The sequence below is a fragment of the Stegodyphus dumicola genome, chromosome 6 (genome assembly GCF_044657685.1).
Source record: "Stegodyphus dumicola isolate Sdum_Otavi_A_Nest chromosome 6, ASM4465768v1".
Classification (NCBI taxonomy): domain Eukaryota; kingdom Metazoa; phylum Arthropoda; class Arachnida; order Araneae; family Eresidae; genus Stegodyphus; species Stegodyphus dumicola.
In genome coordinates this window covers 17,261,043-17,333,131 of record NC_140773.1, presented here as the reverse complement: position 1 = coordinate 17,333,131, position 72,089 = coordinate 17,261,043, and positions in this window count along the sequence as shown.

Below are 72,089 nucleotides of genomic sequence, written 5' to 3'. Positions count from 1 at the left end.
TTTGTATATAGGACTTCTATAACATGTAGATGTGCACCTCGTATTTTGGTTGCAATCGGCCGCACCAAACGTATATAAATATATTTATATATATATCCACTCTGTTACCCGGCTCAGTGATCTCAGTTTCTTTACTCTTATATGTTGGTAAATTGTACATTTTTTGCTTTAAAAATGATTGAATTATGTTGTTTTTATCTTCCGGTTAAGGATTTTATGCCTTTAGTAAATCTGTGTGCAATATTTTTAGAATTATCAGCAATTTTAAAGTTGTTTAATTGCCGCTAAGCCTTTTTTAATGGCGGCCATTAATGTTTACATTTGAAACAGGAGACTAGTGGATTTGTTGCCAATCTAGAGAAACTTAGCTTCGCAACAACAAAGATGACGCCTTCATTTATTATTTAAATCATGCTTAATCCTTTCTGGAATTTTTTCGTGGAAATAAGCGTTTAAGATTTACTTCGTAATTTTTAATATAGATATTTTGAGTTTTTATGTATTTTTGCCTTCTCGCGAAGTGAGAACTGAATTAATTAAATGAGAAATACTCAATCGTCTGTGAAAAACTGTTTCTTTTTTGTTTTGTTTGCTTAATTTCTTTTATACATCATTCTAGCTTTATTATAGTATTTGAATACAACATGTGGCAACGATTAGATAATTCTATTCTTTAAATGATATGAATTTTGTGCATTGTGAGTTATAATATGAACGAAATATATAAGTTAACTGTTATGTAATTATTGGATTATATAACAGTTAGTTTCCGTTATAAAATTATCATATAAGTTAACTGTTATATAATTATTAATACTGTTAAGTGAATCTAGCGCCAGAGTGTCGCTATGGTAAAGAAATACTAGAGTGAATTTTAAAGAATACATTTATTCTCTTGTTGTTTATGCGCTGTAGGCGAAGTAGATTTAATTCAATCCAATAAGTTTAAATGAAATGCAAGAAAAAATGCGTATAATTTAATATTCCAATTTAATATTCCAATACAAGGAAGTCATGTGGTGTACACATCAGATTTTTTATTCACACCACAGTCACAAATGGCTTTAAATAAAAATACTTTTTGAAAATATTCATGATAGAAAACATAGAGACATCTCTTTTAGGAAGAAAATCATCATATGTTGAAGCTTATAATTTTTTTTTTTTTTTTTTTTTTGTTTATTTATTGAAAAAGATTTAGATGGAAAGAGAAAGAATGCCCTTAAATGCACTGTAATAGGGAAAATGAAGTATTTTAGACTGGAGACTGAAGATTCAACCATCGGTAGGTGTGAGAATAAGCAGAGATCGGCTGCGGGATTATCCCCTCTGTGGTATCACACCTTGCCCGTACCTGCCACTGTAAACCATCCATCTCACAGTCTATAAAAAAATTAAGTGATACGTTGCAACAACTGAGAATTTATCGCCCTTTTGGCGACATTATTTAATTTCTACTGGCAAATTCCAGTTCAGACAAAACTGTGGTATTTTATTGAATATCTCATTCTCAGTCAAAAAAGTATTAAATATTCCGGTATGTATGTTCCAGTTTTATTATAGTTTATATTAGTATGTTCCAGTTTTATTAAAGTTTAGTTTAGTTTATTTACAGTTTAGTTAATTCTAGTTTTTAAATCTTTCAACATTTGATATTGAGATTTTCGCGTATTTATTTCATAAATCTAATTAGTTTGCTAACACCATCTCTCCAATCAATCCATTTTTGTGATAAATATATTCCACCTTCCCTCTTGCAATTTTGTGAAATAATATAAAATATAATGAAATTGCGGATGAAAGTTAAAGAAATGTCGAGGAAAATTTTTAACCAAATGAAAACACACATGGGTATTAAAATTTATTTAAGAACCTAAGGAAGTCTTATAAATGAAGGTAGTGAATAAATTTCAGAAATATTTAAAATATATATTGATTGATCACGCCAAAGAAATATAATGCATCTGAATTTGCAACTAAGATTTTAGAAAAAATTAAATAATAAGTATAAGAAGAAGAAGAAGAAGAAAAAAAAAAAAAAAAAAAAATTCAAAATATAACACATTGTAAAATTACAAAAAAAAAAAAAAAAAAAAAAAAAAAAAAATTTCTATACCAGTTTAATAGGATTAGACATTTTAAACATCTCTTACAACAAAACTTCAAACATTCTTAAAAAACTAAAATATGGCTATATTACGAAATAAATGCATTTTAATTAACGTCAGCTATGGGCATTACTTAAAAAGAAAAGAGAAACAAATATTTAGATTATTAAGAAGCATATTTATTGCTTCGAAATTACTCACTTTCTTAAGTTTTTGGTTACAGTTCATTTTCAATTTCATAGATACGAAATATCTATGGATTTATTTTGCCAGGATTATTATTAGTATCTAAAGTGAAAACAATAAACAATACACTTCTTTCATTGCGTAAAAACGCCCACGAGCGGCCGAGCGGTAAAGTCGGTGAACACTGGTAGAGGTTCGAATCCTGCGAACGGGCTGGCTGCATGGGCGTTTTTGTGGTTTTTTCCCATGTGTAACGTGTATGCCACGTTACACAAATATGAGCCAGTTTCCCTTGGAAAGTCCTCCACGAAGGCATCCCTCCCCTTAAACAGGTAGCCCTCGAGGCTTTGCCATAATCACATACACATTGTGTGAAAAGAATAAATTATAGAAACAAACTTTAACTGCAGAATTTTCTTTTCTGAAAACTTAAAATAATGATAAGTATTTTACACTTTTAGAAATGTAAAATGCCTAGACTGCTAAAGACCTTATTGGTTTTAAATTGAAGTTCGTATTTTATATGTAATGCGCAATGTACATACATTTTATTACTCATAAAATATGATATCCATGGAACTTTTTGTCCAGAAGGGCTATTAACTTCGTCTTGGCATTTTGCCTCGATTCACTAATAAACGGTGAATAACTTTTCAAATTGTTGCCACCAAATATTAGAGTCCTGTATTACATTTAAAGAAATTAAACAATTATTGTTTTCGTTTTGCGATTTTACGTTGAATCACTATAAATGTCCGTTTCACTTTTCAAACTGCTGCCACCCAATGTTTGAGTCCTGCATCATATTTGAAGAAATTAAATAATGAAAAATCTGCATAAATGTATGTATCTTTCTTGCATTGTTATAAAACAACGGTACCTAGAGCCATCCAATTTTGAATAACGTAATGCTCCACCCGAATATGGGCATATTCCTAATTTGGAATTTGTTTTATTATCGATTTCATATTTTGTAAAGCATTTATGAGTTTTTGCTTAAGAAACTCAACTATTTCAAAACGAGCAACGGCAACACTGTACGAAGAAAAAAACCTTTTTATCTTCAGTGCACGAGACTGTGTATCGGAAATTCTAAAGGCATACTCTTTTAAAAAATTATTTTGTGATATTGCTGTTGAATTGAGTTTTATGCTTTAAGTGCGAAAAACATGATATTAATAAATAAAGGTAACACACAAAACGTAAAAGAAAAAAAAAAAAAAAAAGACTTTGGGCGTAGTATAAAATCTGAAAACTTTCAGATTTCAGATTTTTTTAGCTTTTAGTCCAAAGGGGCAATTTGCCCAGAAGAACTGTTAATTTCTCTTTAGCATTTTGTGTTGATTCACTTTCTGCGTTGTTTCACTTTTCAAATTGTTGCCACCAAATATTATGGCCCTGTATTACATTTAAAGAAATTAAATAATGAAGAATCTGCATAAATAAATACATGTATGTTTCTCGCGTTGTGGTAAAACAACGGTACCTAGAGCCATCCAATTTTGAATAACGTAATCTTGCACCGAATATGGGTATTTGGTAGCAATAATTTGGAATTTGTTTTATTATCTGTTTCATATGTTGTAAATCATTTATGAGTTTTTGATTAAGAAGGTCAACGATTTCAAAGCGACGAATGGCAACACTGTACGGGGGGGGGAATTAACTCCAGGCGAGCGAGACTGTGTATCGGAAATTCTAAAGGCATGCTCTTTTAAAATTATTTTATGATATTGCTGTAAAATTTAATTTTATGAAATCATACAAAACGTTAAAAAAAAGGCCCCTTTAGGCGTAATATGAAATCTGAAAACCTTCAGACATTTTTTGCTTTTTAATTAAGAATAGAATTTATGTACTTTGATTTGATTCGATAGAAACCAATTTTTGGATTGTGCCACTTAGTATGACGATATTTCTGAAGATGAATTTCTTGTCCTGAAGATAGTGGTTTTAATTCCATCTAATACTAGTGTAATTCCATTTGTCCTCATTGCCCAGATGACATCCCACTCTCTCGCCATCACATCTTCAGCTGCCCAGCAATCAAGGCCAGACAGTTTAACATCGGCATTGAAGACCCAGTGGACCTACTTTATACTGTTTAAGTTGCAAAAGGTTCGAAGTTATATAATTGCACTTTGTCGTAGACACGACATCATCACTAGTGTAATTCCTTGCACAGGAAAAAATAACTCGAGATAAATAGTATTAGTTCACTAAAAATTTTAGTCGCTTAAAATCTTTAGTCCATCCTTAGCATCTGGCGAAAATCCACAAACGTAGCGAAGATGGAAGTTTTGCGCAAGTTCCGAGTGTGAGAGAGAGAGTTGCATCCATCTCCCCCGGTAGAGCAACCCTAGATAGTGGGCGTCATCAAGAATTCCCCCTTCGCCTCCACACCTGGCCGGTTCTCGCCTTTGAAGGTGAGCGGAAAACTGGTCGGCAGAACCTCAAAAGATAATCTCATTGCAAAAGAACGGCCCGATAAAGATCTGAACAACCCTTTTTTCGCAGCTCTCGAAGGCGATGGAGAAAAAAAAAAAAAAGGGGGGGGATGTCAAGCATCATGGTTTATGCCACCCTTTCTTTGGCTGTCGGGTGAGTTGGGACGTTTAACTCGGATCTAGAGAAGTCAAGATGGTACTTGTTCTCTTTTCTATGGACGCTCTTTTCGTTGCATTGTGTCTCGCTGTTGCAGTGTTAAGCGTAGGTTTGTTTTCTTGTTCTCTCGGGGTAGCGGTGAATACACCTTCAAGCGGATTTCTTATATTTAAAGAGTAGTTATACCGCATCATTAGCAATCTTTGCGGGTTGCATTCAATGCGTGTTGAGAACGTTACCAACTAGGAAGCTGGATTCTTCTAATGTCCGAAGCACGTTCCGATTTAGGCTAAGCTAGTTTTATCAAGTGCACAGAAGAAAGCGTGAGATGCAGTACATGAAACCTGAAATGCCTGTCGCAAATAAATGAGATGTATAAAAAAGGCCGTGTTTTTTAACTGCAAATAGTGTGTTAGCCAAAATGGAGCAAATATCAAGCGAGAAAAAGTCCATCTGGTAAAATCCTAGTATACGGTGCAGCCTTGGCGCGATTTTGAAAATTATCGCCAACACCAAACATGATCCAAAGAACGTCTATATATATACTATACACTATAGTGTATATACATTGTATAGCATATGTATAACAATATATATTCTTTGAATGACTGTTTTCTATTCATCGTATATGTCCCGTTTTTACTGCTCATCATAAAGTTGCCAAAAGTAGCCAAATCCCGTGTGCACCGGATACTAGGATTAAACCGTCCATCTTTGAAGAAATTTGAAATTCAGATAGTGGGCATACGTTTAAATATTAATTACCTCATTAGAGATTTTACTTAATTGAGTCGCCGATAATTGTTTTCTACCCGATGAATTCAGTTTCTTTTACCGACCAAAAATTTATATGCGAATCCATGTAGTTTTTTGTTTGTTTACTTTTTTCCCAGAAGAAATTTTTACTTTATTAATAAAATGAAAGGGAAAGAACTATATACACACTACTAAAGATTTCGGTTAATCTTCGGATTATGGTAACTTGGCAATTTTTTGGAGAAAATTTGGCGACCAACCCTGCTACAGCAACCTGCTAGTTCTTTTTGTTGAACTCCATTTTGTTTTCACAAAGTAAAGGCTTTTTTTTTTTTTTTTTCCAACAATCTGCTAGCCGAATTACGCTTATGCTAGAACTTTTATGGAACAACAGTGCTTAATCATGACGAAGATTAGGTGCGAAATTGGAAGAAAGTGCAGAATCGCCCACTGCTTGCCGCGTTTTTAAGAATTGCACATCTACGGTATCCATGTACACGTTGACCTATTTACACTTTAAAAAACATCCCAGAATTGCACAAAAATGGCATTGCGCACACTCTTGACTTTATCCATGTACACTGCTAAAGTCCCAGCTAGTAACCTTTATCGCCTTACCAAAATGTCGCCAAACTATCTGTTACCATATTCCAAAGATTAGACAAGATTTCTAGTGATTTCAAAAGTTAAGATTTGGATCTTTCTTCACCGAAAATTCTGTAATCAAAACTTGAATTAATAAAATCGAAAAAATATTAGAAAAAAAAAAATGATAGAGTTTCTTTTTATGGCTATATTTTTTGTTAACGAATTTGCTGATGCGGTGACTTCGTGTACGGATTGCTAACTGGCTAGTTTGCGGTTTGCTTAGGTTGCGTATTGGTCGCAGCATATATAGAGCTAAAATATGTTCATCATGAATCTATGAGAAGTTCTATTTATTAACAATACATAACAGCATTGAAGAGATAGAAACAATTATTGTAAGTTCAGTTATTTTTTTCATTATGTGAGGATCTTGCGGCAAAAATCTCTCTATTCGGGAGTTTAAGAGCATTCTGACCTGTTGCTCTGACTGGAACAATCTGCAAACTGAATTAGTCTCCCTTCTTTTTAATCTTTCGGTTGTGTTTTACGTCCTCTGATTCGTTATCGTTGGAATGATATGAAAGGAGCAACGAGATCACTGGTTCGTCAACCTACTTGAAATAGAGAGGCTTTGATGACAGGTGCAGTGTAGATCGCTAAAATCTCTTGAAGCTGATCATGAAGTTATGACGCTTGTAATGTGAAGTGGAAGCATTGCTGAACGAATTATTTTTCTGCAATGTAAAAACATGCCGTCTCAAATCTCATAACAGCTAGAAAACTGCGACTTTTGGGTGACAGTACACATGAATTTCTTATCTTTGTGAGAAATTTCTTATCTTTGAAATCTGAATAATCTTATCTTTGTGTGGCCCACCTCATTGATTTCATCTGATATGCAGTGAATTGCGTTCAAAGACACACGCTTTGAAAAGTTAAAAGAAGAAAAAGTTCTAACTCAAATATGTTATTAAAGTCTTTAATTTTGGTTTTGAGGATTATGCAAATGTGATCATATTATGAATTACGGGAATATTTTGGTTTCCGACCTATAGTTTATGATATTTAAGTCCAAGCATTTCAATTTATGAAGTTTAAGTTATTGTTAAAATGGTAAACGCTGGTAGAAGTTTATAGACATTAATGCAATTAACCTTTTTCCCCCTTCCATATTGTATGTAAGTGCCTTTCAGAGTTACGAGTACATAGTTACAAATTACATATACAAATACAGAGTTACGACTATTTGAATAAAAATAAAACTGAATCACTGATATCATTTTAATTATTTGAAAAGAAAAATCCTTAAAAATATACAATATTATTAGAATTTTAATGTTTGATTTAAGTGCTAACCCTAAACCATCTAATTCTTATAAACTAAACAGCAGTGGCTAACATAACCAAAGCGGTGATAAATTCCTTTCAGCTTGCACGTGGACATTTACATATATGTGAATTTCCTACACGTGCCAATGAGAAAGATCTCATTCACATCACATGATAGCGAATAAAAACTACAAAACGAAAAAGAATAACTATGTAGAAACACTATTTTCATAATATGGGAATGGACATAATTTAAAGCTACAATCTCTCTTGCAGGAAAAAACTTAAAAAGTACTGTTTTAATTTGTTATTTTGGAGTAGTATATTTCATAGTTTCGTAAAAAATCTTTGTTTTCACAATTATCTGGATAATATACTTTATTTAAGGGATATTTTTCCAGTATAGGAGTTGAGGATCTTTGGTAAGGATGTGGCAAAAGTAGATAATAAGATGCAAGTGGGCAATGTAAAAGCACTTGAAAATGTGACTACTTTATCATTTTAAGACAAAAACACTTAGTAGTTCAAATATCAAGGGGATGTATGTTTGTAAGAATTATACTAAATCACATCTTTTGAGACTTCAAATATACAGCAGGTACCTAAAATTTCTCTTTTGCAAAGAAACTTGAAAAATGCAAATTGCAATGTATTATTCTAAAAATTTAAGACAACAGTTACTTGCAGTAATATTCAATACGTGTAAGTAACATGTTATGAGACGATCCATCTCATCAATAGTCGAGTGGGTAAGATTGTTGTACACTGGTAATTCGACCTAGGGTCATACCTCGGCGAATGGGCTAACTGAATGGAATTTGCGTGTTTTTTTCCCGCATGTGACGTGAATACCAGCAGTTTTCCTTAGGAAATCCTCCACAGGGGCATCTTTTCCCTTAGTCTTAATATGCTGTATAGTAATCCAAGAAAGCTAATCGTGTCTAGCAAGACATATACGTTTTAGCAAGCTCAGCACATATGCGGTGACAGGTGCAGGTAGAAGCTAGGCCAGCACCTCCGTAGTACCACAGGTAATTGAGGTATTGCTGAACCTAGCTAACTGTTCAACTTTCCACCCCAATTTTGAGGGAGAACACCCCGGGGGGTGGTCTGAGGTTCTCCCGCCCCTCTCCTTTTACCATCAACCACTTGAGAAGACTTTCTGAGATAAATGAGTTCTGGTATTAATAGTGTACACAAATCATATTGAGAAAAGACTGTCCTTGAAAAGTTCAACAACTGATGCTTCTAAAAGCAGAAATGTAAGAATAAATGTCTCTGAATCTTTTTTCGTGTATTTTCAAATTTATTGCCACAGTGCTCACCATTAAAATTGCTACGTCATGAAGGAAGTGTACAACAGGCCTGAAATAACATGAAAGAAAAATGATGCTACTATATGAAAATGAATAACATTTTACAGTGTTTGCGCATTACAGGCAAGAGTAATGATATCCTGAAGCTGTATAAAAAGGTGGATTGAAATGTGGATTTTTCATTCGGAAGTAGATAACCTGTAAGATAAACGAACTCATATCCTCAGAAATCGATCGCGGACAGATCAAATCGTAGCTTACAGATTATTGTGCAGCTCCTGCTGCTGCTCGCCTTGATCACGACTGTTATACGAATATACAGTCGATAGGTCCAGGAAGGCTACACGAAACAACGGATGGGATTTTTAACAACCAGTTTTTTAATGCCCAAGATGACAGATATCATACCCTCATCTCTGTTAAGGATTCTATAACTACCACGTATCCTTGGTTGTAGAGACATTGGGTTATTAGAGACAAGAGTGATGAAAAATGAGCAAGCCTTTCGCTGGGAATGGAACCACGGACCTCTGGAATATGCGCCCTGCGTGCAGACCACCACACCACGAAGGTATGCCAAGAAATATCTTATATACTCCTTATAGGCTCCTCTTTTAGCCTCTGGGCCTTTTTTTTTTTTTTTTTTTTTTGAGGCTATTTTGCTCAGTTGACGTGCTCTGCCTTGTTTTAGCCTATTGGCTTTTGCCCACTTTGGTAGTTAGCACACCTGTCTCTTCCTGCCTAATCCGGAGGGAGATAACAGAGTGGTTAGAAGCGTGGATTCAAGCCCACTTACTGGCAGCAATCGCTGCACTTTAACAATCGTTTTGTAACAATTAGAATCGTTACAAAACACCGCAGTTGCTTTCAGTAGCAGGACCGGTTATAAGAGTTTGTTGTTGTGCTGTTGTTATATACTCCCCTTCTAAAGGGCGACTGGGGTTTTAGAGCACCCAGCCGCCCAATCCTGGGTGTGGAGAATCATCACCCAACACCCTTTTAGTTCGGGCGCCGGTGTAGAGATATTAGGTATCTTTTGAAAGCAGGAGGTGATGAAAGCAACGCCTTCGCCGGGAATCAAACCTCGGACTTCCGGAATACGCGCCCAGCGTGCAGACCACCACACCACGAAGACATGCCAAGAAGGCGGAAGAAGGTTAGGTAACTGAGTGTTTGCACCGCGTCACGTATCCATACGCATGTCAGCAAAGCGACCCACTGTTTCGTCTTTTGACCTTACAGCACAAGAATCAACGCCTACGGTGACGTCTTCAACGAGGCACAAAGACGCATCATTGGCCTGACACCGTCTTTTCTGACGAATCCTGCTTTTGCTTGCAGCATCCTAATGGGCGTGAATAGGCACAGGCGGGACGAAAGTTGGAAGTTTGCATTTTTCATTATGATATTAGCTAGCATTTGGATTGATGATATGTGGGACCACTGGATGCGTATCCCATTCCTTCTTGCACACATATCCCATACTTTGATCAGCCACCGTTACGTTACCAAAGTTATGCCCGCGGCTGTACTATATCATCGACATAATACAGCCGCGGGCACAGGGCACATAGACAATAGGAGCCCGCATGTGCCTATGCTGGCCTATATTTTCTTAATACATAAGCATTCGACTCCTGCCTTGGCCAACGCTTGAAACATCTGGGCAGTAGTTGCAGAGAGAATAGTATGAAATTACCCGCGCCCGACAGTCGAACTGTGGTACAGAACTGAAATCCTATGGATCGCAATAACCGTAAATATTGTTACGAAATGTACAAGCGCGGTAAGATGGCTTCCCCGCAAAGCAGTTTTAGGGTTGCCATAACATGGCAAGGGAAGGTAGGGTTGCCACATTTGGCGAGAAATCGTCCATTTGGCGACAAAGTTGGCGATGTACCATGGACGGATGGAGAACCTTCTGAAATGAATTCTTACCGGTTTAGCCCAGAATGTTCTCGAACACCAGCCGAAAGCTGTATAAACTCTGCTGGTCCGCAGTCAGTTAGTGTGTGTGTGTGTGTCTCTCATCGAGTGTGTGCCTCGTCTAGAGTGCGAGTGCGAATTAGTTAGTATCGAGTTGGTGTCTCGTCTAGCGAGTCAATCCCTGCGGAGTCGATCGAGTTGACAGCCGGGCAGCGAGTGCCGAGTGGGTCGTCGAGTGCACCGAAAGAGTCTCGTAGTGTATCGCGGTTAGTGCATCGTCGAGAGAGTGTGTTGAGCTCCGGGAACGACTGAACCGAAGAGTCGGGAGCTGTGCACTGTGTGTCGTCGAGTGCATCGCGAGTTGTAACATGGAAAGTCTCGAGAGTACGTGGAGTTCCGAGAACGACCAAGCAGAGTCGAGAGCTGTATTCTAGTGCTTTGCCGTGAAGCTGTCTCCACCGTGATAGCCTGATAACCTGGAGGCTATGTCAGCGTGTTTATAGTAGATCTTTGACACCTGTAAAAGTATTTTGGAGCTGTCCTGGTTAACATTGGTAAATAAAGTGTGTTTCGATACTTCATCAAGTGTCGTCATTATTTATTGCAAATCTACGAACCCCGTACGAACGTGAAGGAAAGAAAAACGCAACAACTGGTGTCAGAAGAAAGAAAAACGTAATAATATCATTCAGAATCTTAGCGACTCCATAAGTAGTCTTATAATAGCTTTTGCTTTTGTGAGAGGCTGATTTCTTCATTTTCTTTACTTCAAAATTATACCTCAATTTTTTACTATTTCATCCTTTCTGTATAACGTATTTATAAAATAAATATGATTCTGCTAATTGTTTTCCTCGTTGTACAGCAGTTTTAACGGTCAGCAGTGTACATCCACACAATCGTATCTCGTATCCGCTGATTCAGAATCCACGGTTTCAGTTAACCTGTTACGTTTCTTTTGCCCACCTAATCGAGTGCCTTCGTGCAGTAACTGGTATCACGTCTGGCTAGCAATCGGGATATCCGGATTCGAATTTCAGGCCAAGGCATAGTTGATTGTCTCCTTTGCTGCTCCATAAAAATTTAAAATGATTCTAGAAAATATGATTCATATATTACCAAAAATGTGTGCTATGAAGGTTAAAAGTATGTGGTCAGTTGACAAACCGCCTACTCCTGCATAAGAAATACAACCATTAAAGCGAGCAAAGGGCTATATTTCCATATTGATCGCGACAATATATGCACATGGCGTATGCTTAAACTAATCATTAGAAAATGAAGGAGGAAAATGGTCAACTGCAGAACCTCACTCACTTCTCAGGTTATTCGTCAGTCCTCAGAATCGCACTTTTCTTAATTCATCTCTTCTTCCCCCCTATAGCCACAAAAATACATCTGATTTTCCCATCCCTCCCCTCTTCCTACTTAGACCCATTTTCCATTTAATTTCCATCTACTCTGCTTTTAGCAATCTCTCTGTTATTATTAACGTCCTTTTGTCGCAGCTTTCGTAGTTAATAATTCCCTACTAACATTGCAAGGGCTTCCAAATGTAAAAAGTAGCTTCTAAGCTTTGATACTGTCTTGGTCTTTTAGTGAGAAAGTAAAAATTTTGTATATGTTAAAAATATAGGAGAAATTATATGCGAAAATTGTCAGCTTTTATTCTAAGAGTAAATCTTCATTTCGTGAAGTGTTAAATAATAAGAGAAAAAAAAAAATGCGCTTCTTTTTTTTTTTTTTTTTTAAAGCTTACTTGTTTGTTTTTCGTTGTTTTTTGCACTGCAAACTGTAAAAGTTACTGCCATTGCATAAGAGAAAATGATAATCAAAACTCGAAATTTTTTATTGTTGATTTTCCTCCAGCGCGCGGAACTGTGTATCCGAAATTCTAAAGATATGCTCATTTTAAAATTATTTTGCGATATTGCTGGATAACTGAATTTTATAGTTTAAGTGCGAAGAACATAATATTTAATAAATAAAGGTAACACACAAAACGTTAAAAAAAACACCCCTTTGGGCGTAATATGAAATCTGAAAGCTTTCAAATTTTTTTTAATCTTTTCTCTTGGGGTGTAAATGGTTAACACAGTCAAATAGCGAGAGGAACATCTGTGGTTCGAATCCTTGCAGTAGCACATTTGATGTTTTATGCTTCTTACTCGAAAAACTTATTGATCAGTGTACAAAGAGCATGGGCAAAGTACTACTTCTTGGCGCGCACTATATGACCTCATGAAACGCATAAAACATCTAAATTGAATGGAAGACAATAATAACACTTTAAGTAAAATTAACTAATGTACAGAGGCTGTTCGCACATTTTTTAGACGATTTTGGTCAGCGGTAATAAGAAATCGTTTGCTGCAAAAGAAGTAATTGCAATTGTACTATGTTTTTAAAAGTCAAATTTATCGTCTGTGGCTTGAATGTTTTGTTTTTATTCAAAATGGCGAGTTTAACAAAACAGTGCTTCGAAGGCTACATTTACGCTCTTTCCGAAGAGTAATATGCATACTCCGTTATCCAAAAACGATGTGAGAGTCATGGTTTTGGGATATCTAAAGCGTCGGTAGGTAATATCATCAACAAGATAGGAAAAAAATGTCAAATGGGAGCCTCATGTGGGACAAAAATTCCAAACAAGTATCCAAAGAAAAAACGGACATCTTCGACTAGTGCAAAGGTACGTTGTTTAATGTTAAAAGAAAATCCCCCTAGTCAAAGGACAGTTGCAAAATCATTAAAATGCTCGGTGTCCACTGGAAACAAAATGATAAACGTTGATTTAAATATTAAGAAAGCGACGTGCATCGTCTTCTTCCAAAGCATATCGCTCAACGCAGGACACGCTGCAGAATTCTGTATGAGAAACACTCATCCAAAGAAAAATGGAAAACAATTGTCACAATAGATGATGCATGGGTGTATTATGGTGTTTAAATGATGATACATGGTATTTAAATGATAGTAACAAAAAAAAAAGAGCCATTTATTATCATAAAAGGGGAGGAAAAAATTTAAGTACATGGTTCAAAGAATCGAAAGAAAGTTTTTCTATTCAGGATTGTTGCTGGTTTTTCTTATAATGAGAACTTAAAAATAAGGAAAGTGCAAAAAAATGTCAAGATTAACTCCAAATACTATCAGGAACATAGTTTATCGCCAATTTTTCTGAATGAAATACCATCGCTTTACCCACAGTGCCATTCATCTGTGAGACTCCATCAGGACAAAGCTAGCAGTCACACATCAAAATCCACTGTAAATTTCCTAAAAGAAATGGAACAAAAACTGGTATCAAGGCCATACCCTTCACTGATATCCCTACTAAATCTCCCTATGTGTCACCTATGGATTTTTGTGCTTTCGAACTTTTAAAAACTGCATCATCCAAACGTTGTCCCAAAACCCTAACAGGACTCTGGAAAGCTGTTCGGGAGGAATGGGATAGAATATCTCTTCTGCCACTTCAAAAGGCATTATTATCCTGGAAATTGCGGTGTCGAGAGATAGTTCAGAATAAGGGATGTCAAATAGAACATTTAAAACACAAGAAATTTATGTAATTTAGTTTTGTGAATACAATATACATCGTCTAAAAAATGTGTGAACAGCCTCTGTACATTTTGACAGAAGTGTTTCAGTGGATTGAACATTACCTCTATCTCCAAACTACAAGTGAATGAAAGTCAAGTACCATAACCAACAGCCATTTAGTTTTCAATTTTGCTTAATTTTATGGACATAGCCTCACGTAAATCATCTTCACTACGACTATCAAAACACTGTATTTGAATGGTTGGCTGTAATTGCACAAGACAAAAGTGTGGGGGAAACTGGAACCCAAGGACAGGTAACTGCTCATATACTCTAAAACTTCCCAAGAATTGCTTTGCAAGTATGGAAAGGAAAGTGTATAATTGAATAAGATGAAAAGATTTTAGACTTAGGTTAATTTTTTAAAAATTTGAAAACTTTTTAGATTTTAAGAGTCGACCAAAAGAGTTTGTTAAAGTTTTTTATAATCTCGCAGTCTACCAGTCTGCTCTGATGTTACAATCACGCCTGCTAACTTTTTTTTGTCTTTTTAGCTTTATTATAAAGCATCGTTTTCTTCGCACTTAGGCCGTATACAATTCAACAGCAAATCACAAAAATTTTAAAAGCAGCATAGCAGCATATGTTTAGAATTCCCGACGCAGTATTAAGTGTTGCCACACGTTTTTCTTTTTATTTCAGTTTTTTCTCAGTTCATCATATGAATGTTCAGTTTTCTTAATAAGATGGCTCACAAAATTTTCTCTCTCTCTCTTTTTTTTTTTTTTAATTTTTTTTAATGTGATTGCAGTATTGACGTTTTATGTATTAACTTTACTTTTGAAGTATTAACGTTTTATGTATTAACTTTACTTTTGCAGTATTGACGTTTTATGTATTAACTTTACTTCTGCAGTATTAACGTTTTACGTATTACCTTTACTTTTGCAGTATTGACGTTTTATGTATTAACTTTACTTTTGCAGTATTGACGTTTTATGTATTAACTTTACTTTTGCAGTATTAACGTTTTACGTATTACCTTTACTTTTGCAGTATTGACGTTTTATGTATCGTCTTTACTTTTGCAGTATTGACGTTTTATGTATTAACTTTACTTCTGCAGTATTAACGTTTTACGTATTACCTTTACTTCTGCAGTATTGACGTTTTATGTATTAACTTTACTTTTGCAGTATTGACGTTTTATGTATTAACTTTACTTTTGCAGTATTAACGTTTTATGTATTAACTTTACTTTTGCAGTATTGACGTTTTATGTATTAACTTTACTTTTGCAGTATTGACGTTTTATGTTTTAACTTTACTTCTTAATTGTCGCGTTCTTCGCATTTACTTCACAAAAATTTCAATTCAACAGCAAAATTACAAAGTACTTAAAAACAGCATATCTTTAGAATATCCGATACACAGTCTCGTGTATCGGATATTCTAAAATTATATTAGGATAAATTTTAACTACTGGATAACTGGAGATAATTTTTTTTTTATTTCGTTCAATATTGCGACTACTCACTTTCAAATCATTGAGTTCGTTAACAAAAGTTCATTCAAGTTTTACAATGAAATAAATAATAAAAACTATCCAACGTCATTCTATGAAAATATTGAATACATTTAATTAGATAAATCATGAATTAAATGCATTTTTAATATTCGGATCACTCCGATTCAACAGTAAGAAACGAATATTCTTAAAAATTACATCTGTTGTTGTTTTGAAATAGCTTATTTTGTTAATCCATAACAGACAGATACAATTTGAAAGCTAAATATCTAACCTATCGCCGAATGACAACAGACTCGAAAGAAAAATGAAATGAGAGAAAATCTTGTTTCGAGACTAATCCTCTTTTGGACAGAAGAAAGAAGAATAAATAAATAAATAAATAAAAGACTTAAAACTTTCTTTCATAGATTAAAGTCCTCATGCGACCTCCCACATCTAAAGAACATTTCTGCAAATATTAGAAGAGCTGCCCTTTATACAAAGTATTGAATTATGAGAAGATGTAATGGAACCACGGTTAATTTCAAGCATGAATCATTTTATTTTTCGTAAGCTAGAAGACAGCGATGATCTCTCACCTGCCCTCCCCCCTTCTCTTTTAAGCACTGGCTTCAGCAACTTCCCTCTATCTGCAGTTTCACACTCTGTTGTGCTGACAACAATGATCAGAGCTGTCCCGTTTTGTAATGTGCCGGTGTAACAAAAAAACCTTCCATGTTTTTTTAACCTCTATATAGGTAGGTAGAAAGGAAAGTCGGTAAAAGAGCCTTTACTTTACCACGATTAAGATGACGTGGAGCCGACCACTTTGAATCACTGTAATTATTTCACACTCTGAAGCCAAAGGGGCTGCATCGTCATTGCGCACGTTGTATTTATGGGTCATAGTTCAAAATATGAACTGTCGGGAGCAGTTGGGCTTCGTTAAGGAAATCTTACCTCAAGGGATATTGCTTACATCTTTGGATGAGCAGAACAACTAAATTATTCCCTTCAGTTATTTACTCTACTTATAAAGATTTTATTTACGGAAGTATATGATACAAATATCACTTCTAGAAACCCAACACGAAAACTAGCTAATCTAGAAAACAAAGTAATAATCTACCTTGTAAATAATGCACAGTAAATTGCCGGTTATCCGAACTGATTTGAGTGGAAAAAAATTCGGATAATAACCAGAAAAATTCTGATTGCCCGAACTGATTTGAGTGAAGAAGTGCTGTATAACTCATAGTACAATCTTAATTGTCGAAATTGATTTGGTGAAGCGGTTTTGGATATTGTTATCCGAATTGATTTGAGTGGAGAAGTTTCGGATAATAACCAAAAAAATTCTGATTGCCGGAACTTATTTGAGTGAAGAAGTGCTATATAAGTCATAGTACAATCTTTAATTGTCGTAATTGATTTGGTGAAGCGGTTTTGGATATTGTTATCCGAATTGATTTGAGTGGAGAAGTTTCGGATAATAACCAAAAAAATTCTGATTGCCGGAACTTATTTGAGTGAAGAAGTGCTATATAAGTCATAGTACAATCTTTAATTGTCGTAATTGATTTGGTGAAGCGGTTTCGGAGATTGTTATCCGAATTGATTTGAGTGTAGCAATTTTTGGTAATGTACTGTAAAATTCTAGATATCCGAAATGATTTTGGAGAAGCTGTTTTGGATAATTCACAGTAAATTCCTGGTTATCAGATGCTAGGTAGTGTGGTTTCAATACCACATTTTTAGATAATCTGTGGTCAAACTATAAATGGCTACACCCCGCCACTGGGGAAAAAATATATTTGTTGTATCTATGCATATGGTTACATTTGTAAACATTATGGAGATTTTATTTTATGATAGAGATTTTACTTTTTGATTGTCTTTGCTTTCAGATCCCTTGGTGGCAAGATTTCTGCCTTGGCCTTCTGGAAATTACGTCACATCATACCACTCCTCTTTACAAAAGCTTCGGTTGTCAGGACGCTGGTTCTCGTGACTCTCGTGACGTTCTCGGACGCTGGTCTTCAAAACGTTTTCAGAGAAGCCAAAAACCACCAAGACGCTGATAAGGCATTGGGCCCATACTTGGGGGCCACCACTTAACATTGCATCGGGGAATTATAAACATATGCTGCTTTTAAATTTTTTTGTAATTTTACTGTTGAATTGTATATAACATAAGTGCGGAGAAAATGATGCTTAATAAAAAAAAAAAAGCTTAAAAAATAAGAAGAAATGTTTAGCAGAAGCCTAAAAAATACTTTTCCAAGCTACTTTTGGCTACGGTCAAAATTTGAACGCTTTCAGATTTTCTGAAATTTGTATTTCAAGTAGTAAATACAGTGCGCGTTCTTCTCTTTAGGTTAAAAGATAACGAAAGGATGCAGACAATATTGCTTTTGCTATGGTAGGCAATAAAAAAAAATTTTAGCTGATTACTGTGCAACTTCTTTTTTAGTCCAAAGGGGCAATTTACCCAGAAGGACTATGAAATTCGTTTTGGCATTTTGCGTCGATTCACGATAAGCGTTCTTTCACTTTTCAAATTGTTGCCACCAAATAGTATCGCCCTGTGTTATATTTAAAGAAATTGAATAATGAAGAATCTGCATGAATGTATGTGTGTTTCTCGCATTGTCATAAAACAACGGTACCTAGAGCCATCCAAATTTGAATAACTTAATCTTCCATGGAATATGGGCATGAGGAAGTCCTAATTTGAATGTGAAATTTGTTTTATTATCGATTTCTTATTTTGAAAAACTTCAACGAATTTTTGATTAACAAACTCAACGATTTCAAAGAGAGCAATGGCAACATTGTGCGGGGGTGGGGGAAGTTTCTCCAGCGTGCGATACCCTGTATCGGAAATTCTAAAGATATGCTCATTTTAAAATTATTTTGCGATATTGTTCTTGAACTGAATTTTATGGTTTAAGTGGAAACAACATGATATTTAATAAATGAAGGTAACAAGCAAAATCTTAAAAAAAAAAAAAAAAAAAAAAAAAAAAGAAAAAAAAGCCCCTTTGGGCGTTATTTAAAATCTGAAACCTTTCAGTTTATTTATTTATTTATTTTTTTACAGTATGTACACAAAATACGTGGTTTGTAATTGCCGTGTGATGGGAAAAGGTAAGTGTTTTGTGTAGATTTGAACTGTTAAATGGTACTCTCTACACTCTACTCAGTACACTCTAATGTAGTATATTATGGTATTGGTCAGTACTCATCCATTGTGTCTTTATTTCCACAACTGATTACTAAGGAAAATTAAATCCAGTGTTATGCTTCTAAAGTCTTTTATACTTTTTATCAGGAAAAAGAAAGTATTAAAATCTTTCTTTTCCTGTTGTTACTTCCTTGTACGCAGTAAAAAGGAAGTGTTGTAATCGCGAAAAGTTTCAGGCAGCATATTTCAACGAAAATATCCAATTTGACTGCTTTCGAATGCAATTTAACGATGTTTTTGCGTGATATCTGTACGTAAAGATAGAATAAAAGACTCTTTTCCTCAAAAAAAAAAAAAAAAAATATATATATATATATATATATATATATATAAAACTGCTTTAAAATGAATTCTGAAGAGAAATTTTCGTGGCTTCTGTACGAGTACGTACGTACGTACGTATCTCGCACAACTCAAAAACGAGGGGCCTCAGAACGTTGAAATTTTGTATATAGGACTGCTATAACATGTAGATGTGCACCTCGTATTTTGGTTGCAATCGGCCGCACCAAACGTATATAAATATATTTATATATATATCCACACTGTTACCCGGCTCAGTGATCTCAGTTTCTTTACTCTTATATGTATGTAAATTGTACATTTTTGGCTTTAAAAATGATTGAATTATGTTGTTCTTATCTCCCGGTTAAGGTTTTTATGCCTTTAGTAAATCTGTATGTAATATTTTTAGAATTATCAACAATTTTAAAGTTGTTTAAGTGCCGCTAAGCCTAATAATTTTTTTTGATGGCGGCCATTGCTTGTTTACATTTGAAACAGCAGAGTAGTGGATTTGTTGCCAATCTAGAGAAACGTAGCTTCGCAACAACAAAGACAACGCCTTCATTTATTATTGCGAATTAAATCACGCTTAATCCTTTCTGCAATTTTTTCGAGGAAATAAGTGTTTAAGATTTACTTCGTAATTTTTAATACAGATATTTTGAGTTTTTATGCATTTTTGCCTTGTCGCGAAGTGGGAACTGAATGAATTGAATAAGAAATACTCAATCGTCGATGCAAAACTGTTTCTTTTTTGTTTTGTTTGCTTAATTTCTTTTATACACCGTTGTAGCTTTATTATAGTATTTGAATAGAACATGTGGCAACGATTAGATAATTCTTTAAATGATATAAATTTTGTGCATTCTGTGTTATAATATGAACGAAATATAATACTGTTAAGTGAACCTATCGCCAGTGTGTCGCTATGGTAAACAAACAGAGTGAATTTTAAAGAACGCATATATTCTATTGTGGTTTATGCGCTGTCGGCGAAGTAGATTTAATTCATTCCAATAAGTTTAAACGAAATGCAAGAAAAAACGCGTATAATTTAATATTCCGAACAAGGAAGTCATGTAGTGTACACATCAGATTTTTTTTTAAATAATCATTATACAATATTTTTTGTAATGACATATGTTTGACGTACAGGAATTTTTTTTTTGAATGCGTACGTAAAATTTTAACGTTATTCAAACTCAAATTCCTTCTACCTTCATATTTTCGCATTCCAGTTTATACGAAATAAGTAAAGAAAATATCTCGTGGTGAGTTTAAGACACTGATGTATACTTTACTTAAGACAATGTAACTAAAAAATTTCGTTTAATATGCTATTTGAATAGTTCAAAAGCATTTCATTTGCACAGCATTTCTATGCAATTTAAGCTTTCATTTTTCCTTCCTTGCAGCGGTAATATCTGCGCTTTTCGGCATGGTTGCGGATAGCGATGTCAGAGACGGATCCATTGAAAAATCAGTGACCGTTCCTCCCTGGTTTTCTATAATGGGTCGGCAGCTGAGATAATGACAGCCAATGTCGGCAATGCCAGCCATTTACCACAGAACGTGCTAAGTCGAGCTAGCCTCTCGCGGTTACAGCAAAGCAAAAATTCGATATCCCCCCGGTGGCAATCCCTCTAAACGTCAATCTTCCAGAAGCATGTAGGGACCGTAACTAAATAGCTATTTTGGTATCGTTGCTTATGGAACAGAAAAGAATTGGAAATTTTTTGATGTGAGGTAAATGTTTTTGAAAGTAATTTGACCTCTGAATGTTTCCAGAGATAAGGGCGTAACCTGAATTGTCTTTAAAAAATTTACCTTCTTGACCTACTCTTTGAGTGCTGAATGTTGCGATCGTGTTACTTATGTTGACGAACCGTGATAAAAATGACACACATATCTATTTATACAAATATATATTTAAATTTAAATATACATATGTTACCGTGAAAGATAGAAATTGGAGAATGTCGACTTTCACCGGAGAATGTCAACATTCACCAAATACGTCGGTGAAAGATCGAATATTTCTTTACATTCTTATCATATCGGTATGGTTTGTGGCGAACTGGCTGTGAATCTCCGGTGTCGATACTGTGGTTAGTAACTTGAGTAAATCCTGGAATATCACTAAATAACGAAGCAAATTCACTTACCACTTGTCGAATTTTTTGTTGCTCTTCCTTAGGCAGGTGGTCAAGGTTTAACATTGGTGGTTCTGTTTTTTCTTCTCGAACTGGTTTCGTCGTCAGCTTAAGGGATGCTTCGTTAAAAATCCAGCGAATGTACATTCTTGTACATTCGGACCCTCACCGGTGTATGTCGACAATCACAGATATGCTCTGGTGTAGGTCGAAAAGAGAGAAGTATATGTACACGCTGCTATTCCAAAAGGAAGTGTTCCACAAATAAATGCAGTTGTAAAAGCAAGGGCCTCTTGTGCAATTCAAAGTGTCATAATAGTTTAAGTTCTTGCAATAAATAAGATTTGAATCACATAATTTGCTAAGTTTATAATTTCTATTATTTTCCTTTCTCATTTTGAATGTACTGTGTGTTTTAAGTTCTTATGTTCTTAAGTTCTTATTCTGAGTCTCAAGTGCGTTTTTTCGCGAATGAATTACGGAGAAGGAAATATAATATTCTTATATGTTCAACATTCACCATTAGTACATGGTGAATGTCGACATTCACCGGTGTAAGTCAGAAATAAGAGTATTTGGAAAATATTTCGGACATACACCAAGCGAGTATGTGAATTTTGACATTCACCGGTGAAAGTCGACATTCTCCAGATTTCGGTGTTTCACCGTAACACATAAATGCATACGTAAATTTCTAATTACAGATAAGGTCAATATAGTTTTAATTTGAAATTCCTTTCGTTTCCATAGTAATGAATGATGGGTAATAAATATGCAAGGAAAAATTATTTATGATTGGTGCACAGTCTACAGAATACTTCGCTTTTCATATCTTCGTAGCAAAATGATACTAGCGGCCCTTGAAGGATAAATTAAACGGTCATTGTACACAAGTAGAAGGTATATCGTCGCTATCTAATTTAAAACAAGTTAGGCAGCGACGATAGGAAATTACGTAAATGTGAAATAAGCGAAAATGCCTAAATTAGGCATATGTTTATAGGCAATTAACAAAGCATTTCAATAAACATCTTGTAGAGACATTAGGTATTTTTTTGAAAGCAGACAAGATGAAAAATATGCAACCGCCTTCGCCGGAAATCGAACCACGGACCTCTGGAATACCGGCCCAGCGTGCAGAACCACTACACCACGAAGGCACGCTAGGGAAGTGGGAGAAATACCTTATAGTCTCATATAGAAAAAATCTGATGTGTACACCACATGACTTCCTTGTACGGAATATTAAATTATACGCATTTTTTCCTGTCTTTTATTTAAACTTATTTCCTCGAATTTTATTAGAGTTATATGTCTCATTTAATTAATTCAGTTCTCACTTCACGACAAGGCAAAAATACATAAAAATCAAAACATCTTCATTCAATTTGTAAAATACAGATCAGCATAAAATACCAAATACAGTTGAAAACGGTTAAAAAAAATTTTACTATTAAAATTAGAGTTCTCAAAAACAAGCAGTTCGGCCAGCGGGAAGGAAGACAAGATTTTCGGTGTACAATGCTGTTAACTGCAAGTTAACTTTCGGTCCTTTACATATGTATACATGTGTATAATTAAATAGGCCGTGCAACAATTACTACAAATTCTAAAGGGAAATTTTACCTCTGCTTTTTTTTTCCCCGAAATTTTTAATTTCTCGAAATAATACCATTTCTTACTTCAAACATAACACCGAATATGTATTTGTATTTGTTTCTTTCGTAGAATGGGAAGATTTTTAAAAACTTTACATGGATCACACCGACTAGCGAAATAGAAATATGGTTAAATCTACTCTGCATCCTTTTTGATATAATATACATAAGCATTTAAACAAAAATCATTATTTTTCTGGAACTTACTTACTGTTTGGAATGCTTCTTAAATATATCAACTGATCAGTAGTCTATTTTTGTAATGAAATCGAAATCTATGCTTTAATTTCCTCTATTCTGAGAGTTGCGAATATGTCTTAATATGCATAACGTAAGGAATGCGGAAAAATATCGGAACTGTTCTCTTTTATACGAAGTAAGAGGTGTGGTTTCACAGCTATGTGATTTACTCTAAGATTCCCTAGAATTTATTCTCAACTTTCCTGTATCAGATATCTGCAACAAACAAATAAACAATTTAAATGCAAAATAGCTTAGAATTCAAACAGATTAATCCCGATTCTAAAATAGCAATTACTACATCAGTCATCCATCTTCGGAATCTTCTTTTAAAATAATTCAAAGTTTTACTTTGTTAAACACACAATTTTGAGCCAAAATAAATCTGAAACATATCAGCATTATAACGGCGGGTCTTCTGAGGTGTGTACTGTAAGACTGTAATGAGAAATTAAAAGTTCACAAGAAAATTCCAGATTGAAATAGAATTTACATCCTAAAGCAAATCTCACTGAAAATTAATTCTCAGGAGTATTTTTTTTTTTTTTAAATTACAGTACGGTCCTGATTATACGACGTAACGCAAAAGTCTGATTTGTGCCACATGTCATGTCATTTAAAAAATATTACATGTCATTTAAAAAGAATAATGCTGAGAAGAAATATCATTAAACAACTTTTTGCTTTCTTAATTTAATTAACTTTACATAGTGTACTTTATTATTACCGTATTTGACGGCTATAAGACGCACTTTTTCCCTAAATTTGGTCTCAAAAATGTTACTTGCGTCTTATACGTGAAGGTAATTGCATTTAATAATTGTTTATTTGGCTTTTACGAAACATGAGAACTAAAAGAAACCACGCTACTGAAACTTTTTTTTCCTTGTGTGTGGCCGTCTAAATAAGGGTGCGTCTTATATGACAGTGCGTCTTATGTGCCGTCAAATACGGTACTTTTAATATTTATAATAATATATTTCTTAGTCCAAAGGGGCTTTGTCTCTGAGGGACTATTGTTTTCGTTTTGCGATTTTGCGTCGAATCACTCTGAATGTCCATTTCATTTTTCAAACTGTTGCCAACAAATCTTATCGCCCTGTATTAAATTCGAAGAAATTAAATAATGAAGAATCTGCATAAATGTATGTACATTTCTCGCATTGTGATAAAACAACGGTACATAAAGCTATCGAATTTTGAATGACGTAATCCTCCTGTGAATATGGGCTTGAAATTTGGAATTTGTTTTATTGTCGATTTTATATTTTGTAAACCTTTTTTAAACTTTAACGAATTTTTGATTAACAAACTGAAGGATTTCAAAGCGAGCCATGGCAACGTTGTACAGAAAAAACATTTTTATCTCCAGCGCGTGAGTCTGTGTATCGGTAATTCTAAAGATATGCTCAATTTAAAATTATTTTGCGATGTTGTTCTTGAATTGAATTTTATGGTTTAAGTTCGAAGAGCATTATATTTAAAGTTAGTATTAGTTCGAAGAGCATGACATACAAAGATAATAAAAAAAAAAAAAAAAAAAAAAAAGAAAGAAAGAAAAGAAAAAAAGAAAAAAAGAAAAAAAAAACCCTCCCTTTAGATGTAATTTTTAAAATTGGAAACTTTTCAGATTTTCTTTTTTCTAGTTTATTTTTATACAGTGTTCTTGTGTTGATTATATGAAGTCTGTCTTTATTTTTCAGGAAAACGCTTTACTGTTGTAGGCAGAAAAAGATAAACTGCATAATAATTTCAGCGCCCTGTTACTGTATCTGTCTCGTATACTATCAAACTTGTTTTATAGATTTTTCTTCTTCTCAGTGGGTCTGTATTAATAATTTATATTCGGTATTTCCCTCTTATCCGACATTCACAGTGACAATGACTCTTTCAGATTCGTTGATACTACACTCATGTCCATAAATTAAGGATAATTCGGAGTCACGAGGAAATCGAACTCTAAAATAAATGGTTACAGCCGAAAACATCGCGGCAAAAACATCGCGGACGAAAACGTCGCGGAGAAAACAACGCAAGGCGAAAACGTCGTGCTACAAAACATCGTGGGAGAAAACATCGCAAAGAGAAAACATCGCAGTTCTAAAACATCGTGGTACAAAACATCGTCGTCGAAAATAAAGCCGTTCAAAAACTTCGCAGTTTAAAAACATCGCCGTCGAAAATATCGTGGTAAAAAATAAAGTATCTACAAATCATCGCATGACGATAACATCGCAGACATGCTTTTTTCAAGCTTTAATAACTGTTAATGGATATTCCCATAATGATTTGTGAGCGCAAGTGATGTAAGGAAGGATAATTTTTATTTTCACATTTTTTTTATTAACTAATAAATTTTTGCTGAAAAAATAAGAAACTTAAGCATAGAAAATTAAATGCAACTTAATAGATTATACTTTTTATGAAAAATTACCTGTAAAATCTTTATAAAAATTGATTTATTAATGGTCTTTGTTAGTTAACTATGTCGATTTAAAATTCTATTAAGTGCTATAAGTTGCATTAAATTTCTATGCTTAAGTTTTCTTCTTATTTTCTCAGAAAAAATTTAATATTTAATAAAAAATATGAAAGTAAAAATTACCCTTCTTTACATCTTGCGCTCACAAATCATTATGGGAATATCCATTTACAGTTATTAAAGCTTGAAAAAAGCATGTCTGCGATGTTATCGTCATGCGATGATTTGTAGATACTTTATTTTTTACCACGATATTTTCGACAACGATGTTTTTAAACTGCGAAGTTTTTGGACCGCTTTATTTTCGACGACGATGTTTAGTACCACGATGTTTTAGAACTGCGATGTTTTCTCTTTGCGACGTTTTCTCCCACGATGTTTTGTAGCACGACGTTTTCGCCTTGCGTTGTTTTCTCCGCGACGTTACCGTCCGCGATGTTTTTGCCGCGATGTTATCGGCGGACACCAAAATAAATATATCACCTGAAATCACTACACACATCTTCAAGAATCATATGCAAATTTCAGGAAGTAACCAGATGACACCGATGGTACGTCACAATGACGACAGTGTAAGAGAGTGATATATAAGGAATACAGGCAAAGAAGTAAAATTTTTCGCAGGCGCTTTATAAGCATTCCAGTGCAATAACCGAATAGTTATGACACAAAGGACGCATTTGGATGATTTTTTACGTGGTAAAATTATCAGCCGTCTGGAATGTGGGCGTACCCAACTGGAAGTATCAGACGAACTTGGAATTGCCCAGAGTGTCATCTCCAGGCTTTGGCAACGATTCCAAGATGATGGTAATGTGAGTAGACGTTACACCACAGGTCGTCCCAGAGTTACAACGCCGAATGAGGACCGGCATTTGACACTTAGTGCCAAAAGAAACAGGCGGAACACAGCCTCAGACCTGTCTCGTCAGCTGTCTTCAGCCACTGGTACGACAATTTCAAGGCAGACCGTGTACAGATGCTTAGGGTAGATTGGTCTATATGCTCGTAGACATGTCAGATGCGTTCCACTTACTGCAACTCACTGTCGCCTGCGGTTAGCCTGGAGTAGAGAGCGTGCATTGTGGACACCGCAACAGTGGGCTTGTGTGATGTTTTCCGACGAGTCCAGGTTTAGTTTGCAGTCTGATTTTCGCCGGACATTCATATGGAGAGCTCCAGGTACACGTTACTACCAAGAAAACATCATCGAACGACACCGTTACGGTGGTGCAGGAGTACTCGTTTGGTGTGGAATTGTTCTGGGTTCCAGAACTGACCTGCATGTGCAAATTGGAAACATGACAAGCCAAATCTATCGGGACGGCATTCTGGAACAACATGTACGTTTGTTTAGGGGCGCCATGGGCGCACAATTTGTGTTTATGGATGATAACGCCCGTCCTCACCGTGCAAACATCGTAAGAGAATGCCTTCAATCGGAGGATATCACCCGTATGGACTGGCCAGCATTCTCACCGGACATGAATCCAGTAGAGCATATGTGGGACATGCTTGGCCCACGAGTTGCAGCCCGTCAACCTCCTCCTACATGTCTACCGGAACTTCGGAGAGCATTGCTTTTTGAGTGGTGTAATATCCCCCAAGATCAGATCGATAATTTGATACTCAGCATGCCTAGGCGTTGTACGAACTGTATTGCATCGTCTGGGAGACATACAATGTATTAACAATCATACCAACCATGTAATATTGGTTTTTTATAAATAAGTTTTTTGTTGTAATTTGCTCCAGGGAGAAAATTCGCTAATTTTTTAAATAATATCAAACATATAGCATCTTTGTTTGCTCTTTACCTTTTGTTTAATAGATAAGCTTTACAAATAAGTCAAATTTGTTTTGCTTCTAACTCTTCCTTTGCATTATCCTTAATTTATGGACTTGAGTGTATATAACTGAGACTAATGATAACATAATGGTAAGCCAAATAACAATTAAATGACCTTACAAAATTTGATCTATAAATGAAATGAGGGATAAATACTATGGTATTTTATGCACACTTGAGAAAAACATTTTAGAAATAAAAACACTTTATTTTTTGTTTGTAAAATATTTCATCGCCTATGTCTGTCATTGCATTTTTAAGAACCTTTTATATGTACCCAAAGTTGGATACCCAATTATTCTAAAACAAAACAAAACTAATGCATTGAGTAAGGAAAATATTTCTTTCTATTCGTGATTTGTCCCAAAAATTTCGCTTATATTTTAAATATTTTTAAATTTCAGTTTAGAAACAATTTATCTTAATAGGATATTTCTACGGATCCATTCTATGCTTATATGCTCCTAATTTCATATGTTTAAGCTGCTCTTTATTTTAGCAAATGTTTTTTGGAACGTGTCATAATTATCGAATATTTTGATATTTTGCTTCTAAAGTGAATAATTAAGCGAATTATTTACCAGGAACAAAAGCATGTTAACAGAATTTCTTAACGTATTTTTAAAAACATTAATTATAGCTACCTGTTTCGAATCACGGTTAAAGTTCCTGAGTAACGAAAGGTAATAGGTTATAACAGGAGTTGCACACGCCCTAGTAACATTAAATGTTTTTAAACATATAATTATGTCTTCATGTATCGCATTTTTTTTTCTTTCTAACTTTATTACCGGGAGCACATCCAATCAAAAATCAAAACAGTGGTGAGAAAGCAAAGTTTCAAACGAGCGAACTCTACATGGTGTCAACCCCTAACCCTAAAATGTCCATCAAAGCCATAGAAACAAAAAGTGATAATTACACACAACAACAGCCTATGACATTATCTCGATCGATGAAGGTCGTTGAAATAAGCTTATAGCAGACATGATAAAGAGGAAAGAAATAACAATAAAATTTATAATGTAATGTGTAATTAGAGCAACGGATAAGTCCAGCTGGATTTCATTCGATTGTATGCGTATCTTTTGATGTCACAGAACGTGTAAATGGATCTAAGCACTTTCTGGATTGATATTACAAGTCTTACTTATTCTTTAAAATGTTTGTTGGGTTAACGCGGTCGAATTAAGGAAAATAAGCTTATTGATTCATCGCTGTTTTCAAATTTGTAGTTGCTGAATCATTTGGATGGAAATTAATGTACTGTTTTTAACATTACTTTACGTTATGCAGCAAAATTTGAGCAGCTATAAAAGAACAGATCCTCTGAGAAACACATTTTCACATACTGCAGTAAAAAGGGTTTAGAATCATTGATGCAAGAAATGCTTTAGCTACTATTACATTTTTATCAAGCAGGAGATTTGAAAAACAAGTTTTGTCGTCGTTGTGATTCGAACCACCAGTTGCTTACTGACGCAATCATCAGTTGGTAAATACTTAACTACGAGGGCCCACTTGGAAGAGTGGAAAACTCCTTACTGTCTGATTCAGAAGTCAAACAACAAAAATCAGCGTTAATTCACAAAATTTTCACAGGACTAGTTTCGATGGTTTTACCGAACCATCATCTTCAGCTGCAAAACCGCAAAGGTGCTTTATAGCGGTTTTCAGCTGCGGTTTTGCAGCTGAAGATGATGGTTCGGTAAAACCATCGAAACTAGTCCTGTGAAAATTTTGTGAATTAACGCTGATTTTTGTTGTTTGACTTCTGAATCAGTATTTATTCGGCGTATTATTGTGTCTTCCTTACTGTCTGTCTACGAGAACCACCCCGCCACAGTGTCTGGAGTGTGGCGGTCGCTATAGCAACAGGGCTAGTATATTTTAAATAGGGGCGAACCAATGGTTGCCAATTCATCGTTAACTACGGCAAGATGGCAAACTGAAAAGAAAATCTTCAAGGCACCCCTACGGAAAATGGGTCAAGGCTCGTTTCTACGGCAACAGACAGCTGCAGACTAACTGGCGAGAGCTTTCTTTATGATCTAACTTATCTTTATGATACTTAACTACGAGGGCCCACTTGGAAGAGTGGAAAACTCCTTATTGTCTGTCTACGAGAACAGCCCCGCCACAGTGTCTGGAGTGTGGCGGTCGCTATAGCAACAGGGCTAGTATATTTTAAATAGGGGCGAACCAATGGTTGCCAATTCATCGTTACCTACGGCAAGATGGCAAACTGAAAAGAAAATCTTCAAGGCACCCCTACAGAAAATGGGTCAAGGCTCGTTTCTACGGCAACAGACAGCTGCAGACTAACTGGCGAGAGCTTTCTTTATGATAAACAGGCTGCACACTTTCTTCCACTTAAAAGGTGAGTGAAGAGAGGAATAAGATTCAGCCGATTAATCTAGAAAGTGACGAATTATCTTCCACAATTTTTCAGTTCGGGGTGCAGCATGCAGACCCATCGGAAACAGGAAAGAAAAAAAATCTATTGTGCCTCGTTGGCATTCCAACTGTGGATCGTTTATTTGCGAGCTGGACATGCTAGCCGCTAACATGCACGGAACAATTCTATTATCCCTTGCATTGCTATAAAGTCTTTCTCAGTACTATTATAAAAAATTTCGGTTTCTAATTAACAATAATTAAAGATTTCATAGAAATTTAGATCAGCAACCAGCTTTCACCTGTCTATGAGGATTTAGTGTAAAAATATTTGTAAACATATCAGCAATTCATGACAACATAATAATCCCGCGAACGGGCTGGCTGCATGGGCGTTTTCGTGGTTTTCCCCATGTGTAACGTGTATACGAGCCAGTTTCCCTTAGAAAGTCATCCACGAAAGCATCCCTCCTCTTAGGCAGATAGCCCTCGAGGCTTTGCCATAATCACACACACACACACACACATGACAACATAATGTGACGATTATACTTAATTTCGTTCTGATAAGTTAAAATTATAAAATAAAACTATGTTTCTTATTTATGTTGAGATATGAAATCTCTTATTATAAGAAAGTTAATTTAGTCAAATTACTAATTCAGAAGTCAAACAACAAAAATCAGCGTTATACCTACAAAATTTTGTAGGTATAACGCTGATTTTTGTTGTTTGACTTCTGAATTAGTATTTATTCGGCGTGTTATTGTGTCTTAATTAGTCAAATTAGTTTTTGTGCAAGGGGAACGTATCAGGATTTCAAAATTGTATTTATCCGTTTATTGTTGAAAACATTATGCCCTTCAACAGATTCTACCCCATCATGGGTCGGATGGTTACTGCATAGTTGATTTTCATTATTTCTTCATACATAACACAAATACGAGCAGAGAGTTGTCCACGAAGGCATACCTCTCCTTAGGCAGATAAACCTTTGCTACGTTCAAATAACCTATAATTTATGAGTTGTATTTATTTGCTATATCTTTGGGTTGTATCAAAGGTAAGAAAAACTAACAAAAGGAAAGCATAGAGGGCGAAATAAAATAAAATTTAACGGATTATTAAAAATTATTACATTTAAAAAAATCTGTTACTTAATTTTTTAGTCATTAATGCAAAATCAAGAATGTGAAATTTTCTATATGAAATTGCATATTCTAAAACGTTTCGTGATTTCACACATACCGACACCATTTTGAATTTGATGATACTTAAAAGGAAGACTTAAAAATTTTTGTTTATGTTAACGAAATGAAAGTTTACAGAATTATCACCTGCAAGAAACATGAAGGTAAAAGTCAAATAAATAATCAAAATTCAGAAATAGATATATAAGCAAAGAAAAGTCAAGGTGTATATGTATATGTATACTTCCTAATATTATATTTTTTATCAAAAAGAAATCTTACCACTTAGGTTTTGTTACAGCGTAATTACTACAGCGGTTTGACAACTTTTCGCCTGCCAGACAACATATATTCCTGACATGAAGTAACATAACCTTTTCTTTGTTGTTAGTGACAACACGGCTAATTATTAGATGTACACGAAATAAGAACAGAATTGATTAATATAGAAATATATGTATCTCTAATGAAATTCGTAGAATTCAGTTTTAAATGAAGTGCAGAAAAATGTGTGTAATTTAATAGGCCGTACATATGCCACGTGGTGACACATCAAATCTTTTTAAAGAAAACATTAAACTCATTAAGCAAGTTCTAATCAGTGCCAACCGCTGAATGTTGGGAGTTCGATCGCAGGCGAATGGGCTGGCTGCATGCTTAGTTTTCCCCATGTGTAACACAAATACCAGTCAGTTCTTCTCGGAAAGTCCTGCACGAAGGCATCTCTTATCCTAGGTGGGTAGCCCTCGTGGGCTTTGCTGCATTCAAATAAACTAACCTATCCAATAAAATATGAAAAGAAGCTTAAAAACCTGATACTTCACCTCTATAAATTAATATTTTTTTTAAAAATATTTATAATTTTTAATCAAAAATGCCAGTGACCATTCGTTGTGTCCGAAGTAGCATCGGTCGGTATTACATAGGATAAACGGAACTACATTCGCAGGAAGGGAGTTCTATTTTATTCTGTAATAAAATGCTTTTTTTCCCTGGTTGACATAGATACTGTATTCTCGTTTGTGTTAACATATTGCATCACATACACCCTTATCTTCTTTTCACGTGTTCCCCCTTTCTAAAAAATCTCCGGTATTCGAAACACGTGTATATCGAACCGCAAATAAAGAACGATGAATCAACAATGTGTCAAGTCACTCCCTCGCAGGACAATGAAAATATATATATATATATATATATATATAATATTAAGTAAAAAAATCGCTAACATATCCTTCCCCCCTCTTCGAGACAAAAAAAAAAAAAAAAAAAAAAAAAAAAAGAGTGGTGTATATTATTGCAGCCTTTGAGCGATGGCTTTCCTTTATTGGGTAACTGTTAATCCTCGAGTTAATACCACGCGGCTGGCGTAAGAGAACAAAGATAATTGAACGATACTTCTTCCTGAACACGACACGTGGTGCAGGGAGAGTGGAGAACTGGGGATGAGCTTGGCATCCGACACATTTTTATTTTATTTCACCTTTCTTTTTTTTTTTTTGGGGGGGGGGGGGTGTTAAGCTAAGTTGTTTCTGCATAAAGTCGACTTACATTGACATGTACGATACAGTCGCACGAGCACGGGCATTAAAATAGGAAGGCAATGAAATATCTCGCTTTCAAATAAAGTAAAATATTTCCTTCGCAGGAAATCTTACGCATCAGGATGTCAAATTTTAAAATATTCATGGCTTTCTGTCTTCATTATTTTGCATATTTTTTTTTTTTTTTTTTTTTTTTTTTTTAAATATTTTTTCGTACTGTGGAGGGATTTCGACTCTAATGCCGGAATGAAATTTATGTTGCAATAAAACCTTTAAGGTAATTGGTGTATGGTATATTATTTTTAAATATAAAAACTAGTTTAACTCTCAAATTCTTTGACCTCTGCATAAATTTAGTATGACTGCTTTCAGATAAAAATTAAAATCCGAGGTAATACAAATAATTTTTTCGCATATGCATATTGTTACGTGCGTACGGGTTCGTAATGCCCCACCAGCGGCCGAGCGGTAAAGTCGCTGAACACTGGTAGTTCGGTCCGAGGTTCGAATCCCGCTAACGGGTTGGCTGCATGGGTGTTTTCGTGGTTTTCCCCATGTGTAACGTGTATACAAGCCAGTTTTCCTTAGAAAGTACTCCACGAAGGCATCCCTTCCCTTAGGCAGATAGCCCTAGTGTGCTTTGTCATAATTAAAATACACCAAAAAAATACACGGGTTCGTAATGGATTCAATGCACACAGAACTAATGATAGCTTGATAAAATTTATTTCCACCCTCCCCCAAAAATTATAGTTCTGGAACTTTCCAGAAAAAGACTCGTAGAGCTCTTTTCAGTAGGACAGATCACCATCAGTAGTTACCCGTACAAACTACTAATAAAGTCAAATTTAGGGAACAGGAACGGTTATTTAATTACAAAAACACAGTTATACAGGGACCGGACACAAATGTCGTCAGACGGTTGCCAAGTCCGAGACTGGTCGCGATTTCTTGATAAATTTGGTGATAAAAATTACGGTTCAAAACAATCGCCAGCTCGGCGATACCTTGCCAGTTGAGCGAGACAGCCGTTAACCTCAATTTTGACTAGACTTGTTCCTGTAATCTAATTTTTCCCGCAAAGCTTCACCTTTCTTGAAGCCGTTCGTGTAACATTTTACAAAATTTGTAACATTGTCCCCATCCCAAGGCCTGGAATTCTCGGACAGTACAATCCATGGACAGGAACATATACTTATGACTAAGGAAAAATAATAATTTCAATAAGTAACGGACTAAAATAATAATTTCAATGAGTAACGGACTAAAATAATAATTTCAATAAGTAACGGACTAAAATAATAATTTCAATAAGTAACGGACAACAGATCAAATACCAAATCAATAAATAAATGCATGAATTTACAAATTTATATACAAACAAGATCATAGTTTTAGTGGTGACTACGTACTGTGGCCATACTAAGAGGCTAACCATTTGTAATGAACGAATTTAGGTTTAGAATTCGATGACTTACGGATCCGAACTACAACGTCGTTCGGTCTGTTTAGAACTGTGAATGGACCATCCCATGGTGACTTTATTTTAGAAGGAAATTCTTTGTGTCGAATCGGATTCCATAATCTCATCTTGACACCTTCATTGAAACAATGTCCTGCAGCTCTCCTGTCATATCGGGTCTTCATTTTCCCCGTAGCCAAGTTAACTCGCCCTCGAGCAAAATTATGCATCACTTCAAATCGTGCCTGGAGGTCTTGAATGTAATTCTCATGCAATGAAGGAGCAGGGACAGGGGACAGGGAAAAGTGGACGGAGCACCAGAACTTCGTCAGTGACTTTTACAGGTGTTGCTCCGCCGCACTACTGTACCCCGCTGGGCTTTTAGTTGGCCCGCATCGGATGCTAGCCTACCAAGACATTTACATAGTAATTTTACATTAATATTAGACTTACGTATTGAATATACAATTACAAAGACATAGCATACAATTATTGCAAAGAAATTAACCTATCAACAAAAGTTGGATTATGGCAGATTGAAATAACATAATTATGGCAGATTGAAATAACAATTACTTCGAACATACATACAAACTTTCATTGTACATTGTACTTCATACAAACAATATATTTACATTAGTATATCTAGTTACATCGAATTAAAATAAACATCATTTTAAGGAGCTAATTGAAGATTTTTTTTTTTTTTTTTTTTTTTTTTTTTGTGCATTTTATCATACTTAGTTGAATTACTAAGGCGAATTCTCTTATTAATACATTTCCTTTCATTTTTTTAACTTGTTACACACAAATGCATCAGCACTGAAGTCTTACATTATTATTTTTGTAAATTAATGTATCATAAATACAGAAAATATACATTAGAAAATCACATAATACTTACATTTACACTAATATATCTAATAGAGTCGTATATTATTTACATTATTTTTTAATTAATGATTTAATTATTACACTAATACAGTCCAAATTCTTAATGTAACTATTTTATAAAAACTATTTATACCATATTTAGCCTGTTTCAGACACTTGCAATATTTCTGAAATCTTGCATTATTTTGCAAGTTGTAGAATAAGAGGTATTTATACAGATGCGATAGCATCTTGACATATGTCTTCTCTTTTATATGCAAAAAGTTTCTTCATAATCAAGGAAACCTTTTGTTGTAAATGAGGTATCGTTAGCATGCATTTAATGTACTCAGGCGTAATTTGTGACCCTCCTTTGCAGTGTAGCTCTTTTGTGAGCTGGCACTTGAAAATATAGTGCTCTGGATCTCCCTTTTCCCCACATACGCACTTGTCTGATTCGCTCAAATTTCGTGCAAAGTAGTACGTGGGGAAAGGACCATGTCCAGATAAGAATATGTTGATGAAGAAGTTATAAGAGATTGGATCATATGTGGGTTTCTTGTAGAAGTTGAAAAGCCTTCTACCTACTTCCGCATTTTCCCATTCAGTTTGCCATTTATTTAATGTAATTTTTTTCAACATATGTTTCACATACGATTTAGGGAATGGGACATTGATTGGAGGTAGAGATGGGTCTTGAGCTGCATTTTTAGCAAGCGCATCTGCCCTTTCATTTTGGGCTTGTCCAGCATGCGCTTTTACCCACTTTATTTTTATAGATGTTCTCTTGCGCTGTGATAATAAATCGTAGATATCTTGCACTATTGATGATTTGTTTCTTGCATCATTGACAGCTTTAATTGCCGCTTGGCTATCACTGTAGATGGTAACATATGTTAGATGCTTTTGATGAGACCATAGAATAGCGTGTTTTATGGCTGAAAGCTCAGCTTGGAAAACGCTGTTGTTGTTCCTTAGGTGTCCTTTCCATTCTGTTGTATCTTGTTCTGAGAGGAGTGCAAAGAACGCGCATCCTACTTCTTCGTTTAACTTTGACCCATCTGTGTACACGACTGGAAATAAAGGTACACTGAGGGTGTCTTCTTTTGTAGATATTCTGAGTTTTGCATGTACTGCAGGGTGTCTTAGGTAAGGATTTCGTGGCTGTTCAAAATCAAGGGGGCACAGGTTTTGATCTTCTACCTCTATGTTTTTCTTGAGGTGGAATAACATGGCTAAGTCTGCATCTTCTTTTGCTTTCAGGTGGAGGGGTGGGATTCCTGTTAATACACAGAGAGCTGCCGTTGAGGTAGTTCTGTATGCTTTTGCTATTTATAAGAGGAAGGGGCGTTGGATCGAAGCTAAGAGTCTTTTCTTTTTCACTGTCATAGGGTGAGTCCATGCTGATGCCCCGTAGAGGATTATATTTTCGATCACGGTATTATAGAGAATGTTTTGCATCCTCGACTTGAGGCCCCACGTTGTGTCTTGCATCCTTGCGAGGGCTCTAGAAATAGTTTGGGTCTTCTTCCGAATTTCCATGAGGTGTGGGATCCAAGAAAACTTTTGGTCAATTTTCAATCCGAGGAATTTGATTTCTTTTGATATCTTGATTCTTCTATTATTGATTTTAATGCAAGGTAGCCTTTGTAGCGATTTGCCCGGTTTTGGAAATAAAATAATATGTGATTTGGGCTCTGAAATTATTAGTTTTTGATTGACGCAGAGGGAATGGAATATGGAGAGAGTCTCGTTACTATTCTTTTCTAGTATGTCTCTTGAATGCCCATTTGTTACAAAGGCCACATCGTCGGCAAAGGCGATGAGCTTTGTATGGTCCGGCCACTTGTAGGAGGTGATATAATTGAAGGTGATGTTCCACAGGTCTGCACTTAGACAAGAGCCCTGTGGACAGCCCCTCGTTATTCTTCTTTCTACTATACAGTTGTTGCTGATGATTATCGTTGCTCTGTTTGTTAGGAAACTATTCATTAGCTTGAATATGTTCCGAGGGCATTTAATGTTGCGCAAGGCTTCGAGGATACCAGACCACCACACGGAATCAAACGCATTTTTGAGATCCATGCAGAGTACTGCTGTATGGAGAGCTGAAGATTTATTCCTACGGATCTGCTCTTGAAGTTCTACTATCGCATGTGATGTAGATTTGAGAGGTCTGAAGCCGTATTGGTTGGGGCTTATGGTTTCGTTTTTCTCTAAGTGGTGGCGTAATCTGCCCGCGATTGCACGTTCCAGAAGTTTACCTATTGCAGGTAAGAGGTTGATTGGTCTGAAGGCTTCCGGATCCGTAGGATCTTTATTATTTTTCTTGAATAGTATTGTTTGTCCCTGTTTGAGACAATTCGGGAAGACATAAAATTTGAGGCAGAGGTTTAGTAGTTTGTGGGACAGAAAAGGCATTGCGTGGTGAATTATCTTAATAATCCTGTTGTCTAATCCGTCAGGTCCCGGAGCTTTATTATGCAATGAAGGTCTTTATTATGCTTCCCGGAGCAATGAAGGAGCATTCGAAGGGCGACCAAACAACAGGTCATAACGCAAACGAAGATCGCAATCGAAGAGTATCTGGCCAGTAGCCAGTAGTCTCGTGGCCAGCACTGTGGTAGGCCAATAAGAAAAAAGGTAACTTCTTGTCCCAGGCAGAACTATAGATCGAAATGTCCTGCCTCAATGGATCTCGATCAGCTCATCCTGAAGTTGTAACATGATGTCCGATCTTATCAAACAGCTTCTATTTCGCTTCGACCCTGGAATAATAGCGGAACCCTTCATGACACCGTCTCCTTTAAAGAACGAGTGGAATCGTTACTCAACATGCTCCGATAAAAACTTTTCGGGTACGCGTTACAAATTAGCTTTGTTTATTCCTAAACAATGTCTGAAAATAAGGAAAAGAAGAACTTTTAGAAGAAAGTTTATTTGTTTGGAGATGCAAATACAAGTTAGGCATCTGAGGTGACAAAAAGTTTAAACTTAAATGAGAGAACAGTGAGAAACGATTAAAAAAAAAAATATTTTTAAAGTTCTCAGAACTCATTCCTCTATCTTGTATTTTTTTTTTAGTCTCGTATAACACGGTGTTACACTACATGGTATTTTCTAGGAACCTATCTACTGTGTTATAGGGGCATACAGGCAGTGCTCATTTTTATTTCCTTGTACAAAGTAAAGAAAGTATTGTAATCCTGAAAAATTTTGTGTATCATATTTTAACAGAGATATCCGTTTAGACGGTACACGAATCAATTTTGATTAGTTTTTTGCTTGACGTCTGTACGTAGAGACAGAAAAACGGATCATGAAAATGTATCAAAATGAAATTTTTTGTGACATCTGTACGTACGCACATACGTAGTATTAAAAACGATTAGGCATAGAACGTTAAAGTTTTGTATATGTATCTGATATAACATCTAGTTGTCGCCTCCCCATTTTTTGTAGTCCGCAATCTCAAAAGTACATACTGGCCTTCATTTTCACAGTCATTGGTTGAAGTCATATATACTTCGAATTACAGAAGTGTTTTAAATGACGAAAATAATCTTGTTTGGGCAATGTCAAATTTCTAATAATAATAATAATAATAATAATTTTGGACAAATAATGAAATATAACTATTAATGCTATCTTTTGGCTCCTATACTTATAATTGGAGAAGTTTTATAGTCATTATGAAAAAATAAAAATACCATAAATTTGATTCCCATACGACAAAATTTGGTCGAGATTTTTAATTTCAAAATTTGCAATTTTTTTATATATTTTTTCAAATTGCTTTGAAGGATCAGTTAATTAAGTTAAAATAATTGGAGGAAATGTGTTTAAATTAAATGCGGCCACAAAAAAAAAGTGTGTAATTTAATATTCCGTACCAGGAAATCATGGTGAAGTCCATATCAGACTTTTATTTTAATTTTCGATACTTTATGGAACACGATGTTTGTACTGTAATAACCATGAATGCACATTTACTCGTATTTTATTAGCCTTTAAAGGCAGTGATGCAGTAGGATTTGAAATCCCAGATTATTGAATTAAATGTTCGCAATACTTTCATCTCCAGGTGATCTCCTTCCATTCGAGATTCGACCACCCTTACCAATCCCTTCTGCGTCAGTGATTTGAGTCAGCGAAGTTAACCTTTCTAGAAGAAATAAATATGTAGACATTCCCTTATGGCAACAATCGGGAACGTTAAAGTCTGATTTCCAGTAACCAATCTTTAATAGGATTTAAATTTGTAGCTTTTTATGCATATTTTATACCTTAGCATCAGCAGGAAGCGTACATAGATCAAATAGTAGACAAGGTGGCACTTGGATATGATATTAACGATTTCGATTATATATAACTTGTAGCATATGTCGTTTTATTCTGAGACGAAATCGATATTTTCTCGAGTCAACTTTGACCCACTATGTTCTTTTTTCCGCTCAGAGTGTGCCGGATTAGATTTGTCAGAGTTTGATTTGTGGCGATTATTTTGAATTTATTTTTGAACTCAGTTTATTCTCTTTATGGAGGCTATTACTTTTATTGCATTTTATTTCTTTAATGTGAAGTTTTGCGACTTGCACATCACAGTAATAAAAAAATAAGATTTGTGTTTAACAGTTTACGGTCCCACATTTTGGATATATTTTTGTCTAATAGTGACATAGCTTACGTAAGAATTTCTGTTTTCCTTTTTATCTTTGGATTCTTATCTGTCTGACATTTATATTGGATACTTTCGATTGGAGAAAGAAAGAATTTGAACTATAAATATAAATATATTATTTTGAAATCTTGAGATATCACAGAAGAATGATTTATTTTTGATATTTCCCATAAACCTGCCGAATAGATGACTTTTCATTCGCATGTTTACGAAAATGTAAACTCTTAAGTAAACTTTGTATACTTAACTGCAGTGAGGGGCAGCTGTTTCTAAAATAAAAACAATATTATTGTTTTGCATTTTCTCCGTCTACATAAACCTTTCTCGTAATAGATATCTTACGATTAAAAGCGTGGTTAATTTGAATAACAGTTATCGAATTTAATAATGCAGTTGCTATCTAATAGATTTTGCAGAATAACAGTTATCGTTATTAAATGCTTATCATCAGTATCAATTGTTAGAAGTCAAAAAGATTTAAAATTAAATAAGAAAGAATTTTTAATCGATTAATCGATAAATTACCTCCATTCAAACATGGGTACCTGGAAGTCCGAATTTGAATTTCGAATTAATTTTATTACCTATTTCATATTTTGTAAAACTTTAAGGCATTTTTTATTTAAAAAAAACTCTATGATTTCAAAGCGAGCAGCGGTAATACTGCACAAAATAAAATATTGTTACGTTATTTTTTTTCCTTCAATTTCGTACGGGGTTCGTAGATTTGGAGTGAATAACGACGACACTTGATGAAGTATCGAAACACACTTTATTTACCAATATTAATCAGATAGCTCCAAAATCACTTTTACAGTCGTCGAACTGTTATAAACACGCTGACACGTTCAGCGACACAGCCTTTACACTGTCAGGCAATAACTGTGGAGACAGCTTCACTGCAAAGCACCCGAGTACAGCTCCCAAATCTGCTTGGTCGTTCTCGGAACTCCACGTACTCTCAAGACCCTCCACGCGATGCACTCGACGATACACAAGAGTATAACTCTCGACTCAGCACAGTCTGAGACAAAGCTCGACGACGCACTAATTCGCGACGCATTAAAAAACTCTCTCGATGCACTCGACGACCAACTCGGCGCTAGACTTCGAGACACTCGCTCAGTGACTGACTATCAGCTCGCTAGACGAGGCATACACACTAACTGACTGCGGACCAGCAGGGTTTATATAGCTTTCGGCTGGTGTTCGAGAACATTCTGGGCTAAACCGGTAAGAATTCGTTCCAGAAGGTTCTCCATCCGTCCATGGTATATCACCAATCTTCTCGCCAAATATGGCAACCCTGCCGTCCCTTGTCATTTTACGGCAACCCTAAAACTACTTTGCGGGGAAGCCATCTCACCGCGCCTGTACATTTCGTAACAATATTTTTATCCTCAGAGCGGGAGATTATGTATAGGAAATTCTGAGGATATGCTGTTTTTAAATACTTTTAACCCAAATGTTCTCAAAACGTGTATGTGTGGGCATAATATAAAAACTGAAAGCGTTCAGTTTTTTTTCTTTGGCTTTTAATCATAATCTGTAACAAAGTAGAGAAGTCCGGGATCCCTAAAGTTCTGCAGTTGAAAACCGCTGCTCCATATAACCTTTCACGACCTCCATATGAAGCTTCAGCTATTCCTTAGCAGAGGACAGCTTTCATAAAACTGCTTATCATGGAAAAGGTATAAACATAAATAATCTTTTGCAATGAATATGAAAGTAATATTTGAAAATTATTAAAATCTTAAATTGTAGGGACATTGGGTAATTTGATGCTGAGAAACGTGAAGAAACATGAGCAATACCCTCGCTGGGACTCGAACCACGGACCTCTCGAATACGCGCCGAGCGTGCTGACTACGAAGGCATGCTAAGAAGGCGGGAGAAATACCTTATACACTCCCCCTTTTAAAGGGCGACTGGGGATTAAGGGACCTAATCGCCAAATCCTGGCAGTAGAGAATCATCATCCACCACCTTTTTTTTTTTCTTTTTTTTTTTTTTTTTAGTTCGGGCGCCACTGTAGAGACGTAAGGCTATTTAGAAGCAGGAGAGATGAAAAATGAGCAATGCCCTCGCCGGGAATCGAACCAAGGACTTCTCGAATACCTTCTGAGTGTGCTGACCGCTACACCTCGAAGGCATGGTAAGAAGGTGGGAGAAATACCTTGTAAAATGACCGAAAACCAGAAAAGACGAATATGTAAGAATTAGAACTGAGAGGTCATTAACTAAATTTTACACTAAATAAATAAACTCTGCACAAATAATCCCTATCGTAATCATTATACATCAACACTACATTACTCATTCAAGACTCGTTAATCATATAGCCTTATTCGCTTCCGGTGAAAGGGGCTATCATAAAAGGGAAATCTTTTTGTATGCATAAATAAAAATAAATGTATGCAATTAGAGTTTCCGACTATGTTTGAGATAATCTATGCTCAAAATGTGAAAGCTTTAGAAAAATAAAAAATTTCAGCAAGGGAAATTTTAATAAAAATAATGAAGAAACAAACAGCATATGGTTCTTAAAAAAAATAGGTAACTTTTGCATACCATAAGTATAAATAAATAAGAATTCTTTCTCATCATTCAGTAGCACCCACGCTCCTAGCTATAAAATAGAAATGAAACGGGACCTCAAAACGTGAGCCGAGAAAAATACTCGTAGATAGCTTTCAGACCTTAAAGAGGGTTTTTGAAAAATGATATAAACTGCTTTTCAGAGAACGTAGTCTAAACGAAGAATGGAAAAGAGGAGTGTTTCATCTACAGTGCTGAAAGGTGTTTTTATGTGGCAAGTTTTATTTTCGTTAACAATGGAGCATTTATTTATGCTATATACATGTTAGTTTCAGAGTATGCTTCCGATTTTCTGGTCAGACTGTCATACACAAGGATGAAAGGAGCTTGAACGTTATTGTTATTGAGAAAGGCCAACGATAACTTGAACGTTTTGATTTCTAGCATTTTAATTTTTATTGATAACTAGCTGAAGTACCCAATAGCAGTTACGTTAGATTGAGAGTAATGCATCTAACAACAGAGAGAAACGATACCTCTGTATTCCTTCTCTAATAAAGATTTAAAAAAATACGATTCATAGTCAAACATTTTTCAGTCTGATGCGATATGGAACCCACATAAAAAATTTCGATAGAAAAATAAGCTTATTCTCTCTTATTACACTCATGTCCATAAATTAAGGCTAATGCAAAATCAGGCAAAGGAAGAGTTAGAAGCAAAACAAATTTGACTTATTTGTAAAGCTTATTTATTAAACAAAAGGTAAAGAGCAAAAAAAGATGCTATATGTTTGATATTATTAAACAAATTAGCGATTTTTTCTCCCTGGAGCAAATAACAAAAAAAAAAAAAAAAAAAAAAAAAAAAAAAAAAAAAAAAAAAACCCTATTTACAAAAAACCAATATTACATGGTTGGTATGATTGTTAATACATTGTATGTCTCCCAGACGATGCAATACAGTCCGTACAACGCCTACTAGGCATGCTGAGTATCAAATTATCGATCTGATCTTGGGGTATATTACACCACTCAAAAAGCAATGCTCACCGAAGTTCCGGTAGACATGTAGGAGGAGGTTGACGGGCTGCAACTCGTCGGCCAAGAATGTCCCACACGTGCTGTAATGGATTCAAGTCCGGTGAGAATGCTGGCCATTCCATACGGGTGATATTCTCCGATTGAAGGCATTCGCTTACGATGTTTGCACCGTGAGGATGGGCGTTATCATCCATAAACACAAACTGTGCGCCCATGGCTTCCCGAAACAAACGTACATGTTGTTCCAGAATGACGTTCCGATAGATTTGACTTGTCATGGTTCTAATTTGAACATGCAGGTCAGGTCTGAGGCTGTGCTCCGCCTGTTTCCTTTCGCAGTAACTGCCAAATACCGGTCCTCATTCGGCGTTGTAACTCTGGGGCGACCTGTGCTGTAACGTCTACTCACATTACCATCGTCTTGGAATCGTTGCCAAAGCCTGGAGATGACACTCTGGGCAATTCCAAGTTCGTCTGATGATACTTCCAGTTGGGTACGCCTACATTCCAGACGGCCGATACTTCTACCACGTAAAAAATCATCCAAATGCGTCCTTTGTGTCATAACTATTCGGTTATTGCACTGAAATGCTTATAAAGCGCCTGCGAACAATTTTACTTCTTTGCCTGTATTCCTTATATATCACTCTCTTACACTCTCGTCATTGTGACGTACTATCGGTGTCATCTGGTTATTTCCTGAAATTTGCATATGATTCTTGAAGATGTGTGTAGTGATTTTACAGGTGATATATTTATTTTAAGGCTCGATTTCCGAATTATTCTTAATTTATGGACATGAGTATATATCAGTAACAATGGCTTGCAGTTTTTAATGATTTTCGTCTTTCTAATGAAATGGTCGTAAAAGATCAAGTTCCATCCAATATTTCACCTATATTCAATTTTAGTCGATTAAATGTGGCAAAGAATTAACCATAGTTCATGAGAAATGAATAATCCGAACAAACAAACACACAAACAGACATTCTTCTTTATATACATAAATTTTGCAAAACTTACAAATTTTTGATTAACAAACTCTACGATTTGAATGCGAGCAGTACCAACCTATTTCGAAGTAAAGCATTTTTATCTCCAATGCGCAAGACTGTTGCCACTCGGAAAAAATGAATGCGAAAATTAGTGTTTTCGAAGTTTTTAATTAATATCTCCGCTGATTAAAGTCGTACGAAGATGGCAACAATCGAAATGGCTTCCGGCGAATTTTTGGAATCGGGAATACTATTTAATGTTTGGCAATGCTATTTTTATTTCATTGTAAAACTTAGATATTTTTTTATTAACAAACTCTAAGATTTGAAAGCAACCAGTGGCAACGCTTCTCGAGATAAAGCAGATTTTTATCTCCAGCTTGCGAGACTGTTGGCACTCGTAAAAATGAGTGCGAAAATTAGTGTTTTCGAAGTTTTTAATTAATATCTCCGCTGATTAAAGTAGTACGAAGATGGGAACTATCGGAATGACTTCCCGCGAATTTTTTAAATCGGGAATAATGTTTGGCAATGGATTTTTTATTTCATTGTAAAACTTAGATATTTTTTTTTTTTATTAACAAACTCTAAGGTTTCAAAGCAAGCAGTGGCAACGCTTCACGAAATAAAGCAAGGAGTTAGAATAGAGAATGAAATGCTTCGCTATTGTTAGCTTTTTGTTTTAAAGTTATAAAGATGATATCCGTAATTTATTACGTACGGAAAATCATTGAGAAATAGTTCGAAATCTAAATGCATGGGCATAACATTAAAGCCTTTAAAAATGATATTTCTGCATATTTCAAGAATTTGTTTAGGTTTTATTAGCAACCTGTTGGGTGTGCTTTCCAATTTTTACTTTAAGAAGTGATATTTCTTATTTATTCACAATATTATAATTTATTAAAGAAGCATTTAAAATAATTTTAACCTGAAATTAATAACAGATAATTATCTAAAAATCTAGTCACAGGTTGCATTTTTTTTTTTTTAAATGAAAGTTTTCATTAGATTCTTTTCACAACCAACAACCTTATAACAACAAGAAAATAAATATTAATAAAATAAATCAGATTTATGTGAATTCAGTGATTTCAGTTTATGCGCGTTTCATATTTATGAATCTCAAAGACATTGCCTTGAATTAAGCTGAATTACAGAAATATACCTATATAAATTCTTGTATACATCATTCCACATGTTCAGTTGTGTAAATATTTTACTTACTTTTACCGCTATACTGCCCACAAATTTGTAAGTTTATGCAAAAAACTTTTTGCAACGGAACAGTTAGTTTATCTTGATCAAATGCACAAATTATATTCCTAACAGTTAACAAAACTTTAAAATGAATAATAATTAATACATAAAGAAAAGCATTACTTTATTTAACACCTTTACAATTCATAAAAATAGTAACAATTGATTTCTTACTTTTAATGAAAATTATAAAACGTTACCTAAAACGTTCAAATTATAGAGTTTAAATCCTAGCATATATAATTGTATATTAAGGAACGAAGATGTTAGCTATAAACAGAAACATTAAAATGTATTTAAGGTACTTTGATTATTATTAAGTACTTTTTTTCACATCTGAAAAGAAAACAACATGACATTGTGATATTTTTTAACATATTTATCAAATTACATAGAAAAAAAAAAAAAAAAAAACAGTACTTACGAATGAAAAGTAATCTTAGGAATTTTTCGAAAATCTATTTGTGCATCCATATGCAACACAAGCTAATATACTTCAAAACGAAAAGAAAAAAAAAAAAGAAAAATATTGCTATTACAGACTTCTTGACTGTTGCCATTCGGAAAAATGAGGGAAAATATTATCGTTTTTCGGAGTTTTTAATTAATATCTCTGATTTTAGCAACTTTTTTTAGAAAAAAGTTAACGTCGACCTTTTCCAGTACCCAGAAAAGAATTGTAGGAAGTTTGGTGACGATAGCTGTAGTGAGTTATTAGCGGATAACCAAACACACAGACTTTCTTCTTTATATACTACATAGATTAATAGCGATCTTTGAATATTCCATGACATTAAAGAATTACGATTCTCTTCAATGAAAACAGGTGAATGCTTTCTGAAAATATGTTGAAGTTTGCATTTTTTAATAGCAAAAACTGATTTTATACGTTTTGTAAAAAATTAGCTGTATATATTAAAATTCTCGATGTTCGAATATTTAATTATTTTTTAAAAGAAACTTTGATAAAGAGAAACAAAACTTATTTTTACTTCCTTGTCCGAAGTAAAGGAAGTATCTATTTTGACCGCTCTAGAATCCATTTGAACAATTTATTTACGTGACATCTGTACGCACGGAATGAAGGACTCTTCTTGGACAGAATGAAGGACTCTTCTTGGACAGAATGAAGGACTCTTTTATCCAATACGGGTAATAAAATGGATTTAAAATGGACTCAGAATCGATTTTTCGTGACGTATGTACATATGTATATACGTATGTATATACGTATGTATTTTTCATAACACAAAAACAATTAGCCGTAAAACGTTGAAATTTCGTATATGGGTTTGTTATCACATCTAGTTTCGCCCCTCCTTTTTTTGTTGCCATCGGCAGCATATTTATTCACCCTCTTAGCCGGCTCGTCGAGCTCTTTTCTTTATTCTTATACGTTGGTAAATAGTACATTTTTTGCTTTAAAAGTGATTGAATTAGGTTGTTCAAAACCTGTAAATTCTTAGGCAACGTTGTGGTGCTCCATTCACTTTTCCCTGTCCCTGTTCCTATTAAGGTTTTTATGGCTTTATTTAATCTGCATGCAGTAGTTCAAGAATTATCAACAATTTTAAAAAAATGACGTTAGGCCTTAATGAGGCAGCTATTTGTTTACATTTGAAACTCTTCGTAGCATAGTGAACTAAATGAGCTGATGCACTAACTTGTCTTTTGTCCAGTGGAACCCGAAATTTAAACTTCGTGCATCGAAAATTTTGTCTTCTTGTTCGTTTGCCGAATTGGTTATTTTGGTGTACAAACTCTCATTTTAGATTGTTTTCTTAACTGTATTTGGTGTTTTAGATTTTTTAGCATTTACAATTTTTAATGAAGGTGTTTTGAGTTTTTATAAATTTTTGCTTTTCCGCGAAGTAAGAATTGAATTAGTTGAATGACAAGAGTATCTCTAATGACATTCGAGGAAATAAGTTTAAATGAAATACGGCAAAAAATCCGTAGAATTTCTAATATAATTTAGTGGAAACATCTACAGTAGAGCTCCAATTATCCGAATCAATTGGGACCGAACACTATTCGGATAATCAAAAATTCGGATAACTGAACTTTTTCCGAAGAAAGGGGCTACGTACACTTTAAATAATTACTGTACGTACTGTATATTGAAGATATTGGGAGGAAAAAAGTATTTTTAATAGTCTTAATTTTTTTTCTTGAATTCTGAAAGTGATTCGGATAATCACCGATTCGGATAGTCGGAGTTCGGATAATTGGAGTTGTACTGTATTATAATTAAATAGATCGTACAAGGAAGTCAAGTAGTGTCTAAATCATATTTTTTTGTTTCAGTGAAGAATTGTGTGTCATAAGTGTGGGTGTAAGGAGAGTTTCGTTAATTGAATTTTAGAATCAGGTAAAAATTTAACTTTATAATGCCTGGTTTTAAAATAAAACTCTATGCATTTTGAGAAAAATGATGAGTCTCAGTTCTTCAGGAAATAAGAAATTTCTGCCGCAGATAAGATCCAAAATCTAAAATGACATTCTTATTATTGGGGGAAGGAGGCAGAAAGTGTAAACATTATTTATTTTTGCATGTTATCTTCAACATTTGCTGCAAAATTAATGAGTTCTTTACATAAATTTTAAACTCATTGATTTATTAAAGAAGCATTTATTTCAGGAAATAAAGAAAGGAGAAAATTGCCATTAATTTCACAAGCAATCAATTATATTTTTAATATACAAACTAGATATTTATCTCAATCACTTTGACAACTATCAAATGCATAACATTTTCGAACAACGACATACTCATGTTTCATTAATATCAGTTGTAATCTCAAACGCAATTTTCCATTTCATTAATAACAACTGTAATCTTTAACTTAATCATTAATATCGGCTGTAATATCTAAAGTAATTTTTCGCAACTCTTGAGTGCTGTGAACAGCAGACGATTGTCGCAATTTTATCTCCTGGTACGATAAGACTTGTAACATGATTACGATAAAAAAAAGAAAAGAAAAGAAAAGAAAAATCATATATTAAAACCAATCAGAAGCTATCAATAACGGCAACGACCGGCTCAAAAAAAAAAAAAAAAAAAACCCAGAAGTGTTCAAGACCAGCAAATAAATCCCCTTCCCACTTTTCAGGTAGAAGAATTACTGAATAAGAATTAAAAATAGAAATAAATAAATAAATAAATAAATAAAAAAAAACAAAAAAAAAAACAAGAACCCTCAGTCATCCATATCCGTAAAATGAAGGCCGTGACCAAACGGATTAACAGTGAAAAACGGGTGGACTTTTCGGGATCTTTTGACCAATCACAGACTGTCTTTCCGTCCCGCCTTTTTAGAAGATCAGTGGCAGGAAATAACATTCTCAGACTACCAAGATCGAAAACATATCGCCACTTTCGGAGTTATGTCGTCATTTTTTGTATGCAATGCCATAAACGCAGAATTTTCCTCGCATAAATATATTTATTTGAATATTAGTTCATCAGTTTTCGAATTTTTAGCAACCGTGTACCTTTTGTTAAACATTCGATTAAATTATGCAAAATTTCCAGCAGTTTATTAAGCAATTTGAAATATTTAATGATTTAAGTATGGCGCCTTTCTTATAAAAACAAGCTAAATTTTTAGCAAAAAATTTAATAATTAAGTAAACAAAAACACAAAATTGCTCTGTATTGGAAACATGTTCTGCACGGTACTTGCAAAAAACCTTTTTTTATTTCATAAGTATCACAGCCATTCACAAAATTGCAGTATTTAATTATTCTCAAACATAATATTAAGAATTATGTGATTAAATTCCCTGCAAAATGTTTGCAAAGTTTTGTAAAGTGCATAAAAGTTGCTCATTCGATTAAAGATTAATGATAAGACTGATATTATTATTGATTAAAAATCTAAATAATGTGTAAATAACTTTAAACATCAAATGAATTAAATTCCATTTAATAAAATAAATATTATCAAATATATTTGGCAAGAATTACCGAATATATTTTAAATAAACCATATTTAACTATGCGTCATGAAAAATACAAGATTCTGAATGTGGTTTTAATATTATCTGTAATATAGATTTTATAACTTTACATCCAAAGGTAAAAAATATAGATATTAGCAAATAATTTTTATAAATAATTTTTTTATCCCCCCCAAATTTTTTTTTATTCCAAAAGAAGTTATTAGTCAAGAAATGGGATTTTGCGTCTAATTACTATTTTGCGTCATTAAGTTTTCATTCGAGTCTGTTGCTATTCGGCAAATGTAAGATATTTATGTTTCAAATTGAATCTGTGTGTCGTGGAGTAACGAATTAAGGTATGTGAAAGCAACTGAATTTTATATGGCGTATGAATGCAAAAAAAATGTAATATTTAAGGAATAAAGTTAACACACAAATCATTAATAATAATTTTTAAAAAAATTGTAAACCATCTTAAGAAAAGGGAACATTGAAACGATAAACTGAGAAAGACTGAAAAAAATAGAAAAGGTGTATGCCAACACACTGCATTTGGAGTTCTAAACATATGCGGCTTTAAAATAATGATAACTACAACCCTACATAAGCAAAACCATTATATATATAGAGGTAGTATTATCACCTTGCAACAATAGAGACATTAGAAGCCTTAAGTCGCAAATAACAAAGGGAATTAAGTTAGTTAAACTTGAAAAGACCATGGTCGAAAAACTTACGTCCATAGGATCGATTCAAGCTGAAACGACATTGCATAGCATCGCTGAGTAGTACAGACATTGCGAAAGGTCGACTCTAGGTAAAATCGACATTGCATAGGACTGACTGCGCGCAAAACCGATATTGCACAGGTTCGACGCTGCGTAGAATCGACATTGCATAAGACTGACAGTGCGCAGATCGACATTGCACGGGATCGATTCAGTAGAAAACTGATATTGCATAGCATCGACGCTACATAGGACCGACATTGCACAGGGGCGGTGTGCAGATCGATATTGCTTAGGATCGACTCTGCGCAGTACCGTCATTGCATAGGATCGACGCTGCGTAGAATCGACACCGCACAGGATCGACTCTAACTAGAACTAGCATAACATAGGATCGACAATGCTCAGAACCAACATTCCACAGGATTCACTCTGCACAAAATTGACATTGCGTTTAATCGGCGTTGCGTAGAACCGTTATTCAGCAGCATCGACACTATGCAGAAACTATACGGCACATAGTCGACACCGGCACAGGTTCACCATTGACAATGCAGCGAAATACGATCAACATGATAAAAAGAAATTTTGAGCATGATGTAATTAATAAGGAGTAAAGGGATTAATACACATTTTTCATATTCAGAAGACACGCCGAATAAATACTAATTCAGAAGACAAACAACAAAAATCAGCGTTATATTTACAAAATTTCCACAGGACTAGTTTCGATGGTTTTACCGAACCACCATCCTCAGCTGACCACCACAGCTGAGAATAGTGGTTCGGTAAAACCATCGAAACTAGTCCTGTGGAAATTTTGTAAATATAACTCTGATTTTTGTTGTTTGTCTTCTGAATTAGTATTTATTCGGCGTGTTATTGTGTCTTAACACATTTGTCATCTTTACAGAATCGTCAGAATCATACAATCGACACTGTATGGTCGAACCGGCTTAGCATCGACACGATACCTGCTGCAACAGACCCAAATACAAGCTAATGATTTAGCCAACGATTATGATTAGTAACAACGTATAAAAGGGAAATGATTTGCTTAAATCATTATTTTCTTAAGATACCTGCGTATGATTGACAAGGATATAGAACGAACACAAACATAGAGCTGAAACTCGCTTAGATTGATGCAGTTTTCGATCGAAATAATTTACAAAACTACTTCAAAACTCTTTTCATCGCTTAGACTGACTAATTTTTTCTAGTTCTTCGTAGACGATCAAAATACGAGTACTTTGCAAAACTGCCTTAAAACTTTATGCTGAAGTAGGCTTTTTAACATCAACATTGCATAGAATAAGTATCAAACGACCTTTCACTTTCTTTCTCACTCTGTCTCTCTCTCTCTCTCTCTTTTTTTTTTTCCTTCGTAAAACTTAAAAAATCTTCGGATTTCTTTCATGTGCATGTGTTGTTCGTTATAAAATAAATGTAACTTATATTAGTAACTTATTTATCTGTTGCAAAATCTCTTTTAACCAGTGCAGAAATGTTCATGTGTACCACAACTCTTCTGAAAAATGCTTTGGAGCTGTATTTCAAGCTGAATTAGTATTATAAATTTTCATAGTACTGTTTCGCACTTATATAATATATCAGCAGAATCGACTAATCATAGGTCTCCGATCCTTTTTAGTATTTTAGGAGCCTTACCTAAGTCAGCTGTCCCAAGAATAATAAAATATTTGCCGAAATATATGAGGCTTCGTGAGGCTCATACACCTACGAGTTTACAGCTGTTGTGGTTGCATGAGTCCTGTAATGCCCACAGAGCCCGAGTTAAGATGGCTTTATATGTACACAATATACATCCTATTTAATTGCAAAATGACTTGGGGAGGGCATAGACAAACAAATAAAAATGTGCAGCTGCAAGTCAATTTTATCGAAATGTTGTCTAATGTTGTCAAGATAATCTAATCTTCAAAATATATGTATAATTTTAGACTTGATAGGTAGAAGAAAGCACGCATGACTTAAATATATATATATCCTAAACAGTATTGATTAATTGATTATATTATCTCCTAAGTTTAATTAAAGTAGAATTATTTTAAAAGTGTGAATCCATACTGGTAAGTTATATTTTGAAAGATGTTTTGAAGTAATTTGAAAGCAAAATGTTAATAATGTTTTAACGGGGTCTGGAGTTAAATCATTATGAAGAATAAAATTTCAATTGTAAAAGGAAAAATTAAAACATGTAATCATTGTCATTGATCGGAAATTTTTTATTTTATAAATTTAATAATATTTTAAAAATATTAACATATTCTGAATCCGATTTTATTACTAAAGTAAATTAATTATTTTTAAAGTAATTTATACAAATGAGCGCAATCATGTTTCTGTGTACCTCCCAGCAACGGCATAGCAAGAAACATTATGCCTTGTTATACATTTATTATGAATTTCAAGAGTAACTTAACAGAGTCGAAATATCAAGATTTACAGAAAAATCTGCTTCTTCATGATACTGTTGTCACAACAGTAGTGTCACAATGCAGAATGCTCGATTCAAGTAAAACATCGTATTATTTTCAATTTTGATTTTCCTCTACTGACGTGAAATTCTGTTGAAATTTTTTTTGCCATTGTTGTTGTTGTTGCTAATGCTGACTTGTCTGACCTATAGTCAGCACAAGCCCACGAAATTCCTCGTGGCAAGAAGCGCAAGTTTACATCTGTCGCTGGCAACAGTCTTGAGCACCTTACAGGTGACAGTGCGATTTAGCTCAGTTCCACCCCCAATTTTCATAGAAAATACCCCAGAGGAGGAACGGTTCCGAGTGTCTCCCCCTTCTCCTCCTACCATCAACCTCTCGAGAGGACTTTCGGCTCACCGCATATTCTAAGTGCCACCATGCCGCACGCGCACTATTCATTTACAAACATGCATGCCTTCTTTGGGATTCGGAACGACAGTCAGCGACACTAATTACTATACCGTTTGGGCGGCGTTGAAATGTTTAAAACTGATTATAAAGTATTAAATTCAAATTTGAGACATTTTGTGAGAGTAATTCTCCATGTTGTATTCTCTGCCCTTTTTTTTACTAATTTAGTATAAATAATAAATCAGGATGAATCTGTACATTGACCAACCAGCGGCCGAGCGGTAACGTCGCTGAACATTGGTAGTTCGGTGCGAGGTTCGAATCCCGCAAACGGGCTGTTGCATGGGTGTTTTCGTGGTTTTCCCTATGTGTAACGTGTATACGAGCCAGTTTCCCTTAAAAGTCCTCCACGAAGGCATCCCTCCCTTAAGGCGGATAGCGCTCAAATGCTTTGCCGTAATCTAATAAACCAAACCTGAATCTATACATCGCGTGCAAATGTTTCAAGAAATTAACAAGACTATTTTAAGTCACTAATTATAATTTCCGTTCCAAATATTTATTTTTATGATGATCCAATTAACTACGAAATTATTACCCTTATTATTCTTCACATCGAAGTGTTAGGATTATGTTTAAATTTAGAAAATTGCATGCCTTGTAATAATCTAAAAAATATTCGATCTATCAACTATCACCTCTGTCAATTTTAATGTAAATTCACATCATATTTGCATGTATCACATAGATCGACGCCCTAAACAGTCTCCAACAGGAAAACTCTTCTAGCTTGCGTTCTATAAGCAAAAAAATTCAGAACTTCCTTTTAAGAATACGTCACCTGTAGCTCTAAATTTTCTAATTGCTAAAGTTTTCATAATTGTTATAACATTATCCCGTTTACTAATTCAGAAGTCAAACAACAAAAATCAGCGTTATACCTACAAAATTTTCACAGGACTAGTTTCGATAGTTTTACCGAACCATCATCTTCAGCTGCAAAACCGCAAATGAACAAGATAGGAAATAATGATTAGATAAGTTTAGAAAGCCTGGACAAGAATAAGCAAGTGGCGCCATCTGTTGGCGAAACCAGAACTAAAACATAATTTCTCTAAAAGCCGAAGGCAAATTTGGATTGGAATTAGGATCGTTAACTAGAACAGAAAGATTTTTATGAATGTGAAATCCTCTAGAAAATCCAGTTCTCCAATGGAAGATGTTTTTTGAATAATTTTGGCAGCAGAAAAATTGAAAGTGTGATTTTCGGACCAACAATGTTGAGCAACAGAAGACCTCTGTGTTTCCTTTTTTCTAACATATGCCTCATGTTCTTTGACGCGAAATTTTAAGGCTCTCTTAGTTTGGCCAATGTAAATTAAACCACACTGGCAAGGAATCCTATAAATACCCCAGGAATTCATATCCGGAATGGGGTCCTTGAGTATAGAAGTTGGAATTTTATTGATGGGAGAAAAAACAACCCGAAAGTTAAATTTCTGCAAAATATGTGCAACTTTATAGCTAATTGATGGAAAGAAGGGAATGACAACAGAATTTTTATAATCTCCTAAAATAAGAGTGTGGCTTTTAGTGTGTTGAGATGAGAATTTTTTAACTGCTTGATTAATAATGTTGGGTGAAAAGCCCCTGTCAATAGCTATTGCTTTTAAATAATTTAGTTCTTCATCAAGGGCTAGTTTGGAGGAGCAAACTTGAAGAGCACGGAAAACATAGGAATAAAATGAAGCTAACTTTTGTTTAGTCGGATGACATGATTTAAAGTGTGGTGGAAGGCAAACCGATGAAGGTTTACGGTAAACTGTAGTACTGAAGTTGGATATGTTACGTGTGACCAGAATGTCGAGAAACGGAAGAGAATTGCAAGTCTCAAGTTCAAAAGTGAACTGAATAGCAGGATCAATAGAATTCATTGTTGAAAGAACTTTATTCAAATCATCTTTATTACCTTCAAACAGGGTAAAAGTATCGTCTACGTAGCGGAACCATGCCGGGAATTTTAAAGTTTCAAACAATTTTGATTCATAATAATGCATGTAGATATCAGCCAGGATGGGACTGAGGGGGCTTCCCATGGCTAATCCCTCAGTTTGCTTGTAATATTTATTTTGGAAAACAAAATGTGTTTGTTTCAAGCAGAGTTGAGTGAGAGAAATTAGCTCATCAATTTCGATGCAAGAGAAATGAAATTCACGAAGTCTGGTTTCTAGACATCTTAATGCACCCTCCACTGGGACATTGATGAATAATGATTTTACATCAAAAGAAACCATGAGTAAATTACTAGGAGAAAAGTTTTTAACATTTTTTACAAACTCTATTGAATTTTTTATGGTGTAAATGTTATTCTCTAATAGAGTGGAAATCTAGAAACTAAATATTTAGCTAATGGATACGAGGCAGTACCTAAATTTGATACAATAGGGCGGAAAGGAATACCACTTTTATGAATTTTGGGAAGAGCATATAATCTGGCACAATTCGCAACAGATGGGATAAGAGAATGTTTTAAGTTGCTTGAAATGATTTGTGAAGATTTGATCGCAGTTTTTATTTTGGATAAGTCCGAAGGTGAAGGATCTTTAGGGATCGGATTATATGGTCCTTCGTTTAAGAGTTTAGTGACACCATCGATGTAAGTGTTCTTATCCATGACGACTATCTGGCCACCTTTGTCGGCCTTTGAAATGATAATATCCGGGTTAGAATGAATTTCGCGCATTGTAGCTCTTTCTCTCGCAGTTAGATTTGGTTTCAAAGGTTTATTATTGAATTTCACATTATGAGCGATAAGATGCCTAATCATTTCTTTCTGTGAATCTGAAACTTTACTGAACTTGAAAGCTTTTTCGATAGGAGCCAAAATCTTTGGAATCGAGGGTTTACAGGTTTGTGAGAAGTTAAAATTATATTTTAGAATTCTCTCTTGTTCTTCTGAAAGACTAACATTAGAAATATTAACTATTGGCTTGATGTTTACAATGGGAAGATTTTTTGAACTACTTGAACTGGAAGACTGTAAAAGAAGTTTTTCGAATTTAACTGCAAGGGTGTAACTGCAGCTGAAGATGATGGTTCGGTAAAACTATCGAAACTAGTCCTGTGAAAATTTTGTAGGTATAACGCTGATTTTTGTTGTTTGACTTCTGAATTAGTATTTATTCGGCGTGTTATTGTGTCTTAATTATCCCGTTTATTAAAAAAATTATTACTTTTCAAGTCTTAGTTTAGCCATAGAAAAGATAATGCGCATAATTTTTTTTAGTTAGTTTCGCCATAAAAAAGATAATGCGCATAATTTTTTTTAAGTTATTGCAACCAATTTTGAAATGGTTGCGAAACGAAACTAAAAGTAATGTAATAAACAATGCATTACATGCATTCTGGAGTTTTTTAAACATTATATCTTATTAAAGAATGCTAATCTCATTATGGAGTCAGTTTTTTTCCTTACTTTGTGTTTGTTTTATTGTTTTCCTGTATTCGTCTTTTTCTTATGCCTATTACAACTTAATTTTTGTAAATTTCTGCCATTCCTTTCTTTATTTGTAGAAGTGAAGGTTAGGTTAGGTTAGGTTATTTAATTACGGCAAAGCCTCGAGGGCTATCTGCCGAAGGAGGAGGGATGCCTTCGTGGAGGACTTTCTAAGGGAAACTGACTCGTAACACGTTACACATGGGGAAAACCACGAAAACGCCCATGTAGCCAGCTCATTCGCTGGGATTCGGACAGCGAAACGAACTACCAGTGTTCAGCTACTTTACCGCTCGGCCGCTGGCAGGCTCCAGTATGTGAAAGAAAAAATAAAGAGCACTAAGTGTTACTTAATTAAGTATCGTAATTTCTTCTGTATGTAATGATAGTTTTTGACACAAGACGTCAATAGCTTAGTATTGTAAGAAAGATTTTTATCGTCCAGTAAATATAAAATGAAGTATATGAAAAAATTATTACAGAGAGGAGATTGCATAAATAACTTTTTAATTTCCCACTGCGTTATTACAGGTAAACCAATTATTACAATACAAAATTTTTAAAATTGATCAAAGATGCAAAGTCTTCTGGAAAAAATAAGTGCTTCGGAAATAATCATAATGATGATTTAATGCTGAAACTTGGAAAATAATATTCTGATTCATAATGGAATTCTGGAACATGATGGAAGTGATATTGCATTTAAAAGTTTTATAAAAAAAATATAAAAATACCATGAATTATGGCTATAAAGTTAAGTATGTATGTAAGTATGTGCAATACATACTAAAGTGGTTAACAAATTAATGCGAAGAAATTCATATTCTTTATTTCCACCCTAAGATAAAAATATGCTCCTGCTATTTGTTGTACTAAAACTGCGCATAATAAATTTCAATTGGACAGAAATGTGAAATTAATAATGATATAAAAAGAAAAGTCATTTATATTATAATACTAACTGTAAGCTTGCATAATCAGATTGGCTTACGGACGTAAACAACTGTGCAGATATAACCAAGTAATTATGTGTAATTTATCTCATATGTCTCTTGGTGTCCGCCGATAACATCGCGGACGAAAACGTCGCGGAGAAAACAATGCAAGGCGAAAACATCGTGCTACAAAACATCGTGGGAGAAATCATCGCAAAGAGAAAACATCGCAGTCCTAAAACATCGTGATACAAAACATCGTCGTCGAAAATAAAGCGGTTCAAAAACTTCGCAGTTTAAAAACATCGTCGTCGAAAATATCGTGGTAAAAAATAAAGTATCTACAAATCATCGCATGACGATAACATCGCAGACATGCTTTTTCCATACATGTTTTAATAGTAAATGAATATTCCCATAAAGATTTGTGAGCGCAAAATGTAAAGAAGGATAATTTTTACTTTCACATTTTTTATTAACTAATAAATTTTTTCTGAAAAAGTAAGAAGGAAACTTAAGCATAGAAAATTAAATGCACCTAATAGATTATACTTTTCACGAAAAATTACCAGTAAAAACTTTATAAAAAATTATTTATTAATGGCCTTTGTTAGTTAACTATGTCGGTTTAAAATTCTATTATTTGCTATAAGTTGCATTAATTTGCTATGCTTAAGTTTCCTTCTTACTTTTTCAGAAAACATTTATTAGTTAATAAAAAAATGTGAGAGTAAAAATTATCCTTCTTTCCATTTTACGCTCACAAATCATTATGGGAATATCCATTTACAATTATTAACGCATGTTTGCGGAAAGCATGTATGAAAAAAGCATGTTTGCGATGTTATCGTCAAGCGATGATTTGTAGATACTTTATTTTTTACCACGATATTTTGGACGACGATGTTTTTAAATTGCGAAGTTTTTGAACCGCTTTATTTTCGACGACGTTGTTTTGTACCACGATGTTTTAGAACTGCGATGTTTTTCCCACGATGTTTTGTAGCACGACGTTTTCGCCTTGCGTTGTTTTCTCCGCGACGTTATCGTCCGCGATGTTTTTGCCGCGATGTTTTCGGCTGTAACCATGTCTCTTAGCGGGTTTATTGAAAATGACAAAACAATAGATACAAAATAGTACGCCAGAATTTCCATGCCTTCTGAGTGTATAGAAAAGTTGAATATAAAAAATAATTTCTAAGAATTACTCAAAATCGAAAAGATGTTTAGTGCCTGTTCTGACAGCTGAACCTGCATTAGTTTGGTTGGTTATTGAAATATATCAAAGTATACGAAGGTTATCTGTCTAACGGAAGTTATGCCTTAGAGGACGTTCTAGAGAAAACTTTCTCATATTCATGTTATACATGGGAAAACCAACCATGCAGCCAGACGGTTCAGCTTGATTTGAAGAGACGAAAAACCGGAATCCAGCAATCTTCAACCGCTCAGCCATTAACTGTGGCTTTATTCAGCAATTTAACAATGACTATGTTTGGGTTAGAAGCAAAACGGATATTGCTGTGCACTAGAAAGGAAAAATTCGACTCAGTGGCTGTCTCAAAAAGTTTCAATTTTAGCACCATTCATTCAAAAAAAAAAAAAACTTTTCAGAACAATGGTGGTATATGAAGTTAAATTCGAGCTTCAAATGGTAACAAACATTGATATTTCGAAACAAACATTAAATTAGTACTGTAAGTGAATATTTGAAGTTTATTGTGCAGTCCATCTTTGTTTTCAAAGAGGTGATAGCTGAAATATCTTTTGGGGAATTGATAAGATAAAACAGAATTAATAAATAAAAAAAGGAAATCTGGAATGTTTCAGATTTTAAGGTACGTTCAAAGGGGCGTATTTTTTTAACATTTTGTGTGTTACCTTTATTTATTAAATATCACGTTCTTCGCACTTAAACCATAAAATTCACTTCAAGAGCAATATCGCAAAATAATTTTAAATTGAGCATATCTTTAGAGTTTCTGATACACAGTCTCACGCGCTGGAGATAAAAATGTTCTTTCTGTATAACGTTGCGCTATCGCTTCGAAATCCTTGAGTTTGTTAATCAAAAATTCGTTAAAGTTTCGCAAAATGTGAAATCGATAATAAAACAAATTCCAAATTTCAAATTTTGTCTTCCATATTCGCAGAGCCATTCATTCAAAATTGGATGGCTCTAGGTACCGTTGTTTTATCACAATGCGAGAAACACACATACATTTATGTAGATTCTTCATTATTTAATTTCTTCATATATAACACAGGGGAATAATATTTGGTGGCAACAGTTGGAACGGACATTCAGAGTGATTCGACGCAAAATCGCAAAATGAAAACAATAGTCCCTCTGGGTGTGGTGGTGTGTGTGATTATGGCGAAGCCTCGGGGGCTATCTGCCTAAGAGGAGGGATGCCTTCGTGGAGGACTTTCTAAGGGAAACTGGCTCGTATACACGTTACACATGGGGAAAATCACGAAAACGCCCCTGCAGCCAGCCCGTTCGCGGGATTCGAACCTCGGACCGAACTACCAGTGTTCAGCGACTTTACCGCTCGGCCGCTGGTGGGCTAGTTCCTCTGGGACAAAACCCATTTGAACTAAGTTTCGCATTTATTTAATATGAAAATTATGCTATTAACAATTTTAAAAAGTAACAGAATGATTTTTTTGTAAATTTTTAAAATTAATTCTTTGCAGCTAATTGAATTTAAAAACAAACATTGTGATGCGATTTTAGTTTTTAACTTTTTACATATTTTGGTTACTTGATCTTATTCCACTGCCTACGTATCCAAATGAAAGCTTTTCAATAATACGCGAACTGACGTAAAGAGCGCAAATTGGCGGTGACTTGGCACGATTTGGCGAAAAGCTTTATAGTTTTGGGCTGCCGAGGCAACCATGGGCGCTGCTCAATATATATGCACGTAGTTAATCAGGCTTATACTTGATAAGCGACACTTCAGTGAAGCAACCCAAATTTTTTTATTGCTTTTTCGCAGTATTTTTTCCCTGTAAGCCGGTGTCACTTTTTCCACGGGGATGATAAATGTTACATGATATAAATATCAAAAATAAAAATATATGTGAAAACCTCGCTTTGTCGGCATTTGTTTGTTGAGGCAAATTATTATTTCTGCATCATTTTCTTCTTGTATTTTGTTCACGAAGCGAGTCGGACTTGTTTGCATACATCAAGGCATGAAACGCGATTCACTTTCAAGGTTAGAATCTTAGAGTAAATAGTAGTGAAAGGATTAAGTATTTTTGCCAATGACTTTTTTTGTAACCTTTCTTCCTTCCTCTTTCGTTTTTATATCGCTTCTTCTTTTTTATATGTTTTTATCTGTTATTTTTTTTTTCTTCCTTTTAATGCCCCCACACTCATATACTAACGCTTTTAAGTACGATTCAACCTTACCAGTTCTATCTTCTGTGGAATAAATGAGCTTGATTTTCGCTGTCATAATCTTCTTTTTCTTTCTCGCTGTCTTTCTTTTCTCTCTCTCTTTTTGTTTTGTTTTTTTGTGTGTATCGGTTGTATCATGGGAAGAAAACCAAACATTAATCATCCGCATGCAGCTTATTGGATTTTCATCACAATTTCAATTTTCCACAGTACATTTATTTTAACACTATTCTTACGAATTTCACATATGTGTAAATAATTTTAGTGAAATTATATGCGAAACTGTATCTTTTGCATAATGTTATACGAAATGCTTGAAAAAGCGAAACTTTGCCGGAAGGTTATAGGAGCAAGTCTTGTGGTAAATGCCTGTCTCGTTAAATTGGCGAGATATCGCCAAGCTGGTGATAGTTTTAGAGACTAATTTGTATCTCCAAATTTGGCAAAATATCGCCAAAACTCGCCAAACGGCTATAATTTGGCGACATTTGGGTCCGGTCCCTGTATAACTGTAACTAGTACTGTGATTGAATAACTGTAACCGTATCCGGTCCTTATATGTAACTTTAACCACATTAGCCTTCTAGAAATTTCGAGAAATGGAAGATAATGGGAATGCTTCAGCAGCCGTGGGAAAACTATGTAAGATCTTACAGAGCAACAGCTCTCAGTTTTTAGTTCAAAGCTGACTTCGGAGTATTCAGATATCTCCGTGCAAGCTTTTCTGTTTGTATGAGCTTTGCACTAAGTTGTGTTTAACGTCATTAGAAATTTACTTCTGTGAATAATTTCAGAACAATAATACACACACACACACACACACACATATATATATATATATCTAATTTCCAAAACACTTTCTCTAAATTAAAAAAAAATTTTGTAGCGAAAAAGTTTCAATTGTCTGTTTCGGCGAAACGCATAATGGGTTTAGCTTGATTCGACGTTCAAATAAATTAAATTTCCCTTGAAAAGCCAGTTTGGAAGTCGAGTTGGGCTAATTTACCATTTTCCGCTTACTTTTTTATCTGACTCTGTTTTTTTTTTTTAATGTTTTACATGTATAATGGTTTGATTTTCATGTGTATTAATTTTTTAAAACGTGTTGAACTTTTTGGAGCAGCAGCTCTTGGTAACTTTTAGGCGAGCTTACTACATTTTTTATATTTTACTTATTTTGCAGCATATTGCGCAAGATGTTTTCTAGACCAAAATTAGTTTTTCAAAATTGTAATTACTACCTTGCTTGATATATATATATATATATATATATATATATGATGTATCAGCTTTAGTCGCAGCTTAAATAATCAGACGATAAGTTTAAAAAACAGGATCCATTTATTATTATTCAGGAGAAATAGTTACAAAAATCAGATATCCGGAGTAAATAAAAAAGAATTACTAATAACTTTTTGTATGAAGTCTACTGCATCATGACATTTAAGAAAAAAGCCCCGATATTCCTTTTGCGAGTCCTTTTATAGCCTCTGGAAAGGCGGAGCTTTCAAGAAATGACGTCAACCTCGTCAGCCAATCCAGTTCGCTTTAAATATTTCCAGAACATTCTACAACTGTACGTGTAGAAAAGGCGGGAAAAACAACTTGACAACTTGATTTAATTCCACTTACTTTCAAATAAGAGAACGTCGCAATTAAAAATGAAAAGAACACACAGTTAGAATTTTAAGTGTATTCTTGACTATGGAATTTTATTATTACAAATATATATATATTTGTAAAAATAAATTTTATCAAGATATCATTGATTCTGTGTGCGTTTAATCCATTACGAACCCGTATCCGTGCAACATTATTATTATTATCATCTTTATTTTATCACTGGTACGACAATTTCAAGGCAGACCGTGTACAGACGCTAAGGCAGTTTGGTCTATATGCTCGTAGACCTGTCAGATGCGTTCCACGTACTGCAACTCGCTGTCGCCTGCGATTAGCCTGGAGTAGAGAGCATGCATTGTGGACACCGCAACAGGGGGCTTGTGTGATGTTTTCCGACGAGTCCAGGTTTAGCTTGCGGTCTCGCCGGACTTTCATATGGAGAGCTCTAGGTACCCGTTACCACCAAGGAAACATCATTGAACGACACCGTTAGTGTGGTGCAGGAGTGCTCGTTTAGGCTGGAATTATTCTGGGTTCCAGAACTGACCTGCATATTCAAATTGGAACCATGACAAGCCAAATCTATCGGGACTTCATTCTGGAACAACATGTACGATTGTTTCGGGGCGCCATGGGCGCACAATTTGTGTTTATGGATGACAACACCCGTCCTCACCGTGCAAACATCGTAAGCGAATGCCTTCAATCGGAGGATATCACCCGCATGGACTGGCCAGCATTCTCACCGGACTTGAATCCAGTATAGCACGTTTGGGACATGCTTGGCCGACGAGTTGCAGCCCATCAACCTCCTCCTACATGTCTACCGGAACTTCGGAGAGCATTGCTTATTGAGTGGTGTAATATCCCCCAAGATCAAATCGATAATTTGATACTCAGCATGCCTAGGCGTTGTACGGACTGTATTGCATCGTCTGGGAGACATACAATGTATTAACAATCATACCAACCATGTAATATTGTTTTTTTTTTATTTTATTTATTTATTTATTTATTTTTTTTGTTTGTAAATAGTTTTTTTTTTTTTTTTTTTTTTTTTTTTTTTTTTTTTGTTTGTTGTTGTATTTTGCTCCAGGGAGAAAAAATCGCTAATTTTTTTAATAATGTCAAACAGATAGCATCTTTTTTGCTCTTTACCTTTTGTTTAATAAATAAGCTTTACAAATAAGTCAAATTTGGTTTGCTTCTAACTCTTCTTTTGCCTGATTTTGCATTATCCTTAATTTATGGACATGAGTGTATTTGTTGAAAATGTAAAATGGAAACTTAAGTATAGAAAATTAATGCAATTTATAGCACTTAATAGAATTTTAAACTGACATAGCTAACTAACAAAGGTCATCAATAAAATATTTTTTATCAGTTTTACTGGTAATTTTCCATGAAAAGTATTATCTAAAAAAGAATAGAAATAGAAAGATAAGTAAAAAATTGCTAAGTTAATTATGAGATAATTTTCTTGACTTTTGTTAATCTGATACTCTTATAATGAAAATTACTTCTTATTTTATTTAAATTTGTTTTGCTTTTTAAAAATGTATTAATTAATAAAAATATGAATGTGAAAATTATCCTTCTTTCCATCTTGCGCACACAAATCCTTACGCGAATATCCATTTGCACTTATTAAAGCCTTAAAAATCATGTCTGCGATGTTATCATCATGCGATAATTTGTAGGTACTTTATTTTTTACCACACGATATTTTCGACGACGATATTTTGTACCACGATGTTTCAGAATTGCGATGTTTTCTTTTTGCTTTATTTTCTCCTACGATACTTCACGACGTTTTCGCCTTGCGTTGTTTTCTCCGCGACGTTTTCGTCCGCGATGTTTTCGGCTGTTACCGTTAAAAACACGCCCCTTTGGGTGTGCTTTAAAATCTGAAAGCTTTCAAATTTTTGTATATATATATATATATATATATATATTTCTTTATTTCACTCAAATTACGTAAGTGACATAATTTTCAAGTCAGCAGTTTATCTTTATTCTACCCTTAATCACACGGGCAGGGCAGTTTTACAACCCTGTGAAATTAAACCGAAGAAATGAAAGCGGATCGATTGTTTCCTTTACAATTAAATCAGCTTAATGCTTACAATAACAGCCAAGAATTTGCATGCAATACGTGAAAGTTGCGTGCGAACGCTTAATTGCGTAAGAATCTCCAAAGTTAGCCTTTGGTAGTAATCAGTTCAATGAGGTATGACATGCTATTTAACCTAATAGCAACATCAATCTCCTTGGCAAACAAAGCAACCAAAGATAGGGAACTTATTCATGCTTACAACACCGTTGAGGTAATATCTTATTCCGTCTTCAGCCATGCATATATAATTAGCAGGATGTACATGATTCTAATTCGAAGTGCATCTTTTGATGTTCCACTGCTGTTTTGTCATTGCTTACGAAAAGCATGAAATGTCACTGCATGTTTTCGCGCTTACTTATGTTACCAACTGCTTGTATATTCATTCCTCATTTCTTGATACTTATCATGTGATATGTGATTGTTACTAATGGATGCTCCTGTATCACTAAAATGCGTAAACGTGTTTTATTTGCAAAGCGATGGTACATGATAATGACTCTTTTAATCTGTGTTTTACATAGAAAATAAGCGTAAGAAATTCGATTTCTTCCTTTTTTTGTGTGTGTGTTTTGCGTTATAATTTATCACGCTCAACATGTGAAACGGCGAAGATCATTAATCATAATTTTGTCGCAATCACAGATAAATCGACAATGCAAATAATAAAGATATATCTCTTTTTATTGATGTTCGCAATCATAAAAATTGCATTTGAAATGCATCAGAGCTAACTTACCTTTTTAATAATTTTGTCTTGTATTTGCAACGAACATGCTGTAGCTGAAGATAAAGCAGGGTGAATTGCATTTTAAATTGCATGTGTAAAGATTGAATCAGAGAGTTCAGAATTAAATGATTCATCCAGACAACAAAAACAGTATTTTGTTTCAGATTAAATTAATTGTCAGAAAATTCTTCGTTTCCTCACCCTTCATTTTTTGGCTGTTCGTTAAGAATAACATTAATTGTGATGAGTGATGAGATTCAAACTTTGACTTCAAACTAAATTTTTTGCCAACTGTATATAGCTGTAACGGTTGAGGTAATTCAACATTCTTTGGCTTTTCTTTTCGAAACCAATGCCAAACATAAATTGAAAAATATCATTCAAATTCGGACTAGCTTGCATTTCTTGCCCTGATTTTTTTAGCATTGTAACAGATTATCTTGCCCCTGCTTGAAAGGAAATGATGCCATTTTGAACCAGTTTTCCTCAGAAAAGCCTCTACGAAGGCATTCCGTTTTGGGGACTAATCCAGATATTCTTGCGTGCTTTGTCATTTTCGAACAATCAAACAAGTCACGCCATTTGTCTGTTGAAGCACTTGGACCATTTAATTTGAATTCGATAGAAAATATGGATTGAATTCTGGCAATAACAGTACCAAATTCAAGGAATTTTGACTTTCCTTGAAAAGAACGCCTTCTAAGTTACAGCAGCATTTAAAAGATCCCAAGGGCATTTCTGAATTATTTAAGCAGTAATAATCCAAAATAAGATAGTTTTGCAGTGCTGCTATGGTAATCTAGACAGAGTCAGCCAAGCATTACACTAACCACCCTAAAATAGCTTTGCTGTCTTATTTTATTAGCGAGATATGATGGAAATGTAGTCCTCTAAGGCACTGGTCTCGAACTAGTGCCTCGACAGCCGAATGCGGCACTGGAAGCAAATTTTACACGGCCCGTGAATACATTACATATACGGCCCAGAAAGTAATTAACATCACTATGACATTAGTTTTTTATGATAAGGATTTGAAGACAAAGTTGTAATGTCCCTCGCTACTTTGTCTATGATAAAATGTCGAGGAACATAATGAACTGGATAACGCATTATCGCTGAGTTCAAACACCTAGAACGTAGACTTGAACACCAAGGTACGGCCCCTGCACTGGAAGGACTTAGCCTCCCTTTCAAGGTTTGAGAATCGCAACCTCAGGACCAATCTGAGAGGGTGCTAACCTCAGGACCAATCTGAGAGGGAGCCCTCTGGATCGCTGCAGAAGGAAAACTTCCCTCAAAGATTTATACGTCAGAGAAGAGACAGACAGGCGACCATCACTAAGAGATCCATAGGGCCGGTCTCAACTCCGACTACTGCACACGTTATACTGAACTTCAAAGAAAAATTCCCACGGTTGGGGCACCACTCCTTTTCGCGGTACTAGCTACAAGGAGGGTATGTTTAAAAACTCGATATCATACGTCCTTGCACACCGATTGAGAGGAGCCAATCCGTCCAATACGGGCCAACACCATCTACCATGTAACGTCCCCATCACCAAGGACACGGACAAGGCAGTATCAGTACGATCCCTGCCAAGCCTCAACATACTATCGAATAAACGATAGTTCTAATCCATACGAAGACTGATTATTTGCTTTGAAGGCCAGAGCTGTCTAGACACAAGTCTAGCCAGTGATCTGGAAGAACCCCGGGTCTCCTCCCATAAATGGTCAGTTGCGGAAATTCCGCCCAGCCGGACCACAGATTTGGTTGTCCAGCATCGTTAGCCTATGCCAGCCAGCCTATTTCTAGCCTTTGCTGACATAGTTACCAGCGGGCGCCAGAGGAGGCCGATGCTGAACTGAGGGAGACGTGGAGAACCACCTCCCTTCAGCACCCGCACCCTCAGATAAACCCCGGGTCTCCTACCGCCAGCAGTCGGTTCCGCAAATTTGTCCTTGGGTACGAGGCACTGCCCGCCTTACAAAGTAGACTCGAGAAAGGTTAAAATACCTTTTTATTCCCTCAAAGAAATAATACAGATGGTCCCTTCTCGGGCTTACAAGAAAGCCTCCACTCGGGCTTTTAAATCAGGATAGGAAAATAAGAAACTAAACTAATACTAACTAAAATAGATTTAGCCGAAGCTAGACACAAATGTCTAACGTAGTTGGCACTTAGTTTAAACTAGCCGGCGGTTATCAACAGTTACGTATAATGTGTCTGAGCGTAGCATAGTACGTTCATGAACGAAATAGCCAGAATTGACTAACTAATACTAACTGCTAATACTAACTCGCCACTAAAGACTCCTAAGCACTCTCTTTGGGAGTAAATTGAACTTCTTTTAAATACAAATTCTAACTCATTTGCATTGAACGGGATTCGAAAATCTCATTCTCCAAGGGAGTTGTAAGTGGGAAATAAAATTTGAAGGAAAGGGATACAAAATTAAAAATAACTGTTGTAAAATTAACATACACCTTTCAAAATTTAAGATTTTAATGTTTTGTGAGTCCAAGCTTACACTAATTTCATTACCATTAAAAATGAATGTGAGTAACACCTTAAAAAATCTATAAATAGAGTTAATTAATTTTCACTATTATATAAATCTTAATCAAGGATTTGATTCATTTCTTTTCGAAGTTGTCAAAACATAAATACCCTCAGTTATGAATTTTTGCAATAAAAATAGTCGCTCTGTTTGGGAGTACATTATATGTGAACATTTTTTTACATTGTTAATAATTTGTAAGCCCAGTGGCTCATGCCGCTGAGCACTGGTAGTTTGGTTCCCAATGAGCCCCGTTCCCAGCCCGTTGGAGTCTTAGTTCGAGCGGTAAAGTCGTTGAACACTGGTAGTTCGATCCGAGGTTCGAAGCCCCCGAACGGGCTGGCTGCATGGGCGTTTTCGTGGTTTTCCCCATGTGTAACGTGTATACGAGCCAGTTTCCTTTAGAAAGTCCTCCACGAAGGCATCCCTCCCCTTATGCAGACAGCCCTCGAGGCTTTGCCATAATCATACACACACGCACACCTAGTTCGAGACTTGCTGCACGGGCGCTTTCGTGATTTTTTCCATGTATAATGTGGATACGAGCCAGTTTTCCTTAAAAAGCCCGTCACGGGGGCATCCCACCCTTTCCGTGTAGTGCCTAATGGAGGAGCACGTTATGAATAATTAAACGTTAAAATAACGAGAAGTGATAGTCTTGGACAATCGGTGCTTCTTTTCAGAGTTTCCAGATTCAATGATTTTATGAGGAGAAACTAGGATTATGAGAAACTGTAGGCGACGGCCGAAATGAGGGTCGCAAATAACCTTAAATTTTCAGGACCCTTCGTCTTAAGAGTAGGGTACCTTTATATATTTATTATTTTTAAAAAATGAATTATTCACTTGAGAGTCCTTTTACGATTGCGACTTGCATGTCTCCGAAAAATCTGCTTCTGATTGTAAGATGATTTCGAGCCTTTAGCCCAAGTCTTGTGGACATAAGCGACATCAGATTTTATTGCTATTCTCTTTTGGGGCAGTTCAGAGTATTTCCATCAAAGGATAAGCACGAGTTTCCCTCAGATAGTCCTCCACCGTTGGCGGGTTAGCTCTCTAGTATTTGCCCGTAATTAAATCAACCAGCCCTCCAAGCGTTATTAATATAATTTTTTTTCTTTCGTTTCTTTTGCTTCTTTCTTTTTTAAAAAAATATAATATTTTTAGTTCATCTTTTGCCATTTTGCGTTGAAAACTATAAACGGCTAATCACTTTTCAAATTGTTGCCACCAAATCTTATCGCCATGTATTATATTTAAAGAAATTAAATAATGAAGAATCTGCATGGTATGTTTCTTGCACTGGGATAAATCAACGGTACCTAGAGCCATCAAAATTTGAATAATGTAATCTTCCATAGAATATGGGCATGTGGAAGCCCTAATTTGAACATGAAATGCGTTTTGTTATCGATTTCATATTTCGTAACACCTCAACGAATTTTTGATTAAAAAACTAAACGATTTCAAAGCAAGTAATGGCAACACTGTACGAAAAAAAAATATTTATCTCCAGCGCGCGACACTCTGTATCGGAAATTCTAAAGATATGCTCATTTTAAAATTATTTTGCTCTATTGCTCTTGAACTGAATTTTGTGGTTAGAGTATGTAGAACATGATATTTAATAAATAAAGGTAACACACAAAACGTTAAAAAAATGCCCCTTTAGACGTAATTTAAAATCTGAAACCTTTCAGATGTTTTTTAAAACTTTTTTTAAAGGTCGTTGCAAGTCGTTTGCGTGTAACTTAAAAAGATTCCTAATTGAGAATTTGGAGTACATTAAAGAATATTTCAAAAGCAGAAATAGCATTCTGATAAAAAGGTGATGTTGTGGAAGATAAATAAGTGGATAGTTACAGAACTGATGGCGTCGAAACACAAAATGTCGATCTATATTGAAAAGCAAACTTGGCAGACGAATGAGATTAAATATTTATCTTTATTTCAGTAAACATGTTGCGGAGTCCTACATTTTTCAGTCTGATGTGATATGGAACCCACATAAAATATTTTGACATAAAAATAAGCTAATTCTGTTTCATTATATCAGCAACAATGGCACACAGTTTTTAATGATTTTCGTCTTTCGAATCAAATAAAGGTGATAGCTCAAGCTCCATCCAATATTTCACTTATATTCAATTTTAGTCCATTAAATAGGGCAAAAAATTTATCATAATCGATCAGAAATCAATAACACGAACAAACAAACAAGCACACAAATAGATACTCTTCTTTATATGTATAAATTTTGTAAATCTCACAAATTTTTAATTAACAAACTCTACGATTCGAAAGCGAGCAGTAGCAACTTCGAAATAAAGCATTTTTATCTCCAACGCGCAAGACTGTTGCCACTCGGAAAAATGAGTGCGAAAATTAGTGTTTTCGAAGTTTTTAATTAATATCTCGGCTGATTAAAGTCGTACGAAGACGGGAACAATCGAAATGGCTTCTCGTGAATTTTCCGAATCGGGAATAATATTTAATGTTTGGAAATGCTATTTTTATTTCATTGTAAAACTTAGATACTTTTTTTATTAACAAACTCTAAGATTTGAAAGCAAGCAGTGGCAACGCTTTTCGAAACAAAGCAGATTTCATCTCCAGCTTGCAAAACTGTTGCCACGCGGAAAACTGATGGCGAAAATGATCGTTTTTCCGAGTTTTTAGTTAATATCTCTGATTTTGCTACTTTTTACTTCCTTGTACAAAGTAAAAAAGAAGTATTGTAATCGCGAAAAGTTTCAGCCAACATATTTTAACAAAAATATCCCTTTTGACCACTATCGAATGCAATTTAAAGATGTTTTTGCGAGATAACTGAGCGTAAGGACAGAATAAAAGACACCTTTCCTCCAAAAAAATTATAAAACTGCTTTAATTCTGAAGAGGATTTTTCGTGGCGTCTGTACGAACGTATATACATACGTGCGTATCTCGCATAACTCAAAAACGAGTAGCCTCAGAACGTTGAAATTTTGTATATAGGAGTGCTATAATATGTAGATGTGCGCCTCGTATTTTGGTTGCAATCGGCCGCACCAAACGTATATAAATATAATTATATATATATCCACTCTGTTACCCGGCTCAGTGATCTCAGTATCTTTACTCTTATATGTTTGTAAATTGTACATTTTTTGCTTTAACAATGATTGAATTATGTTGTTTTTATCTTCCGGTTACTGTTTTTATGCCTTTCGTAATTCTGGAAGCAATATTTGTACAATTATCAACAATTTAAAAGCTGTTTAAGTGCGGTTAAGTTTTAAATAACATGGCGGACATATTTGTTTACATTTGAAACAGCAGAATTGTAGATTTGTTGCCAATCTAGAGAGACTAAGCTTCGCAACACAAAAATAACGCCTTCATTTATTATTGCCAATTAAATCATGCTTAATCCTTTCTGGAATTTTTTCGAGGAAATAAGTGTTTAAGATTTACTTCGTAATTTTTAATGCAGATATTTTGAGTTTTTATGTATTTTTGCCTTGTCGCGAAGTGAGAGCTGAATTAGTTGAATGAGAAATACTAAATCGTTTGTGAAAAACTGTTTCTTTTCTGTTTTGTTTGCTTAATTTCTTTCACACATCGTTTTAGCTTTATTATAGTATTTGAATAGAACATGTGGCAACGATAATTCTTCAAATGATATAAATTTTGTGCATTCAGAGTGTCGTTATAGTAAACAAATATAGTGAATTTTAAGGAGTGCATTTATTCTATTGTGGTTTATGCGCTGTCGACGAAGTAGATTTAATTCAATCCAAACAATTTAAATGAAATTCAAGAAAAAATGAGTATAATTTATTATTCCGTACAAGGAAGTCATGTGGTGTACACATCAGTTTTTCCTTAATTTTTTTTAATTGGACTTTGACCTTTTTCAGAACCCAGAAAAGAATGG